Genomic DNA, 54,373 nt, shown 5'->3' with positions numbered 1-54,373 from the left:
CCTGGGGTTTCCTCTCTGGGTAATATTTGTAACGTTGGAGAAGATGAAGGGCAAAAGGGTATGCAGACTTTTCCTCCTTCTAATTTGAATAATACTTATCAAGCTTTGACTTTACTCAAAGGCTTGGGCCAAGGTGATGGGACTCATAGAGAGGTTATTGGGCCTGAATTATCCTCTACTGGGCCGGCCTTAATTTCAAAGGAAGAAACTATGAAGATGGGCCCTTCTCGTGCTTTAGCTATGGGTGTTAAGAGTGGGGCCGACCCGTTTGGTGCTAATAATAAAGAAGTAAATGGTGGTGAGTTAGATGTGGGCCAGGAAGTTAATGGGCCGGTTGATGGACACTTGGAATCATTTGGGCCGTGTATCAAAATTAATAGTAACTTGAACAATGGGCGGCCTTCACTATTTCTAATGAGAGCTCTATTTGTGGTCAAGAGGTGAATTTTCATCATGATGAAAAATTAGCTTTGACTAATTTTTTTCAAGCTCAAGGCACTCTTTTACAAGAGCTTAAGAATTTTGGAAATTTGGATCTCTATGAGATTAAATCAATTGGAGGTGACATTGGGGTTCCTACTTCCTCGGAGGTTAACGCAAGAACTACTCCTTTCAAAAAGAGAAAGTTTGAGGAGGCCTCTGCATCACTTTGTTCACGCCCTTGGAAGCTCCTTCCTCCACATCCCTGGGCTATCCGTGATTTCCCGTGGGATACGGAGGGACGAGCTAATGTTACTAAGGATACGGAGGAAGAGCCCTCCGAGGAGGTCTCTCTATCCAATGACGACTTCAATGGCCCGGATGAGTGGAGGTCTAAAGGAAAGAATGTGATCTCGTCGAGGCCAATGGAGGGCACTTTTGTGATTGAAGAATCTGGTTCTTTTGGGTCGGCTCGTTCTCATACCCCTGTGGAGGAGACTACTACTCCTCCACAGGAGCCATGAGAGGTATCGCTTGGAACTGTAGAGGGTTAGGGCAGACCTCTACAGTTCGTGAGTTGAAGTCCCTGATTCGGTCGCGCTCTCCGGATTTTATCTTCCTGACCGAGATCAAAGTTGATACTACTTCTTTGGTACGTATGCTTAACTCTCTTCATTTTTATTTTCATATTACTGTTCCAGCTGTGGGTAGTGCGGGAGGCATTTTTTTGGCCTGGAAAATTGGTTTTGAGTTTGAATGTATTGAGTGCTCCCAAAATCATATCTCTGGTATAGTATTTTCGGACCCCCCCCTCGCACCCTTGGCTCCTATCCTGTGTGTATGGCCCGCCGTATTTCCACGCAAAAAAAGCTTTCTGGGAAAAACTAATGTCGTTAGGGGATAGGTTTGGTGGGTCGTGGCTGGTCTTAGGTGATACTAACTTTGTCCTTAGTGCTTCTGAACGGGTTGGCTCAAAAGGTAGGGACCAGTTTATTCCTATAATCTCAAGTTTGGTGAATGCCCGAGGGCTTATTTCTTTGCCCATCCAGGGTGACAGGTTGACCTGGGACAATCATCGCTCAGGGTCCAACCACGTTAAGTCGGCCCTGGATAAAGGGCTGGCTAATGGTGACTGGGTTAGACTGTTCCCTTCGGCTGTCCTCTGCTCTATTCAGACTGCCAATTCTGACCACCGCCCTTTATGTCTGTTTGCTGGTGGGTTGGGGGAGACCATCAGAAGGAACTTCAAGTTTGAGGAAGCTTGGACTAGGGATGAGCGAAGCAAACTTGTGGTTGATTTTGCTTGGAAGTCTGTTTCTTTCCCTTGGGCCCCGGCCAGGATTTTCAAAAAGATCGGGGCTACCCGGGTTGCGCTTATGCATTGGAATAGAACCCAGTTTGGTAACTTGGACACCCAAATTCGGGATCTGGAAAGAAGGTTGGACGGTCTTCAGAAGCTACCTGTGGGATCTAGAGACTGGGATGTAGAAAAGGAGCTTCGCATTTCCCTAAACGAGGCTCGGGCGAGGAAAGAGGTGTATTGGAAACAAAGAGCTAGAGTTTCCTGGCTGAAGGAAGGGGATAAATGCTGTAAATTTTTCTTCATTTCTGCTTCCATCAAAGGTAGAAGGAATGCCATTGAGAGCATCCTCAATAAAGACAATGTGTGGATAACTAAAAGGGAGCTCATTGGGAATGAATTTCTGGAGTTCTTCAAAGGCATCTTCAGGGGTCCAGTAAGTGATGTTGAGTTTAATTGCAATCGCTTTGTCCGAGATAGACTGTCTTTTGAGGACCAAGCCGATCTTATTAGAAGGCCCTCCCATGAGGAAATTCGGGCAACCCTTTTTGCAATGAGTAGTAACAAAGCTCCGGGCCCTGATGGTATGTCAGTCCTATTCTTTAAACACTATTGGGATTCGGTGGGGTACGACTTCTGTGATGCTGTGTCAAATTTCTTCATTACTGGGAGAATGCATAAAGGAGTTAATGCCACTAATATTGTCCTGATTCCCAAGGTCCAGAATCCGAAAAGACCTAATCACTTTCGTCCGATCTCTCTTTGCAATGTAGTATACAAGGTCATTTCTAAAATCATTGCTAACAGGATCAAGCCTTTGTTACCTAAGATTATCTGCCCCACCCAAGCTGCTTTTGTACCAGGAAGGGCGATACAAGATAATAATGTGATAGCCCAGGAAATCGTCCACTCTTTCAATCGAAAGAAAGGTAGAGAAGGATTGTTTGCAATCAAGATTGATCTCATGAAAGCTTATGATAGACTGAGCTGGAGCTTTATAGATCATGTGCTGGACTGCTTTGGTGTTCCCCCAGAATTTCGTATTTGGGTTTCTCAGTGCATCTCTACCACCTCACTTAATGTGTGCCTAAATGGAGGATCAGTAGGCAAGATCTTTCCTTCTTGTGGTCTCCGGCAAGGTGACCCCTTATCCCCTTATTTATTTATATGGGTTGCGGAAATTTTATCTAGGATCCTGGAAGATGCCCAGCTTTCGAAGACCATCAGTGGGATACGGCTGAGTAGGGGAGGCCCGATTTTATCTCATATCTTCTTTGCAGATGATCTTATCCTTGTTGGTAAAGCCAACTTAGAGGAAGCCAAAGGTTACTGGGACTGCCTTGAAAAATTCTGCACCTGGTCAGGTCAAAAGGTCAATAAAATGAAGACCTCAATTTTCTTTAGTAAGAATACTCCCAATGGTATGAAACAGAGGATTAAGGACCTGCTGGGAATTGGATCGCCGGAAGGAAAAGTTCAATATTTGGGGCTCCCTCTCTTCAGATCTAGACAAAAAGATGCTGATTTTAATTTTATCCATGATAACCTCACTGAGAAACTGCATGGTTGGAAGGCCAAGACGCTCTCGAAAGCGGGGCGAGCTACTCTTATAAAGTCTGTAGGTTTGGCTCTCCCTCTGTACGCTATGCAAACCACTAAATTATCAAGCAGGCTTGCGTCAAAAATTGATGGTTTGGTGCGTGATTTTTGGTGGGGCTCGGAGAAGGGAAACCATGGTCTGTACCTAAAAGCCTGGGATAAACTATGTCTCCCTAAGTCTCTAGGAGGGTTAGGATTCTGGAAATCTAAAGATATGAACCAGGCTTTCCTCGCTAAATGGGGATGGAACCTTCTAACAGGCAACCAATCTTTATGCTGTCGTATTCTTGAGGCCAAATACCTGAAGGGTAAGTCTTTTCTTGAGTGTGATCCGAAGGCGTCAGACTCGTGGTTCTGGAAAAACGTGACAAGGGCCAGAACTATCATCTCTAAGGGTGCCTGTAAGCGCGTGGCTGATGGTCAGGATACGCTCATTTGGTCTGACCCCTGGATTGCTCATCTAAAGGGATTTACTCCCATTCCTAATGGGCGGATTTTGAATAGGGAATCAAAGGTTGCTGAATTACTTCAGTCTTATGGAGGATGGAACATCCAAAAACTTAACAGTTATTTCAACCAGGAAACAGTCTCTGCTATTTTGAAAGGGGGTAGCCCTACTGGCATGGGCAAGGATACCTGGTTCTGGACCTTGGAAAGTAACGGCCAATTCTCCTGCAAATCGGCTTATAGAGCCCTAGCTGAGGATCGAGTGAGTCCACGCGAGGTGGCCCCCTCTTTATGGAACAAACTGTGGAATAGTAAAATCCCTGAGAAACTCAAGTATCTTTGGTGGTGTATTCTATCCAAAGCTCTTCCAATTCGTTCGATAATAGGTAGGAGGTTCCCGATTGAGAATGAGTGTTGTCCTCTATGTGGATCGGAAACTGAAACTATGGAGCACCTTTTCCTTTCTTGTAACTTTGCCTTCCACCTTTGGCGGTCCTCTCCTTGGGGCATTTTCCCTGTTTGTGACACCGGTATTCGAATGTGGGATTGGGTAAAATTTTTATGGGATCTTGGGAAGAAAGGTATAAATGAACAGGAAGTTTTTCTCTATGCATCGATCATCATTGACGCGATTTGGAGGACTCGAAATGAAAAGGTACATAATAATTGTCCTGCTGATATTATAAAAAGTATTGACACCGTTCGATTTTCTTTTGCAGATCATCATGCTTACTTGCTCCCTTGCCCCATTCCGTGTCCGAAGGAAGTTTGGCGTCCTCCCCCGCTGGATTGGGTGAAACTGAATTGTGATGTAAGAGTGGGATTGGATAGCATGTGTGCGGCAGTGGTTGCAAGGGATCACGTTGGCAAGGTGATCTGGGTGGTTACTTCTAAGCTGGACTTCTCAAATGCTCTCTGTGGGGAAGCGATGGCGTGCTGTCTGGCCCTCCAAGAAGCAAAAGACCGCGGGGTCAAGTTTCTTATTTTGGAAAGTGATTCGAGAGTGGTGATCAACGCTCTTAACGGACAGGATTCCCGGTGGGAGATTGATAACTACGTCTCTTTTTGTAAAATCACCTCCCCTTTATTTTCTGGTTGTTCTTTTGAATTTGTTAGTAGACAATGTAATTTTATGGCCCATAATGTGGCCAAGTGGGCGTTTTCCCATCAGAGGTTTGGCGTTTTGCCTCTCTCCTCTATGCCCGAAACTATATTTTGTAATGACCGCGAGGTCTGACGTTTGTTAATCTAATGCATGCACGCTTTTCTTCAAAAAAATATATATCTACATATATATAAAGATGGGTGAAGGTTTTTTTGGTTTATTTTGTCATTTTGTGAGATTTAGATGTGAGTTTTTTTAGTTTACTCAATTTATTTTGTCATTTTAGTTTAGTCAATTTATTTTGTCATTTTGTGAAATTTAGATGTGAGTTTTCTTAGTTTTTTGTTTTTTTTTGTTTTTTTTTTTTTTTTTGAATAAGTGAGTTTTTTTAGTTTAGTTAATTTATTTTGTCATTTTGTAGCTATTTTATTATTTTGTTCATTATCTCATAAATAATTCATTATTTTTAAATATTTTCTTTTAAATTTATTATAGTCATTTCAATTTATTTTTAATATACCTATTTTTTCCCAACTAATTTATTGTTGTTAATTTTTTTTTATTATTATTTTCAATATGCCTTTGTCCTAACTAATTTATATACAGTTGTCAATTATTTTATTATTAATTTTAATATGCCATTGTCATTTTTTTTGTCACTCAATATTTTAAACATTTCTTATTATTTTTACTTTTTTTTATTTTTAATATACCTACTTTTATTGTTAATAATTTTTTTTTTAATTTTTAATATTCCTTTCTCATATTTTTTTTTTTCACATTTGCTAATACTCTCGATTTATTTCCAATATTCTTTCTCATAGTTTGGTATCAGAGACTCGTCAATAGGATAGTATGAGTTCTGTGCAAAAAATATGCCAAGCCGATAAAAGTGGCCGGATTCTTTGACACGGGAGCATCATACACAATAATGAACCCTGATATTCTTCCGAAAGAATATTGGAAGAAAGAGAAACAATACTTCAATGCTGCAAATGGAGGTATTTTTTGCACAGAACTCATCAGCAAACCGATTCGATTGCAGTTCTTCCCAGGGTGTTCTGTTACTCACAGAGTCATTGGATCAAAATTGCCCGGAAAAGACCTAATTGTTGGATTCGATCTTTATACAAAGAAGAAGGGTTTGCGTATTCTCCCTAATGGACTTGGTTACAAACGACATTTTGCTCCATGGGAAACAATACCAAACTATTTCTTAATACCCCATGACCCATTTCATCAGATAAGGAAGGAGCTCATCGAAGTCTCATGTGCCAATAATCATGCAGAATTCCTGAAGAAATGTGACCATCCTCTTTGGAAAAATCAACAGCTCTTCATAAGCCTTCCTTTTAAGCTTAATGAAGATATCAACCCTACAAAGGCTAGTCACCCAGGCATGAATCCAGAACACCAACATATGGCGTCCAATGAGTGCAAAGAGCTAGAGCAGCAGGGTTTAATAGAGTCAACTTCCTCTCCATGGGCATGTCATGCATTTTATGTCAATAATCGATCAGAGCAAGCTCGAGGAAAGCAAAGGTTGGTCATAAATTACAAGCCCCTGAATGAGTTCTTAGCAGATGATAAATTCCCAATACCAAATAAGAATTCATTGTTTGCCAGTTTATCCAAAGCCCATATTTTTTCAAAATTTGACCTAAAAGCAGGATTTTGGAAATTAGGCATCAAACCAGATGATCGACCCAAAACAGCCTTTTGCATTCCAAATAATCATTTCCAGTGGACCGTCCTACCCTTCGAGCTCAAAACTGCCCCTTCCCTATTCCAAAAGGCTATGACCAAAATATATGGCCCAATATTGGAAAAGGCTCTCATCTATATTGACGATTTTTTGCTCTTTTCTCCTGATGCAAAAGCCCATCAAGCGTTATTGGCCCAGTTTGCTTCTATCACTAGAGCCCATGGTATCATGTTGTCTGAAAAGAAAATGATTATTGGACAGACGCAAATAGAATTCCTTGGGATGAAATTATCCAAAGGACAATATGAAGCCCAACCACATATAGCCCATGAACTACTCAAATTCCCAGATGAAAATCTCACAAAAGTTCAGGTGCAACAATTCTTGGGCATCATCAATTACTTACGAGACTTTGTTCCCGGACTATCTGTACTGACAAGGCCACTCAACAATATGCTCAAAAAGAATAGTCCAGAATGGTCACATGACCAAACGGTGGCTGTCAAAAAACTGAAAGAAATCATGCAAAATTTACCACCTCTACAGATTCCTTCTGACGGAAAACGTGTTCTTCAAACAGACGCTAGTGACCGACATTGGGGTGCTGTCCTTCTAGAGCAAGATGAACATGGAAAAAGACGAATATGTGGATACAAGAGTGGACACTTCAAAGATTCCCAACTCCATTATCATTCAACGCTCAAAGAACTGATTGCAATCAAGATGGGAATAACAAAATTTGAGTTCCACCTCATCGGCCATCATTTTGTAGTGGAAACCGATTTTGCTGCATCAAAGGCAATGATAGACCTAAAAAAGAATAAGACAACCAATACTCAACTTTTGAGATTGGCAACATGGTTTGATCATTACTCTTTTGAAATAAAACACCTTCCCGGAAAAGAAAATATCTTGGCCGACCTCTTATCTAGACCTAAGTCTATAAATATGGTCTCCTCACACCCACTCAAAACCATCCCTTTAATCAGCCACAACTCGTCCCATACCATTCCATACATATATATCATGGCATCATCATCATCATCATCGCAAAAGAATTGCTCATTTCCCTGCTCATTTCCCCGAGATGCAAAGCTCATCCTTTCTAAATCCAAAAGGTCAGCAAAGGAAAAAGCCTCTCACAGGGCTATTTATACTCACGAACAGATTCTCTCCAAACTTGGACCCTATTTTCAATACGATTTTTTGATTCACCCAAAGTATCCTTTTGCCCATATCGTCCCCTTTCGGACTGCACTTTTCACTCCAAAGTCCATAGCCCATCTTTTTTGGTACCTAACATGCCTCTGTACAATGGCTATCGAAGTCCAAACTATGGCACTTCACACTGCTATACAGTCGTTCCTCGAACAAGAAAAAAATAAACCAGCCTACGAAATCCAAATGGACATTTTGTCTTGGTACGCTCCTCTAGAGGAGTGGCAAAAAATACTCTGGGATGAATGGGAAAAGGTTCGCAACAATCGACACGTCTTTGTTTATCCATCAGGACCACATGTAGCCAACATGATGGATTGCTATACGGTCTTCTTTATCAGTCTTAATGCAAAATTGGACGAGAACAAGAAAATAGTTTGCAATCCCACTTTTGAACTATACGGATCCCAGGAAGCACCTTTCAGAGAGCAAGATGCAGAGTACAGAGATCTCCAAAAGATTATATTTGAGAAAAATCAGACTATTCCACCAGAAATTTGGCCAAGAATAGAAGATGATGCCCCATGGGAAAAGTTCCCCTCAGACTATTCACGACGCATAGCAAGGGCTCTAGAAAAGTTCCAAATCTCCGAGAATAGTCACAATCAGGTCCAAGCCCCTAAAGCAAAAAAGACAAACTCATCACTATTCAAAGAAACAGACACTGTGGGGGTCCTACTCCGTAAGACAAGCATTTTTGAAGATTCACAAGATCCATACATGGACCAAGAAATCAACCAGGATCCCTATCTCTTTCAGTACAATGGATTGGAATGGGAGATCGTTTATTCTGATTATGATGCATGTCCACCAGCTGGAAGCGATGAAGAAGATGAACCATCAGGTTGGCACCCACTTCAAGAAGACCCCAATTATGACTCAGACTACAATGCTGATCACGAGCCAATTATCGACCGCTAATAAGAAGAACGAAAGAATTCCATATCTCCTATTTGTGTAAGATAGCAATAAGTGGAAAAATTCCTTATAGTCATGATGTTTGTAGGAATTTTTCTTATCGTTTGGCATTTTCTATGTTTGTCAGTTAGTCAGTTTGTCCATTTGTTGTCAGACTGTCTTTTTCTCCGCTTGTCATTTTGTTGGTTTGTCCTTTTGTTGTCAGAGTGTCCTTTTGTGTGTTTGTTTGCTTGTAGGAAATTTCTAGGAAGTTTCCTATTTTGTATTGTACTTCATGTAAATGGCTATATATAGAGCCATCCTTTTCATTGTACGGACATCAGAAAACTTTCTACTAAATAAATTTCTAGTGTTCTTCTCTCAAAATGTTCTTCTAAATTTTCTTTAAGAGATTTCTGAGATAGTGATAGTGTGCATTATGGGTCATACTTAATAGATATTACTGTTATGAGTTAGGTATCACTCAAGTATAAAGATACTAAGCAATCTATCCTTCATAATCACGCTGTAGAGTCGTAAGTCGTGCTGATTCTTGTGAGAACATTGCTCAAGTTATCTTTGATCTTGATGATGCTTAGCTTATAGCAGGAACCCTACTGGTTTGTCCTTTTGTTGTCAGAGTGTCCTTTTGTGTTTCGAGAACTTGAACGTCTTGAACTTGGTTTTTTTCTTTGGGGTTTTGCAGGAACACGAAGATTCAGAAGGGCATTTGATGAGTAAATCTCGTCTGCTACAAACTTTGCCTAGTTTTTTGGATTGCTTCATAAATTCCTGGAGAAATTTCTTCTGGGAGCACATTTTTTCAAGGGCCTTTAAGACTAGTTGGAAAATTTCTCCAATTGTAGCATCCGTTAGGCTTTTCCCTGATCCAGAAAGTAGCCTGAAAGTTTCTTCGCCAAGAGGTTCTGGAATAGAGGAAAGGAAGGCTTGCTTTAGATTTGGATCATCAATTCCACCTATTTGGTAGAATCGTTTAGTCATTCTTTTGTAATGCTTTTCTAAGTCTCTTTTGTCCATTGAACAACACTTGAGCTTGAAAAACTCTGCTCTAAGTCTTTCAGTTACTTGTGCATCTTGGCCACAAAATTCGACATAGAGATGGCTTAGGGCATTTGCGACAGATGGGAGTTGCAGGAAAGTCATCTGTCTATATTCACCTAAGCTTGTCCACCAATCTTGCAAAGTTCCAGTGAATCTTGAGACAAAATTCAGGAGGATCGTCCCCGTCTGTGCCTGTGGTTTTTGTGTCTCCAAGCTAAGCCAAGCTTGAAATTCTTGGAATCTTTCTCGCCATTTAGATGGGGGAATGTCATCAAGAGTAAAAGTTTGAAACTTAGAATATTTACTCTTTTGGTGATGCCTGGATTCTGTGTTCTTTGTAGCTGCTTCTTCTTCATCTTCTTCACTTTCATCTTCACTTTTGACAATAGGCTCGGTTTGAGAGTACGCAGATTGAGCCATAAAATAAGGGGGTACGTCATCATCAGAAGTATCCGAGTCTTTAGACTCGTCACTAGTACCCGAATCTTGGGATTCGTTACTAGTATCTGAATCTTGTGAGCAAGTTTCAGAATTTTCTTCTTGGTCAGAAGAAGAAGAAGAAGAAGAAGAAGAAGACTGACTATCAAATTCTTCATCTGGTCGGTGGAGCATGGCAGAAATAGGATTATGTTGGGCCATGAATTGCTTTGGCTCTTTTTCGGATAGGAAGGATGCTCGTGGAGGAGAATTGTCTAGGCTTTCCTTTTTCTTCCCCTTTTTGGTTTTTTGTTGTTGATTTTCGTCAAGCATTCGTCTAAGTCGGAGAAGTGAGTCTTCTTGCGAAGAGACTGAGAAGGGTGATGTTGGAGAGGTCTTTGGCATGGTTGAGAACTGCCATGGTACTGATGGTGTATTTGCTCCAAAGAGTGTTGTATTTCCTCCAAAGAGTGTTGACGGAGGCCCCGTAGGGTATGATTCTCGTTGAAAAAATTGCTTTTTTAGAGATTCATACTGGGTTTTGAGGGCTTTCATTTCTGCTTCTTTAGCCAAGAATAATGACATTGGAACAGAGTTTGATTTTATGATGGCCATGAGTTCGTCATGCGTCTGTTGAATCTTGTTCGTCAACTTTTCAATAATCGTATCTTGTGATTGTTGTTTGACGATTGTCTCTGTGCGGGTGATGTGTTTTTCTACCCGTTTTAAGACGTGGTTTTGGGCGATCATATTTTCTGTTTGCCAATTTAATACTTCTTCGGCTGCTGAGACCTTTTGTAAAGTTCCATCAGCATTCCTTGTCGTAGGATTGTGTATTTTTGGATGGTGGGAAGTGGTGCCCTGATCTTCAGTTTTTTCAAACCTCTTGAGAGGAGGAAAATGTTCATCATAATCAATGGATGGGCTGGAGGTGATCATGTTTGCGTCAGGAAGTGATTGAACTGATTGTTGAACAGCTGGTGTTGGAAATTTTTCTCCATGCTTCTTCATCCATTTTGCTTGTCTTTTGTAACAAGGCAAAACTATCTTAGGCTGTGAATCTTGTGAAGCATCGTCTGAATCCCATCCGGTAGGTTCTGGCATAGGCTGATTGTAGCTCTTTGGTGCAGAGTATTTGACTATGTAGTCGAATTTTCCCGATGGTTGGCCTAATAAACCGATGGTTTTGTCGCTTCTTTCCAATTTTTCCTTTAGTCGTCTTCCTGGAGTTGGACGTGGTGAGGGCTCATCATCTTTTAAACAACTTTTGCAGTTACAAACATCCCAGTATTTATGCCCTTCGGAGGATTCAAAAGCATAAATTGGCTTTCCTTGGGAATCGAAGTACAAGATTTCTGCATCTATTGGCTGGATTGGTGTGATGACGTATTGGGTGTGAAAACAGCTAGGTGTTTTTGTTTGGCTTCTGTCAAAAATAATTTCGACAGACCCATCTTCTTTTGTATGGTAGGAAGGTTCAGTTGTGGTCTGAACCACAGGCTGTGGCTTATGAAGTTTTTCATAGTTGGTGACCCACGACTTGGGTAAGAGCTTTGTGAGTTCTTCAGTGGTCATTTGCTTTGGGACATGTGTGCAGGTGGGTACCTGTTTAGAATCGACGGAGATGAGTAAAGCATCTTGTGTTTGAGGAATGTTAAGATCAAGAGCATGATCCTGAAGTCGATATGCCATCTGATAGTGGAGTGTGGCGCCAAGAGAGGTTGGGTCTTGTTCCACTCCTACTGTCTGTACTTCTACTTTAAAAGCATCAGTCAGCCGATTATCTCTGAGAGACATGTTGAAATTGGGAAACAGAGTGACGACCACTGTTCCTGCATTTAAGGTAGTTTCAATAGTAGCTATACTGGCATGTTGATATTTCCTCATTCGAGTATCAAGAAGACCAATACGAGCGCTAACCGGAAGGCCTTTACGACCATGATAATTGAGAGCAAGTCGAATAGCACCAAAGTGGATGTGGGTATACCCCTGTGCCATCCATTGCGGAGGGAGTTCTGGGGGGATTTCAAGAGTTACAAATTGGACCTCTGGTGTTGGTGCAAGTTGGCACTGACTGAATTTTGAGGCTTGAATGTATTCTTTTGGGGCTTTGAAAGACGGTTTAATAAGTGCTTTAATGGATCTAGTAAAAGAGGAAGGGGTCTTGGTGAAAGGTTGATATGGATTTAAGAGAGGAAGAGAATCAGAAGTAATTTTATTTTCATCTGGAACATAAGAAAGTTCATAAAGGAAGTCTAGCTTATTAGAAGTTGATTTGCGACAAGTAGGAGAGGGTGTAAGTGCAAGAGGGGCCGAAAGAGTACTGAGCGAGCTTGATGATTCGTCAAAATTAGCCATTGTGGAAAGCAGAGACTCGTCAATAGGATAGTATGAGTTATGGCTCTGATACCAGGGTTCATTATTTTATACCTTTGTAAAAATTTAAGAATTTTTAAAAAATTCTTTATTATTATAATTATCTTTTTTTTAATACGCCTTTGTCATTTTTTTTGTCACTCAATATTTTTAATTTTTTTCTTATTATTGTCATTTTTTTTTTCTTTTAATATACCTTCTTTTATTGTTATTATTTTTATTATTATTTTTAATTTGCCTTTCTCATTTTTTTTTTTACAGTTGGTAATTCTCTATTTATTTTTTCGAAAAAAAAATCTTTACTATTATACATATATTATATAACTAAGATTATTATACAACTGATGGTTTGAAGTATATTTTTTAAAATTAACACCGTTAACTCTTTATGTTAAAATAATACAAATATAAATTACGGATAATTGTGACAAATATAACAAATATTTAAAGAAATTATTGTTAAATATATATATATATATATAAAAAAATGATGGACAAAAATTCCCAAATTTTGCTAAACCCTAAACTATTGTAGCAGTGAATTCTTAAAATTTTTAAATTTTGCACATTCACTACCCAATTAATTTTAAAAAGTTAATGAAAATATATTTTCAATTTATAAAAACCTTAAAATTGTAGAAAAATGTATTTTTATCAAAAAAAAATATTGAAGAAAATGAATAACTAACAAATTATTCAAAGAGGAAAATAATTATTAAAAATATTTAGGGATAATTGCGGCAAAAGTCCCCAAAAACTTGAGGTTGATACTGTTGGAAATTATTTTACCAGGATCTAGATTTACTAACAAGTATGTTGGATTAACAACCTAATATGAATTCTAAAACAATGAAAATAAACACATATAAAGTTAGAAAACCTTACAGTGGGTGCAGCGGAATAATATGACTCCTTCCGTTCAGATCTCTAGCCCTTGATTCCTTTCTGTAGCAGAGCATCACCAAGATCTGAACTTGGATCTTCTTTTCTCCTTCTTTGATGCAGAAATTCCATAGTCTTCCATACTATGATTGAGATACCACTTGATGTGTGTGGGCACTACTCATCACTCAAGGGAATTCGAAAATACAAAGAAGAAAAGAAAGAGAGAGAGAAGGTGGCGTGTGAGGCTTTTTCTGAGAGAAACAAAGTGATCAAAGATGTGTGTCTCGGTTTCCTTAAGCCAACACTTTCTATTTATAGAAAACCCTCTAGGTTTAGGTTAGAATTGCATGGCATTAAAATAATGGAAACTACAAATGGAATTTCCTATGCAAGGGCCGGCCATACAAAGGGTATTGGGCCTCACTTTGCAACTTTCCTATTTTGTTATTTTCCATTCCCATTTTCTCAAAAATGCCAATTTTCCAATTTCACCTTTTAAATGCCAGTTCTAATTATTTAATAACTTGGAAATAATTATCAAATAATATTGCCATTTAATATATTTATTAATTTAGACATATAAAATATCTTAATTAATAAATAAACCTAAAATCTCTTTTCTTTACAATTTCGCCCTTGCTTAGTGAAAAATTCATAAAGTAGACATAGTCTAACTTTTAGAATTTTAATTGATTAATTAAAATCAATTAACTGAGTCTTACAAGCAGTATGGCCTCAACTAGTATGGGGACCATGGGTCTATATAACCGAGCTTCCAATAAGTCGAACCGAATTTACCAAGTAAATTCCCTAACTTATTAATTCCTCATTGAATCCACACTTAGAACTTGGAATTGCACTCTCAGTCATATAGAAACGCTCTATATGTTCCACGATATAGACACGTCATTAGTTATCCATTGTTATAACCCTAATGTGATCAATGATCCTCTATATAGATGATTTCCACTGTACAGGAATTAAATTAACGTAACACCCTACAATGTATTTTATCCTTAAAACACTTAACCCTGTATAAATGATATTTCACCTAAGTGAAATGAGATCTCCACCATTTATCTTCGTTTGGTTAAGCTCGAAGGAAATCATCCTTTACTTCTATTTGCCAAATAGAAGCTATAGATTCCATATTTATGTTAGCGCTCCCCCACTCAATTGTATTACCGTGTTCCCAAAATGTACGTATTACCCTGATACAAAACTGGGCTTAACTAACAAATCAAAGAACACGAATAATACTCTTGAAATTGAGCCTAACCATATCAGGATTTCGATCATGTGATCTAGGATCAACTTATGATATTGAATTGAATAGATGTTTACGGTAAGTTTCAAAATCTAATTCAAAGTTCAATATCGGTCCATTCCAATGCATACTCCATGCATCCGATACTGGTAAACTTTGCCAATGTCCTGGAAAGGACATAACACTTTTCCAAGGTGTAAGAATACCTATCGCTGATTATACCATGTCAGTCTAAATCCAGTGTTCTGAAAAATCAGGGAATCTACTTTTGAACATATAATAAAGATTATATTCCACTGTGCTGACAACACTATAATCTTTAACAAACTCATATGTTCTGGACTTAAAAAGAATTCATACATTATATACATATAATCATGAAATAAATCATGTGAACCATGCAACATAAAATGTTATTTCTGATCTTTATTAATAAGTAAATCTGATTATATGAAATGGGTTTTATTTAGGGCATAAAACCCAACAGATACCGATTAGTCCTCAACCTCAAAAATTGGCGGTGAAAATACCCAAGGTGGACAAAGTTGTTTGTCCGTTCATACTCAGTCCGTTAGTGAGACTAACGGGACACGTGGACGCACCAGATTTAATCCCCTTTTTTATTTTTAATTTTCCCCTAAAATATAAAAGTATTAACTAAAAAAAATTAATAAAACCTAAAAAAATAAATAAAACAAATTAATATAACAAATTAATGTAAAACCTGAAAAACATTTCAAAAAAAAAAAACTTCATTACAGAAGTAAAAACCAAACACACTGAACACGAAATCGAGGCCCTCTGTCCACACCCAAACCCTAATCACGAATTTGAAACTAAATCCCTCAAAATCGAAGGCGAACACTGTGTATCCATTAAAATGCAGTCGATTTTTTGAATATTGACCCCATTCGAAGAGCATTCCTAAGCTAAATCCCTAAAGGTTGAAGATACAGCAAAGGAGGTCCCCAAAAAACCAGTCGTATAATGGAGGACGACGATGGTGAAGCTACAATCCCATTTTTCATTTCCTTGCTTATTCATAGTTTATTATGTAATTTTAGTGAAGAAAAATGGTTTGCAGTAAATTTTTTGTCTATGGTTTTACTGAGAAATGGTTTGTAAGTTTTACTGTGTATTTTTTTTCCATTTCCCATTCACTGTATGAAAAAAGTGTGTAGATGATGGCAGTTTGATATTTATATAGGGTTGAGTATAATGTGTTAGGTGTACACATTTAATTGATCTATATTGTTTTTGTTGGGACATGATAAAGTTGGTATTAAACTATTTTTCAATGTTGTGTGGGGTATAGGCTTTGACTAGTGAGCATGTGAGCATGTGAGCATCTTTGCACATAGTTTTAGGCTCTATGTCATCAACTTTATTGTAAATTGGCCTTGGTTTGTTGCTGGCAGGTTTGTATTTTAGTGTGAATATGCACCATGGGGGTTCTTGGTGCACTAGAAATGGGTTGAAACACTATGTGGGTGGCACTACAACCGAGTTTGATAAGTGCCATACAGATTTCTTCAACATGATGGAACTTGAAGGGATGCTTTTGCAAGTACAGCGGTGTCATGGTTCCCCTCTGTATTTCTGGTTTAAGCCTAAAGACAAAGAACTACATGATGGATTTGAGCTTAAGACTGACAAGGATTTGTTGGCTATGTTTGAGGACATGAGACAACAGAGATATAGGAAGGTGGATGTTTATGCTGATTTATCTGGAACTTTTGGAGGCAACAATGGTGAATTAGCAATTGTGCCTGTTGATGCAAATGTGAGTGTTGAGAATACACCACCTGCTGGAAGTAAGCTGAAAAGATGCATAATAGAGGAGCTACCAGATGATGCAAATGTGATTGTTGATGCTCGGCTAAGTGCTAGACCAGATGACTATGTTATGTCCAAAGCAGCAATGAGGGATGTTGAAGAGGATTTGGCAGAGAATTTACAGGATTCCAGTGGTGATTCTGATGATGGGGTTGATGAGTTTGTTGTGTACATGCCAGATATTGACATGCCAGAGTTTGACATGGAAGATGGTGTTGGAGGAAGTGATGAAGACACTGATTCTAGTGTCCAAATTATTGAGACAGTGGTGGATATTGAGTCTGACAATGAAGGCCCAACAGAGGAGGCCCATTTACACCCTAATACCCAAACACATGCCCAAAACATATTTGAAACACCATCCAAACCATTAAAAGCCCAAACCAGTAAAAGAACACCAAAAACCAGATCCCAAACACAAGGCAAAACTGGCCATTTAAATCCCTGCACATCACCCAATACAAGGTCCCAATTAACATCCAAAACACCACCTCCAACCAAGAAAAAAAGTTGCCAGACTGAGCTGTTCCAATCACCCAAAAGCAGGTCAAAAACTCCATCCAAAACACCACCCCAAACCAGGAAAAACAAAGGGCAGTCAGACCTCAACAAATCACCCCAAAACAGAGCTCAAACAACATCCATAACTAGGAAAGGAGAGGGTTGTTCGAGAACACCACAAACCAGATCCCAAAGAGCTTCTACAACACCTCAAAACAGTCACACATTAGCCCAAACACCACCCTGTACCAGATCCAGTAATGTATCTCAAACACCACCCCAAACCAGATCCAAAAGTGTATCTCGAACACCAACTCAAACCAGACAGAGAGTAAGAGAAACACCATCCAAAACACCAACCCAAACCAGAAAAAGACCAAGAGAAACACCAACCAAAACACCAACCCAAAGCAGAAAAAGAGGAAGAGAAACACAAACCAAAACACCAACCCAAACCAGAAAGAGACCAAGACAAACACCATCCAAAACACCAACCAAGAAGAAAAAAAACCAATCAGTGGAAGAGGAAGATTTTTTGGAAGAGGAATATGCTACGGATACCCAAGATCCTGAATTAGTAGAAGAAGGAACAACTGACCCTAGCCAATGGTGGGGGTCAGTCAATGATCTATGCAGTCAAGCTTACCAAGATGATGATGATGGTGGAGAATATGAAGAGGATGATGATTTGGTCAGCTTGGTTAGTGATGAAGAAGATGGACCAGTGCTTAAAAAGAAACACATTGAGTTTGATCCACACTTCAAGCCTGAGAACATCAAGTTTGAGTTGGGAATGGAATTCCCTACTGTTGAGCACTTGAGGGAAGCATTGAAGGAGCATTTCATCAGCATTGACAGGCAGTACAAGTATATTCACAATGACAGGTTAAGAATTAGAATTGTATGCCAAGGAGAAGGCTGCAAATGGTTAATGTATGCTCGAAGGATGAGAGATGATTGCACTACAATGCGAATCAACAAATTTGAGGAAGAACACAACTGTGGAATTTTATGGGAGAACAGGCTGGTAGATGCTAATTGGATTGCAAAAGAGTTCTTGGAGAAGTTCAGAGCAAATCCAGCCATGTCTTTTGGTGATTTCAAGAAAGCAAATCCTGAGGGTAAGTACTCCAAACTTTCCTCCTGGACTTTTTATCGAGCTAAGAACAAAGCAATGGCCAAGATACATGGAACCGTTAAAGATCAATATGCTATTCTGCATGATTATTGTGCTATATTAGTGAAACTGAATCCTGGTAGCACAGCTTTCATCAGAACAAGCTTAGTGGATGATGTAAGGTATTTCGAGAGGGTTTACATATGCCTTGCAGCATGTAAAGCTGGTTTCAAGTTCTGTAGGCCCATCATCGGGTTAGATGGTTGTTTTTTGAAAGGGTATTGCAGGGGTATGTTGCTTGTAGCCATTGGTATAGATGCAAACAACAGCATGTTTCCTCTTGCATATGCTGTTGTTGAGAAGGAAAACACTGATAGTTGGACTTGGTTTGTGCAACTACTGAAAGAGGACCTAGATGTACAAGACACAAGATTGTTCACATTCATTTCAGACAGGCAGAAGGGGCTGGAAAGGGCTGTAGCAGAAATTTATGAAGGTTCTGAAATACGTTTTTTGGTTAGGCATCTTTATGCCAACTTCAAGAAGGAGTTCCCTGGATTGTTGTTGAAGCAACAATTATGGGCTTATGCTAGAGCTACAACAATGGAAGAATTCAAAAGGAGAATGGATGAACTGAAGGAGACTAATGCAGCAGCTTTTGAATGGTTGTCCAAAAAGTCACCATCTGAATGGACCAAGTCCCACTTTAGGACTTTCAGTAAGTGTGATATGTTGCTAAATAATCTCTGTGAGAGTTTCAACTCAGCCATACTAGATGGAAGAGACAAGGCAATCATAACTTTGTTAGAGTATGTAAGATACTGGCTGATGGATAGAATGAGAAAGCAAAGAGAAAGTGTTAGTAAGTGGACAAAACCAGTTGGGAAGAGAATCTTTGATATCCTGCAGAAGAATAGGAAGTTAGCAATGAAATGTCAGTGTACAAAATCTGTTGGAGGCTTGTTCCAAGTGACAGTGTCTACTGGCCAGGTGGAAGCAACAAATTTGGAGACCAAAACATGCTCTTGCAGATCTTATGACCTCACAGGTATTCCCTGTGGTCATGCATTAGCTTGCATATGGTATTCCAACCTCAGTGAGTATGATTTTCTTGCTGAATGTTACAAGAAAGAAGCCTTCTTAGCAACTTATGAAGGGTCAATTGCACCTATGCCTAGTCCTGAACATTGGCCTAATAAAGGCCTGAATCCAATCCTTCCACCAGCAGAAACTATTCTACCTAGCAGGCCCAAGAAATAAAGGAGAAGATAAGTAGATGAACCTCCACCTGGTGCAACTAAAATGAGGAGATTCGGGCAGTCTAACAACTATTCTAATTGCAAAAAACCAGGCCATACAAAGACCACTTGCAAACAACCAGTACAGGAGAAGGTATATTATTTCATTAATGTCAATTAACTTTGTATTGATTTTTTCCATGGTATACATATAACCTAACATTTATCATGGTATCAGGAACCTCCCCAGAAGAAAAAGATGGGTCGTCCTCCCAAAAAGAATCCAGATCCTCAAACTGTTAAGAGGAACATGAGGAGAACCAAGCAGCAAGAAAGGGAATCAAGAAACACTCAACCACCATCATCTGCAAATTAGTTGCTGCACTACTCAACTTTTGTATTGTATTTTGGATTATGTCATAGTAATTAAGGCCATATTTTGTGAACACCTTAGATGGCATATTATTAGTAGTGAATGTTATGTTTTATGATCTTTTTTATCACATTGCCTAGTGCTTTGTGCTTTGATGACAGACTTAAAACATTGCCTTTGTGCATTTTTTATGGTATCAGTAGTGAATGTAATATTGTATGATCTTTTTGATCACATTGCCTACTGCTTTGTGCTTTGATCACTAAATTAAAACATTGCCTTGTGCTTTTTTAAAGGGTATTGTCTTAATAGTTCAATATTTTGTTGTATGAAGTTCTTGATTACAGGTTTATATACTGTTTTTGTGATATTGCATTACCAAAAATCGAATTACAGGTTTTGCTTCAAATGACATAGTTCTAATTGTACCAAAACTACAATTTCAATAATGCATTGCCATATTGTCTGAAAAATACATTCCATTAACAACTTTTGTTGTACACACACCAAAACCAGTACCACATACTTGACAAAAATACATTCAATTAACAATGGCAATACAAGTGCCATGTCCATTACATATTGTACCAAAACCAGTACCAGTACCACATATTGTACCAAAAATACATTCCATTAACAATGGCAATACAAGTGCCATGTCCATTACATAATACCATTACATAAAATTGAAAATTGCCATTACATAGAGATTAGCACTACTTCACCAGATAACTTACAAAAACAAATACACAAGTAATCATTAGAATTTTTCTCCAATTTCTCAGTACCCATATGTGCCCACAATCACAACCATGAACCTTTCCCAAATCTTGATTTGCTTGCAGCTGTTCATTTGCTTCATACAACATCAATTGATCTTCAAGTTTGGTTATCTTTCTCAAAAGTCCTGGAATTATTTCTCTGCACCTTCCACAAGATTCAACATCCATCCATTCAAAGAACTTACATCCTCCATCACCCTGAAAAAATAATGACAAATAACTACTAAGTGAACACAAGTGAAGACAGTTGAATTCAAGTGTATTACATATATTTGTACTTAATGTGGCTAAACCTTTCATTTGCTATATAAGGAAGCCAATATTCTGCAAACTTCAATTGCTCATTTTTAACTAATTTAATATATTTTGAAAGTAAAAGTAAAATATAGATGTGGAGGGATCAAGTAAAAGATCCATTATTCACAAAACACTGAATTTTCACAACAAAATACATATTATGTCTAACTTGATCATCTTCAAGTTAGTGTTGCTCTAAAGTTGAACAAACCGTGAAAAATAATATCGAAAGTTGAAAAATAAGCTGCTGCACACATAAGGTTCTAAGTTCAATTTATATGATGTAGGGATAATTCAAAAATTAAATCCTTACACTTGAAAATCTGCACCTCCTGAAAACGACGACCTGGGTTTGCCTCTGTGTTCGATGTTCTTGAAATCCACGGGATACCACAGTAGCAATTTTGAGGTTCCCTTTCATGGTTTGAACCACCAGCTACTCTCAACCTTCTATTATTGACACCAGAACTACTGTACAAACCTTCCCCATCCATTCTTCTCAACCTTCGTCCAAGCTTCGTTGTTGTTAAGCTTCGTCCATCATCGTCGTTCTTAAGCCTTCGACCTAGGGATTTAGGGATTTAGGTTTGATTTAGGGCTTCGTGTTTTCAGTGTGTTTGGTTTTTACTTCTGTAATGAAGTTTTTTTTTTTTTTGAAATGTTTTCAGGTTTTAAATTAATTTGTTTAATTAATTTGTTTTATTTATTTTTTTAGGTTTTATTAATTTTTTTAGTTAATACTTTTATATTTTAGGGGATAATTAAAAATAAAAAGGGGATTAAATCTGGTGCGTCCACGTGTCCCGTTAGTCTCACTAACGGACTGAGTATGAACGGACAAACAACTATGTCCACCTTGGGTATTTTTACCGCCAATTTTTGAGGTTGAGGACTAATCGGTATCAACCTCAAGTTTTTGGGGACTTTTGCCGCAATTATCCCAAATATTTATATATTAAATAGAATTATTATTTAATTTTACAATTAATTTAGGTAATTTTATATACATTAAAATATTTTATTAACTTTGTAATAATTATTTAGGTAACTTTGATCTATGGAAATCTGCTCAGAAATCTTCGAATTCATCTTGGCCAATCCTTATGGCTGCTAATGTTTGTGAGCAGTGGACACTCCCGGTTGATAATAGCATCAAGGTTAATGTGGATGCAGCTATTTTTGAAGATGGTAGGAGCTTTGGTTTGGGTATGGTTGCCCGAAACTCTGCTGGTTTATTGGTTGAAGGAAGGTTGAAATTCACATCGGCTCAAGTAGATGTGGCTGTTGCAGAAGCAATTGGCATCCGTGAGGTGCTAAGTTGGTTAAAAGATAGACAATGGCCTCAAGTCTTCATTGAAACTGATTCCCTGTGTGTGGTGCAAGCTCTCAATGGTTCATTTCATATGATATCCTTGTTTGGTAGTGTCATTCAAGATTGTAAAAAATTGCTTGCTTCTTTTCATAATGTTGTTGTGTCTTTTGTTAAGCGATCAGCTAATGTAGTGGCTCATACGTTTGCCAAAGCTGCTAGATTATATCCTGATCGTACTTTAAGTTTGAGTCTGTTCCAACTGAGTTGCTACCTTGTTTGGTAGCGGATGTGAGAGTTTAACTTTTCAATAAAAGATGAAATTTCCATTCAAAAAAAAAAACTTTGTAATAATTATTTAGGTAGTGGAGATCTAAGTATTTAAATATTATTATATTTAAGTATTTTTTCTATACATAAAAAAGGATCATTACTATATTTTTTAAATATTGAGATATGTATGTTTACTAAGGGTGTACGTTGGTCAGTTTGGTCGGTTTACGTTACATTTTATTTAACCCAATGTAAAGATCGGGTTACAAAAATCTAAGTGCAACAAACCCAATTAAGAATAAAAAACGTTTCAACCCGCCCAATAAATTGGTCGATTTAGTCGGGTTAACCCGTCCAAACCGAGCACTAATGTTTTTTTTTTCACATTCATTAGTTATACTTTAGTTATTGTGATAATAAGATAAATATAAATATTGAATTTAAAGTTCAAATCATCCTCCATTAAAAAAATATAGTAGTTTAAACTTTTTATTTTTTTTATAAATATGTATATAAATTATATAATATATAGATTGTACATAATAAAAACACACACATATATATATATAAACTCTCTTAAATATCAGGTTAGTCAAGTTGATTAGGCGGGTTGATATTATTTTTAACCCGCTCAATATAAAGATAGGGCGGGTTATAACATATAAAATATCATGCATGTGCGAAGCACGGGCCATCAGCCTAGTCTATAACATATATATAAAGATGGGTGACCTTTTTTGGTTTTGGTTAAGTTATTTTGTCTTTTTGTACTTAATACTATTTTGTTTTTTTTTTTTTTGTGAGTTTTTAAGTTAATGCATATTTAATAACCTATAAATTCAAATGTATTATCATTTAAAAAAAAAATTAAATGCATTAATATATATAATAACATGTAAATTAAATAACTCTATTTTTAATATAAGTCATTTTTTTCCTTTTTTTTTGTTATTTATTTTAAAGAGAAAATATATAAGTTCTTTCTCTCTTTTTTTTTTTATTTAAAGTCTTATTTGTTTTTTGTATTTATTTTTTTAAAAAAAGACGTATAAAGTTTTTACTCATATAATAATAGATTATATGTAATAATTTATACACACATGACACACAAATAATTTTTTTTTTCATAACGCTAAAATTAAAAGTTCACATTAATTTTTATTCACCATTTCTTCTTCAAAAAAATATATACTTAAAAGTTTTATATTGTATTAAATTTATTCTGCATTTTCATCAAAAAAAAATATATATATATACTTAAAAATTTCATATTATATCAAATTTATTAAATACAAAATAAATATATATATATATAAATATTTTGACTCTACAATTTGAAACATGGTTACTAAAGAATAAATAACATATAAGACTAGAATTGTAAAGTTTTTGGTCTTTGTTAATACATGTTATATACATGCTATTAGTTTAACTTGTATCAAAGAGATTTAAAATAAACTTCTATGCCGTATCTTTTAATAAAATTAAAGTCCATCTTAATTTTTTTCTTAACATATATAATTTTCATTTACGTGTACAATTGAGTCTACTTTTTATTATAATTTTTTTTCTATTGAAAATTGAAATGAAATTTCAAATTTTTTATTATTATAGTTAATAAGTCTATAATCATTCATTTTCTTCCCAGTTTAAAATTTCTAAATTATTTATTTATCAACAATAATTTTTTTTGGTATTCATGATTCTCTTTTTTTACAATACCTAATTTGTGTATTTATTTTTAACGATTAATGTATATATTCAAACCAAAACATATATACTAATAGAAATATAGAAGAAAACATCAAATTTGTTAAAATAGGCTTTTTATTATTATCAATTTAATTACTTATCATATAATAATTATTTTAATGACTAATTTATAAGTTTTTGAATTTTATATCAAGAAAATTTAAATTATAAAAGAGATAAAAAATTAATTTTTCTTTTCTTTAAAGATTAATTTATTGTATTTAGCAGAGTTCTTTAACCATAAATATTTTTTCAAAAGGTAGTATTAATATAATAAAATTATCAACAAAATATATTAATGTAATGAATTTTCGAGATGTCCAAAATCTAATATTAAGTAAATATTATTTTGAATCTTGCTTTTTAAAAATTACCGACTAGACCATCTGTTTTGTCAAATAATTATTTTTTAAAATAGAATATAATAATAATGTGAGCCCAACTTTAGTCAAAATAGAATATAATACCATGATTTGTAGGTGTTATGACCAAATTTACTACATTTTTTGTACTCTCTTTGTGATAGGAACTAACTTTAAATTTGTTATATCTTAGTTCTATTAAAAAAAATAATTGACTAAAATTAGGTGGAGTAGTATTATATTTTATTTTTAAAAATATAAGGTCTAAACTATTTTTTAATAAAATAAAAGGCCCATACATGTTATAGAATATTTTTAGTATTATGCAAAAATAGCTATAAATTAATATCATAGGATTTAAAAAATATGTAATTTAAATAATGTTTAATTAATTGTGTATTTTTTCACTACAAAAAACAACTACTTTTAGTGACAATTTTTTAGTCACAATATAATTTTTTGTGACTAAATGTAATTTTTAGTCACAAAAAAAGTTACTTGTCACTAAAATATATTTAGATAAAGTTGTCACTAATTTAGTTTTAGTCACAACAAATTGTGATTTTTGTGACTAATACATTTAGCCACGGACATTTTAGTCACAACATAGGAATGATGATTTATAATTAGTCACAATTTTTTTACTTTTAGTCATAAATTTTGTTGTGACTAAAAGTAAGATTTTTTGTAGTATTTTTTTTCATTGAGGGAGGGGGATTCAAACAGTGGCAGAGGGACATAGGGTACCCTACTAAATTTTTAAAATTTATTTTTTGTATGTATTTTTTATATATATATTTATAGTTTTGTCCCCATAAATTTAATTTTTATTTTAGTTTTGCCATCTCATATTTTAATTTTGTCCATATAAATTTATATTTTTTTTATTTTTATCTTCACATATTTTCGTATTTAATCTCATATATCTACTCTAATCTCTATAAAATTTATATTTTTCTTACTAATAAAAATAATATTTTTTATAAGTCTAATTTTTCTCTATTTTTTTTTTTTTTTTGCCCTCTTGTAGCTGGCTTCGCCACTGGATTTAAACTTGGGACCTCCTCTTTAAGAGGAGTGTGGAACCACTAGACTATGCCTATGACCACTTTAATTAGTTATGTATTAATTATTACTTTTATTATTATTCACACCATTTTTCTAATTTTATACTAATTTTAGGGAGCACGTGCATTGTCTTTTTGTAGATCAATTTATTTTTTCTTTTTTTTTTCTTTTGTGTGACTCTTCAAAATATTAATGTTTTAAATTTAAATAATTTAATGTTTATTTTTTAATCTTATAATTTTTTTTACTTAATATATTTATAAACTCTTCTATCTTCAAAAAACAATAATACTTTAAATTTAATTTTTTTTCGTTTCTTTTCTTTTGTGTGTGTGACTTTCAAAGTATTAATGTTTCAAATTTAATTATCTATAATCTATATCTATAACATATATCTATAACACTAGTAAAAAGTTACGTGCAAGGCACGTATACTAAATTTTATGCTAGTTTTTTTCTACGTTATTGAAAAGTGATACAATTAAAAATTAAAAAATATATATATTATTAGTTATTAGGTTCAACATCATTACCCTGTGTTCATTTTTAAAGAAAAAAATATATTTATGAAATAATAATTTGTTGCAACGCGAGTACAGGCAAAATTCAGAAAATATAGAATTTATTACTAGAGTATTGATAATTTCAAAAGTAAATTAACTGATTGTATACTTTTTTGTCTCCTAACATTAAGCTTTTGATATTTGAGTGGTGAACTCTTATTTGTCTGCTTTTCAAATTTTTTTAACACTCTCATTTTATTCTTCCAACTTTCTGTAGTTGGAGTGATGTCCTTAATTGTGGTATATAGTGTAGTCATTTATTCACCTGTTTTCAAATAAAACAATAGATATACAAAATAAAAAAAAATATAATTAAGCTCATATTAAAATCAATCTCACCTTTCAATATAGTGAAAGGTTTTTAAATTGATTCATTCTCACTTAATAACTGTGACAGACCTAACGGATAATAATATTATGTTACCTAATAACAAAATAGGAATCCACCAAACAACATTATTAAAATTTATTCCAAGTATAATTATATAAATCTATTACTCATTGAAGTCTATTAGAAACTCTAAAAAGCTCACAATACGAAATTTTACATCAAAGATCTAAAAATGATCAACTATGTAGCAGGAATGATAATACAATAATCAAAATTGTCTAGTCATATACAGTCTTAAAACTTAAAAGAGTGGCATTATTCATTCAAGTTTTGACTAAGTGTTTCTGAGTTTGAGTTATAATATTGTGTCATGTGTTTATGTCCAAATATTGTGTGTGTCTGACTAATCTAGTGAAGAAGATTAAAATTTTGATTCTCAATAAATAGAATGAATATAAGTGTATACTTTGTAGTAGGTCATTATTGTCTCATTTTTAAGTTAATGTGTCAACTTGAAAATAATTCATTTAATAAACGGAATGGAGTCAATCTAAAAATATTTTTCTACCTTAATAAGTAGAGCTATAGAAAACAAACTCGGTAACTTTTTGAGTGTTAAAAAATTGTAAATGGTTATAAATTCAGAGTAAGTAACTTGTGTGTGGCAACTGGTTAAAGAAGCCAAAATTGAGGTTTATAATTAGAAAGTAGAAGCACCGCTAGAACTTTCCTTTGTTTGAAGTAATAGTATAATAACTAATATATTTTATTACATATTAATAATTAATTCAAGATGAACTTTTCAAAGTATTTTTGAAACATCGTGGGATATATAAATGCAATACTTTTGTATAATAGCATGTAGCATGTTGTCTTTATTAGTATTTTTTAAATTTTAAAATGAAAATTATAATTATAAAATATAGCTTAAGAAATTATAACTAAGGTTATAAACTGGTAAAGGTTGTGTTGGAGGCTAGGGTTTTTGCTCTAGAGAGAGAAATTTGTTAGATTAAATTTTGGTAGAATTATTTAGCTAAAATTAATCAATTATAATTAACGTTTTCTAATCAGAATATTCTGTCAAATATTAGAATATTCTGTTAACATTTTGACAGAAAAATAAATAATAACATTAAACCAAGAGTTCTGTTAGATAGTCACATTTTATATAAAAAAAAATATTTTTTTAAAAAAAGTCACCCAATAATTTCTCATAAACAAAGAATTCGCCACATTTTATATATTCAGATGTGGAGGCAAACAATTATAACCTGATCGAGCCAAAAAAAAAAATAGAAAAATTCTTTAGCAAAATATATATAATATATAAATAGTAGTAAATTCTTATTTAGAATAAAATCCAAGTAAATAACATAAGTATATTTAGAAAAGTCAATCGTAGATGTGCAACAGCAATACAAATAAAAAGTGATCCATGAATTTCTCATAAACCATTTTATTTTTATTAATAAACCATTTTATTTTTAATATAAATAAAAAGTCACCCATGAATTTCTCATAAAACAAAAATTCTGTTATATAGACACATTTTATATAGAATAGATATATATATAAAGATGGGTGAAGGTTTTTTTGGTTTGGTGAAGTTATTTTGTCATTTTGTGAAATTTAGATGTGAGTTTTTTTAGTTTACTCAATTTATTTTGTCATTTTAATTTAGTCAATTTATTTTGTCATTTTGCAAAATTTAAATGTGAGTTTTCTTAGTTTAGTCAATTTATTTTATCATTTTGTAGCTATTTTATTATTTTGTTCATTATCTCATAAATAATTCAATATTTTTAAATGTTTTCTTTTAAAATTTATTATAGTCATTCCAATTTATTTGTGATATACCTATTTTTTCCCAACTAATTTATCGTTGTTAATTTCTTTTTTATTATTTTCAATATGCCTTTGTCCTAACTAATTTATATATAGTTGTCAATTATTTTATTATTAATTTTAATATGCCTTTCTCCTTTTTCTTTTATTATAAATAGTGATATTAATAGCATGTGTCATCTCATTTAATCATCAAAATGATTTCTTTTAGACTATTTTTAAAAATAAAAATTTGTTCCCACAATAATATTTTGTATTTACTAAATACAAAATTTATTTTTATAATAGCATATTTTTATTTAATATAAATTTTTAATGATATAAAAAATTAATTTAAATTATTATGTAAAAATTATAAAGAAAAATACATATTATTTATCAAAAAAAAAAAATTAAGAATAATAAACTCAATAAAGAGCCACAATAATACAATATTTTTTGCTGAAGGTGACCCGCTTAAAACCAAACAACTTTATCATTATTTCAAGGCTAATTAGCAATTTTTTCCTCCGAACTTTGACATATACTAAATCATGCCCCCTGAACTTTTTTGGCCGTTAAAAATTCCCCCTGAACTATTAAGATTGTTAAATTTAAGGACTTTTGTCTAATTTCATTCAATTTTACTATTTTAGGTATTAAATCATGCTCCCCAGACTTTAATATCTACTAAATCATGCCCCTCAAACTTTTATATGTATTAAATTATATCCCCTGAACTTTCATCCATGTTAGAATTTTTTTACTAAAATTAGATAAAAGTCATTAAATTTAACAATCTTAATAGTTCAGGCGGAATTTTTAACTGCTAAAAAAGTTAAGGGGGCATGATTTAGTACATGTCAAAGTTCGGGGGGAAAAATTACTAATTAGCCTTATTTCAAAATAATAACATTCTGCATGATAAGTTTTTGTTAAAATGACTGATATTAATTATGAAGCTGCACTTTTTAAATATTTTAATTTATTAATATTTGAACAACATATAGTTTGAAGTTTATTTTATATTTTTAAATAAATCATAATGGAATTTATTTAACCAACTTTTCTCTATCAAATTATGAGAGAATATTTTAATTGATTTTTTTTAGTATTGAAAAATTATAAAATCTCATAATTCAATATATAAGAAAATTATCAATGTAGTATTTTAAATCAAATAACATATTACATTAGATTATATTAAATTATTTATAATTAAGCTTATTAATTTTTATTTCTTATCATGTATTTTAATTAAATCAACGTTAACATCATAATTATTATTTTTTATTTTTATTATATTTATTAAGTAAAAATTATTATACACGTAAAATTATAAAATTGATTTAATATTTTTTAATGAAATTATTGTATTAATGTAAGTGAAGCTTCAATAGTAATCACACACACAATAATATTATATTAGTGTAAAATTTTAATACTGTAAGTGTGTGCGTAGCACCAATGGTAGACTGAAGATTCAATTTGAGGTAGGGCGGCATATAATTTTTTTTTATTAAAAATAAAATAATGTGCTAAAATTTTCATCAAAATTAATGGAAAAGTAAAACTTGTTCTTTTATAGCATTAAATATAATACAAAACAAATATATAATCTATATATAACATGTATATAAAGATGAATGAGTGTTTTGGTTTTAGTTCAAAAGATAGAAGAGTTAATAAATATATTAAGTCAAAAAAATCATAAGGTTAAAAGATAAATATTAAATTATTTAAATTCAAAACATTAATACTTTGAAGAGTCACACACAAAAAAGAAAAGAAAAGAAAAAAAAAATGAACCATAAAAAAAAACCACAAAAAAACAAAATAGTTGAACCAAAACCAAAACACTCATTCATCTTTATATAGAGGAAATTACATTTTATACCCCTTTTATAATGTCCTTTTTTATTTTTACCCTATTTTTCAAAGTCTATCATTTTTACCTCTTTTTTAAAACATTGTACTAATTTTGCCCTATCACTTCAAGTTACTCTCCATGTGACTCTCTTATGTCAGGGTATTTTGGGTACAATATATATAAAAAGAAGTATGTTTCAAATAAATATAAAATTAGAGATAAATTTGATTAATTGATTAATAAAAAGGGTATTTTTCAACTTACCCCCTTTATATATATGTTATAGATAATTAAATTTAAAACATTTATACTTTGAAGAGTCACACACACACAAAAGAAAAGAAAAAAAAATAAATTTAAAGTATTATTTTTTTTTGAAGATAAAAGAGTTTATAAATATATTAAGTAAAAAAAATTATAAGATTAAAAAATAAATATTAAATTATTTAAATTTGAAACATTAATATTTTGAAGAGTCACAAAAAAAAATGACACGTCTTTTTATTTTGTTTGAAAAATAATTTATACATACAGATAAAAGTCTCACATCGTTTAGAAAACTTTTAGGTACTATCTATATAGGTTATAAATAATAATTTAGTTACATTTATTTTTTTAGTCTAACAATAATTATTTTTTTTCTTATGGGTGATTAATTAATATCTTACCTATTAATTATTTCATTAAATTTTATTTTTAATAATTATTTTTTAAAATAAATTTTTTCATATATATTTATGAAAAAAAATTAATTTAAAAATTTTAATTCTAGTATTCAATATTATTATCCTACGAATGGAATTATCTCACTAAAAGCAAGGTATGACATCTTATAAACATTAAAAATCGGCTATATTAAAAAAAATCTACTATTTTTCATTAAATTAGGTAGCGTTTGGCAGGGACGACTCTTATGGGGTGTAAGTTGGGCTATTGTACAGGCCCCAAAAAATAAAGGGCCCAAAAAAAATAAAGGGCCTAAAATATTTGTTTTAATACTCTTCAATCTTTTTAATGAACCCAATTTTTTAAAGTGCTAACAACTTATCATTGATTATTTCTATGTCAATTTCAAAAATCTATTTTCAATTCTATTATTAAGGAAAAACTTCATTGTAATACATATTCTATATTTTAATTACATTAATCACCTAACAATTGGTTTCTTACATTTTTAACTTATATTTTTATGCTCACATAATTCTACTACCATCTTTTAAAATTTTTATTCATTTGTAACTTAATAAGATAACGTTAAACTGGATTACATAATAAATGAAGTTTCAAAAAAATAGAAAAAAAAAAGATTACACAATAAATAGAGATTCTTTAATTAAGATAATTAAAAAATATTAATAATACATTTTCTTTTAATTTAATGTATATATATAAATATAAATAAAAATAAATATTACATATAAATTTATTCAGTTAGAATATAATATAAATTTCTTTAAGAAAAAAGGTATATCATGTAAAATTAAAATAATTAGTGTAAATTTTATTTATATACCAATGGGTTTTTTTTTTATATCATTATTTATATACCAATTAGTATCATACTACTATATAAATTTAATATATTTGTAAGTAATATTCATTTTTTATAGACAAATCTTTTATATATAAATAAATATTTATACTAATGAAGAAAAATAAAAAAATATATTTATATATAAAAGTAAATATTACTTTGTAGTATACATTAAAGTTTATTTATATACTATATATACTTAATAGAATATATTAAATTTAGATAGTATCAGTTTTATTAAAATAATTAGTATAAATTTTGTTTATATACTACTTAGTATATAAATTATCATAATTAATATAAATTTTCCTATAATTAAAGTATTTATATACTACTTAGTATCATTATTATTTTTTATTTTTTTTATATATTAGGAATTAAAATACTAACCGCTTAAAAAATAGCATAGTTTTGTTGATCCTTCATTAAAATTTATTTATATACTATATATACTTAGTAGAATATATTAAATTTAGATAGTATCAGTTTTATTAAAATAATTAGTATAAATTTTCTTTATATACTACTTAGTATATAAATTATCATAATTAATATAAATTGTATCAGTTTTATTAAAATAATTAGTATAAATTTTATTTATATATTATTTAGTATGTAAATTATCATAATTAATATAAATTTTTCGCATAATTAAAGTATTTTTATACTACTTAGTATCATTATTATTTTTTATTTTATATATATATATATATATATATTAGGAATTAAAATACTAACCGCTTAAAAAATAGCATAGTTTTGTTGATCCTTCATTAAAATTTATTTATATACTATATTTACTTAGTAGAATATATTAAATTTAGATGGTATCAGTTTTATTAAAATAATTAGTATAAATTTTGTTTATATACTACTTAGTTATAAATTATCATAATTAATATAAATTTTTGCATAATTAAAGTATTTATATACTACTTGGTATCATTATTATTTTTTATTATATAAATATATATATATTAGGAATTAAAATACTAATCGCTTAAAAAATAGCATAGTTTTTTTGATCCTTCCATTTTCATTATAATACACTATTATAGTAGTCATACTCAGAAAGTTTCATGAAGAAATAATTATTTTTGGGCGAATTATATGAGCTAAATTTAAAAGGACAAAAAATATAGCATATTGTATATAAATAGAACCATAAAAAGTAGTACTTATTAGTATAATATCATCCCATTTTTTTTTTAATATAAGTACTAGCTAATATAAATACAATGCAATAATTTTAAGTTTTTTTTTTTTTTTTGTTATTATGTTTTTTTATACTAATGGGTATATATACTTTATATTTTTATTTTTAGTTTAAACTTAACACATATTTATACTAATTGGTAAATATTATTTTGTTAGAGCATATAAAAAACATAAATATATACCTCAAGGTATATGACAACAAAAATTAACATCAATTTTATTTTTATGTTCCGAGCTTTGTATGCTAATTTAAAATTTCAAGCCTAATAGTGTTATTTGCCTTTTATATTGTATCTTATATATAATGAATAATAATTATTATTATTTATAATTATTCTATAAATAAATATAGTAATTAATTAGATATGTTAGTTACAAATCTTTCCTATTCGGTATTTTGACAAAAAAATCATATCATTATGTTATAATACTTTTTATAAGTTTTTTTTGTAATTAAATAGATAAAGATGTATAGTTATGTTAAATCTTGTTTTTAAGCAAAATAAATAAAAATTCATTGTTATTATTTATTATTTTTTTTTCAAACCTTTCATATTTTTTGTTGTATTGCAATCAATAATAATTTTTATAAATTAATTGGAGCTTTTTGGTACTTTATAAAATATATAACCGTATGATAATTGTTGCCCCTGATTTCGCCCAATATACGTAGACCAATCGGACAGGGACACGTGGATCAAACAATTTATAATATTTGCTAAGTCTTTTTATGCCACAAGGTAACATCCTGGACATAGGTCCCGGAGAAGGCACCCGGAGTTTAAGGTGCTCTCGGAGGCTCACACAACACTAAGGCATCTCCGCGAGGTGTCAGGCCTCTCCTGAGCAATCAAGTCGCATTAAATGCCGCATGGGAGGAAGCGTGTTGGGACTGCAACACGCAATAAAGTCTGACGGCACAACCTCCAACCAGCAGCGCCACAGTAATGATCATTTAAGTCTAGCGACGGCTACACTGTGAAAAGTCACGTCAATCAAAAGGCAAAAAGGACATTCCACATAAAAACCCTACAGCACCTAGGGATTTGACCATGCATTACTCATGGTATATTCATTGGGAATACCCAACTTTATGGATACTTACAGATACACTTGTAAGAACAATTCTAGGGATTACCCCACCAAAAACACTATAAATACCCCCTCAAAGCTCATTTAATGGGGTCGAGAATCTTGGGCTGCATATGAGCAAGAAGAGTAAATACTCACCAAGAACATTCTCTGTATTTATAAGGGTGACATTCTCCCGAGTATAAATTCTGTATTAAATACATCCATAAATAACAAAGACTCGTGGACTAAGGCTCATTAACGCCCCAACCACGTAAAAATCCTTCTCTCACTTTCTTACAGCTCAATAGTTTTATAATCTTTTATTAGTTGCCAAAAACCTCGGTAATAGTGTTATTTGCCTTTTATATTGTATCTTATATATAATGAATAATAATAATAATTATTATTATTATTTATAATTATTCTATAAATAAATATAGTAATTAATTAGATATGTTAGTTACAAATCTTTCCTATTCGGTATTTTGACAAAAAAATCATATCATTATGTTATAATACTTTTTATAAGTTTTTTTTGTAATTAAATAGATAAAGATGTATAGTTATGTTAAATCTTGTTTTTAAGCAAAATAAATAAAAATTCATTGTTATTATTTATTATTTTTTTTTTCAAACCTTTCATATTTTTTGCTGTATTGCAATCAATAATAATTTTTATAAATTAATTGGAGCTTTTTGGTACTTTATAAAATATATAACCGTATGATAATATTTAAAAATATTATTTATAAGTTGCATCTTTTTTGTAGGGGCTCAATTTTTAAAATTTGAACAGAGCCTCCAAAATATTTAAGACGACCCTGAATTTAATACAACTTTTACATCACCAACATATTAGACAAAATGATTAGAGACATTGTGATCCACACAAACATTACTAATCCTTCTATGAAAAGTTAATAAGTATAAACAGAATTTTATACTCGACCAATCAATTTGCCAAACATTACTACATTACTCATCAAATGATCAAGAGATCTGCCAATGTTATCTGAGTAGTGCATTTGACGGTCAAGAATGTTTAAACGTTTTGTTTTTGAGAGGGAGATATTGCTCCCTCAATTTGATTTAAAAAATAAATATTAAATTATTTAAATTTAAAACATTAATACTTTAAAGAGTCACACACAAAAAAGAAAGGGCAATTTTTAGTAATATACCTAAAATGTAACAAAATTAGCAATATAACCTTCGGTCATTAATTGTAGCAAATACCGTTTATGTCCCTACCGAAAACGGAAACTAATATACGTGATTTTAGGAAACCACCGTCTTCTCCGGGTGAAGAAACAACCGACATCAACAGCCCAAATTTCCCTGAAAAAATGGAAAAAAAAGATGTGCAATACACTATTAGTAACTCCTATATATACTTTAACCTCACCAGGAAAAAAATTGAAGCAATGTACAGAACCTCCATTAGAGCTCTGCAACTCCACAATCGAAGGTCCGATCTTGTGAAAAATCATCAGAAACTCCCGATTCCAGTAATCAAACCAAAAAAAAGGTAACCGATTGTGAAAACATCCTTGATTTAACACCTACATCTGCAAAAAAAATCACATCGATCGAGCATGCCAATTTCCAAAAAAGTTTCAGATCGATAACTACAATTTTCACAAAAAAATAAGTCGATCGTCACCATAACGTTTCTCTAATCATCAAATACACGATCGAAGCTGTGAAAACTGAAAATTAGTTGATCACACTCTATCAGAACGTCGAATCTTCAGAATCGCCACTGGAAAAACTCAACAACATCTTCGTTCCTCAAACAAAGTTTCCTGTAGAAAAAAGCAACAAAACAGCTCCAACAAACACTCAATTTCTCCAAAGAAGCTAAGAAAACAGAGGTAATTTCTCTATAAATTAAAGGATTATCCTAACATACATTTGTAATTTTTCAACATAAAATTAATATGTCATATAAAATACCTCATTATGCACATTCAACTAGACATGTTCTATTCTTTTTTCTGAAAATCTTTACATTGTTAATCTCAGACAAATGGAATTGATGACATTGGTGCTTTACTACAATGGTAAAATTGTGGATAAATGCATATACACTGATTATGAAGTCACAGGGATACTACTACCAAAAAGTTTCTCATACAACGACCTACAAACCAAAATTTGTAGTGAGTTAGACTTGAACAACAAGACACTAATCAGTATGGAAATCCAGTTTCAAATACGACCAACTATACCACCAATGAAGATCAAGGATCATAAACCCCAGGCAACAAGTGACATAATTGCTGATTGCATCAAACGAAGGATCATAAACCCCAAAAGAAACTACAAACCAAATGACATTATTGAAGACATAGCAGAAGATTATAGTATCTCCATCTCCTACCACAAAGCATGGAGAGCAAAAGAAAAAGCTACTTTCGACGTTAAAGGTAGCCCATATGATTCATACAATGAAATCCCTGGCTTCCTATACATGATTCAAAAATGCAACCCAGGTACACAAATAAACTTATAATAAATCAATTAGTAACAAAACAGTACCTGATTCATAAATTAACTATATCATAATGTGTAATATTTGTAGGAACAATAACAGATCTTGTACAAGATGATGAGGGGAGATTCAAATACTGTTTCTTTGCATTAGCATCTTCTATCAAAGGCTGGAATCACTGCACACCAATAATAGTTGTGGATGCAACTTTTTTGAAGAATGCATATGGAGGTACTCTTATAGTTGCTAATGACAAGATGTTGACAGACATATATTTCCACTAGCTTTTGCAATAGTCGATTCAGAAAATGATGCGTCATGGCAATACTTCATGGATAAACTCAAACAAACATATGGGGAACGGGAAGAGCAATGCATAATTTTAGATAGACATGAAAGTATCGCAAAATCAGTGAAAATGATATTTCCCAACTTGATGCATGGGGTATGTTGCTTCCATCTATTCCAAAATATAAAATCAAGATTTAGAAAAGGAGGAGATGAGCTGAGAGATGCATTCTATTGTGCAGCAAAAGCATATAATCTTGCTGATTTTGAAGGATTCATGAAAGAAATAGACACCATAGACAACCGAATTCGTCCTTACTTGACAAATGAAGTTGGCCTCAATAAATGGACAAGGGTTTATAGCACAAACAAGCGTTACTCAACAATGACCTCAAATATATCAGAATCCGTGAATTCAGCCTTGAAAGAAGTAAGAGAGTTACCCATTGGCACACTACTAGAATGTCTACGCTGCTTGGTTCAAAGATGGAGTTGGACAAACAAAAATAGAGCTCTTGCTACACTCACAACACTAGCAAAAGGACCAGAAAAGGAACTCAAAGACAAATTAGATCGCAGTAAAAAATTGCAGGTAATATATCTTTTAAACAATTCTTCATTATAACATGTGAAAAATACTTAACAGTTACCTTCCTATAATTTTACAGGTTGAAACATCAAACCATGCCATATATACAGTCAATGAGTTAAAAAGTTCGTACATAGTAGACATTCAAAAAAAGACATGCACATGTCAAAGATTCCAATATGACGAAATGCCATGTTCTCATGCAATGGCAGTAATATCAAAAAGACACTTCAAATGCTACAATTTCTGCTCTTATTTCTACACAAAACAAGCCTTCCTTGCAACATACGAAGAAACTGTGTTTCCAATAGGTGACCGAGACTCATGGGAGTTACCTGATCATATTAGACAAATTGAAGTACTGCCACCAAAGCACAAAAGACCAGCAGGAAGGCCAAGAAAACAACGGTATAAGACCGCAATGGAGAAAGCAACACAGAATCAATGCACACAATGCTTGAAAAGAGGACACAACCGAAGGACTTGCAAGAATGAACCATTGGAACCATCCGCAAAGAGAAAAAGATACTAAATAGACATTGAATTCCTACAACTACTAAATAAACATGAACAATACGTTCCAATTACTATCTGCAACCAAATTTCTTCTTTTTTCATGTATGTTCTGTTTGAATAATTCAACATCAAATAAAGATTTCCACATGGAAAATCTGAAGATACAATCATTAATCTCATATAAGAAACAGTTACTAATGTGTACCTTAATTATAATTAATCTCATAAAAATATAGTCACTCTTCCTATGCCATACCCAACTACTAATTATAACTCCTGTAAAAAAAATAAAAAATAAATAAATAATAGAATCACCTTTTTATAAATAATTCAATAATATCAATCTTTTAAAAAAAAAATAATCAACATACATACAACAAAACATTATAAACTTCAACAAAAATATCACACTAAAAATCCAAAATATATAGCCAACATAATACTTTGCCTATATCCAGTATAAGGCAAAAAATAACAACAAATCGTACTTAGTCTTAGAAACACAAAAAGATACTAAAAATATCCAAAAGAGTTACTATATTGTAACTATTTACAAACAATCCAAAAAAGTTACTATGCATTTTCCAATCTGTCCACTTCTAAACCTAAGCCTTCATTTCTGTCCACTTCTTCCAATCCTCCCAGGAAACTCAGATTCAGACTCGTACCCATTGATCTCCTTCTTCTTAGCATGAACATACAGATCCACATCAAGCTTGTTTCTAAAGAACTTCACATCTAATGGATTTGGAAGTAAATCAATCGCACCGTGGATAAAAAACTCAGCATACTTAGCAACAAACAACCCACAATCACTGCAACAAACAAAAAAGAAAAAAAAACAAATTAAATAAAAATATACAAACTAGAACATAAAAACAAAAAAAAAACATACACTTACTTATCCAATTGCTGAGGCAGATTAGTCACAGTAAACACATCAAGCTTCTCACTGTCTTTCTTCCCTCTAAACCAACCTTTGCTCCGGTCAATATCCTCCCTTCGATTATAGAAGTCCATCAAATGCAAACATATTGGCAACATAACAACAAGAGGCCAGATATACAATCCTGTCATCTTGTCACCATCTCTTTTCGACCACATTGAATTATAGACATTGAGACACCTATTCTTTATATCAAAAACAACTAAAACCCAATGTTGATCATCTTTGACATGAACATATATCAAAACATAATCAACAAATAACCACCGAGTATTAGCATACATACAATACCCCTCCATATACTCAATTACCATATTACTCGTAGGCACAGAATCAATATTTTTCTTAGACTTCACAAAGTTTTCATACAACTCAACCACCTTGTTGTAAAAATTAAAATCTGTCGTAGTTGCAGAAACAGTAACCCGAGGATCATACTTCAGTTTCTTTCTCAAGTAGTAAAATATAACATCCAAATGCTGAAAAAAAAATTATATAAATTATAGACAACAACAAAAAAACATACAAACAATAAAAAAAGATACAAAAATATATATAAAAACACTCACAGAGTCAGACAAACATCTCCCAGGCGTCAATAGATCATAAAACCACCATTTATCACTAACAGAATCAATTGAGAAATCCAAAGGTGCATCCAACATGTTCTTTCCTCTAACAAACTTCTTCTTCCTATTAAAAGTAACAGATTAGTGAATATCCATATACAGATAAACATCAAACAAAAAAAGTTATGTAAAAAAAAAACAATACTTATTCTGGTCATTAAAGCCATCAAGAAACCACTCATCAAATGAATCTTGTTGAAGACAATGCGGTGGATCAAGCAACTCAGAATTGAAAGGGTGTAGACCTTTCAAATACTTTGTTTCACCAATCTTAACAGATTTTCCGGACGAATCCCCAAAGTCAATTCTAATAACACCTTGCAAATCCCTTGGGGTACCAGCACTACCCAAATCAATAACTTTGGATTTTTCCTACAATAATATGAAAACCCAAAACAAAAAATCAAAATAAATTAAAAAATAATTAAAAAATTAATCATACATAAATATATACAAATCATACCATACTCTTCTTCAACTCATAATCATGACAAACAGCATCCACTTTCTCTGATATAATTAACATCTCAGCAGATGTAATACCATCGTCAGTGCTCTCACTATCCCTTTTAGATGCTTCTATAACATTGTCATCCCCAACAATTTTTTTATCTTCCAACAAATCTTCAACATTTTCAGACTGGGCCAACAAGGAACCCATAATATCAAAACTTGGACGATTATTACCAACTTGAAAAAGCAGCATATTAGTTACTAAATCAACAAAACAAAATACAAAAGCATAATAAAACAAAAATAAATAAAAAATAAAACCTTATCCATGCAATCCTCAGCACCTTGATCACCAGCCTGATCGGCAACTTCATTAACAATAGCATCTGATATTTGTCTTATTTCCTGAAAAAAGACAGCAAAAAGATACAAATATATAATAAAACCTAAAAACACAAATAATAATACATTTTAAAAAAATATATATAAAAACACCTTATAAACTTCAGCACCATCATCTTTAACACCACCCAAATCATCAACAGCTGCACCATTACCCTCACCATCATCCTACAATGACAAACACGTATGAAAAAAATTATACAAATTACAAACAAAATAAAAATTGAAAAATTATTAGAATGGAAACTAAACATTATATTATATACTAAAATAAAATAAAAAACCAACATAAAAACTCAAAAAGTAATCTATCAGTACCTCATTTTCCACATCAATATCATCAAGTTTCCCAGAATCAGATTTATCATCGTCCCCATCACCACCATCACCACTGTCATCACTGCCATCACCACCATCACAGTCATCACCGCCATCACCGCCATCACCGCCGTCACTTCCATCATCTTCCGCACCACCACTATCATCACTCCCATCACCACTATTTTGATCATCATACCTCTAAAACAAATATTAATAAATAACAAAACATTAAAATAAAAACACACAAAAATTAAAAAATAAAAAAATAATAATAAAGGAAATGAACTTTACCTGACTAGTAACACAATCTTTCAAGCCCTCCAATACATCATTTAAATCTGAAAACTTCTTATCCAAATACAAAACCAAACCCTCTTCAATTTTAGAATCAATGTGAGCCTTCATTTTACTCTCAAATTGAACAAACTTATCATCAATATCCTTCCTCAACTCCTTCAAAGAACTCCCAATCTCAGATTGCTTATTGATAATACGCATCACATAATGTTTAACATCATCAAACATAGGACCCCCAACAGTAACTTTTTCCTTAACACCTGAAAACTCACCCTTGTCTAACTGCCTCTTAGGTACTTTCACACTCTCAAAATCATCATCAGACAATGAAAAATAAGAAAAATTAAATCCAGTAAGATCAAATTTCTCATTCTCCTCAGCAGAAGGAAACACAGGAGTAACTGAAAGCTGAAATACAAACAAAACATAACTCAAAAAATAGATAATGAAAAAAAACACACAAAACAAAACAACATAATAAAAAAAAGCAACCATACCTTAGATGACAAGTAGATTTTCCTCTCTACCTCACTTGAAGTAACTTCTTTCGCACTGGACCACATACACACCCTATATGTTGAAGAAGGGTCAAAAGTACAAATGTTTTAACTTCTAAAAAGAGGAATAACCTCATACAACCAAACTTGGAAGATGAAAGGAAACCCAGCCAATTTGTAAGTTTTACAATTTGAATCACTCCCCTTCTTATCAATTCCTTTTGCCTTAGCAAGTGCTTTCAATTTAGCACCCTTCTTACCTTTCAAACCAAGCCTCAAATAGTACAATGTAGTATCATAAACAACCTTGCCCCATGGGAAACTATCAAACTCACCCGAACCTACCAAATGTAACAACTCAATACTAACATGTTTATCTGGAGGTTTACTTAACAAGTTTAGTAACCAAATACAACACCGCCATCCTAACTGCAAAGTCATCATCTTTAAAAGTACTACTCAGAAAATGCTGCTTAACGGCTCCATGAGTCACAGTCATATCACTAAAGTACTTGTCTACAAACACATCTCCCTTCCCAACATACTTCATCATATCAATATCACCCTTACACAACAAACCACTAATAACAGCAAACTCCCCTAAACCAAAACGAACCCTATCATGACCAAAATCGAACCACATCTCTTTCGAATTTGGTTGATGGACTTCCCTATTCAATGCAGTGTGAAAAATCTGATGCTGCAATTTATAAGACTGAATATCCAATAAATGCCCAAAACAAGTTGCAACAAACATAGCACGCTGCTTCTCAGTCAATTTTGCTCTAATATCTACTAAAACATCATCATTATGAGCCCAGAATATGATTTTACCACAAAATCTTTCCTTTGGCTTCAAGTAAAATTCCCACAACTGCAACATAATCGTGTACCATATAACCATTAAAAATCACAAAAAAAGCAACACAATAGACACTTACACCGCATAAAACACATGAACAGTTTAAAACATAATGTCATAATGAACTCTTTTGTTACAACTTAACTAGTTGAGACCCAACACTCCAGCTTTAACAAAACCTTAAATCCCCCTACTAACTGCCTTAACAGAACAAGAAACCAACCCAAAAAACACAACGGTTCCCATTTTTTCCATATCAAATAAAATTCAGCAAAACTTAAAACACTTACAAATACACTATAAACACTCTAATATACAAAAAGAAACTAAATAGAAACTTTCCAACACAACATATAACAACATCCAAAAAAAAACCTAAAAAGATTCTAAACAAAAAACCTTTAAAAAAAACAAAAAACAAACATCTCAACCTCCAAACATCAAAACAGACCCCTATAAAAAGTCTAAAATAACAAAAAAAAAATGATAACAATAAAAAATACAAACAAAACAGTCACTGATCAACTAATAAAAATAAAAAACAACACATCTTCACTAAAAAAACACCAAACTAACCTTGGCTTTCGAAGGAATCGCAATACTACTTTCATCCTCAGATTCTAGATCTCCTTCATCAACCTCTGCCACACTCTTCAACTTTAACTTCTTCGATTTACGATCATCAGGAGCAATATCAGGCACACGACTCTTTTTCTTCGCCAAAGAACTCACTGAACTCTTCTTCACACTCTCAGCAACCTTCTCGTTAATTTTCTTACTCTTCTCATTCACAACATCCTTAGACACATGATCGTTACTCTTCTTACTCCTCCTCTCATTCACAACATCCCTGCTCACAGAATCATCACTCTTATCATCACCCAAAGACATTTTCCTCACATTGCCTTCTTCATCACCAACATCTTTTCTTTTCGAACCAGACGGTGATGGAGAAATCGAACTTCTCGTAATCGCCATACCACCACATTCAAACTCTTACAGATCACAAAAGCGAACCCTAAAAATCAGTTCTATTTCGAAAAACTTAAAGAAGAAGAACAGAAAGAAAAAAATAAAAAAGAAATCACTACTACAAAAACACCCTTTAGAGGCGGTTTTTAAGCCCTTTCAGCGTCGGTTTTCGCGAAATTCGCTACCGACGCTGATCAGGGCGACGCTAAAGGGTTTATATGAACCGACGCCATAGGTACCAGCTTATAACCGACGCCATAGGGGTACCTATGGCGTCGGTTATTAGCTAATAACCGACGCCATAGGGGCTTTATCAACCGACGCCAAAAGCAAGCGATTTTCAGTTTTTTCAAATTTTTTTTTATTTAATTATATAATTTTAATTTCATTTTAATTATATATTTAATAATTTTATATATTATTTTAATTTTATATTTATTAATTTATATATTATTTTATTTAATTTAAATTACATATTTATTTAAATTTTAAATTACATATTTATTTAATTTAATTATATATTAATTACATATTTATTTAATTTAATTATATATTAATTACATATTTATTTAATTTAATTATATATTAATTACATTTTAAATTAAATAGTAATTAAATTTGGGTAAAAACATAATTTGATTTCATAAAAGTAATTAAATATTACACAAACATGTAAAATTAGTTAAAAATATTAATAAGTTAATAAATCTAATTACAAGTTAATCTATAAAAATAACATAATGAAGAAAAATTCTTCGTCCTTTGAACCTCAATCGTCACCGTGAATCACCGCCATCAATTGTTCGATCCACTTTCGCTGTAAAGTGGTAACAATTACGTTTTTGGATCGTATTGCTTCTTACCACCAAACTCGTTAAAAAAATTAAAAATTTATATTAGTTTATGTATATGTATATTATATATTTGTTATTATAAAATTTATATACTATGATCAATAATTAAAACTTACAGCTTTTTGATCTTGTATGTAACGGTTGGGGTTGGCACGTGCGACGATGTCAGTGATATATTTCAAAACATAAAAACCGCATTCTTGGCTTTTAGGTTGTCTTGGACAGTTTGCTTGTGAAATTCCTTGCCACGGGCCAAGATACTGATGTGCGTCCCCTATATACATGAATGCCCTGTTTAGGAAAATTATATTAGCATTTCAATTCGTTAGTTAATTTAAATTCGTTACATAAGAAGTCATTAAATTATTACCTTCCGATCATTTGTTCTATTTCTTCGGGAATTGGGCGGCCTTTTACAGGGTTTAAATGGATAATTTTCCCTGGCGCAACCACCACTAGCGTCCAATGCATCCTAGAAAATTATATTGGACTATAAGTAAGATAGTATAAAAATAATTTGAAGACATAATATAGAAATGAACAATTAGCACTAAAGAATTTAATAAAGTTTACCCGATATTCCAAGGAATAAAGAACATTTGGTGGTTGTTGTTCATTAATGATAACCAATTAGCCAATCGTCTTGCCGCATCGTCAAAAGACTGACTCTGTTCTTCATCGTTGATCCCATGCACTGTGAGAAGCTCTGGGTCGTAAAACTTGAAAATTTTTCTCAGACCGTTGATGCTCTCCCATATGTGCCTGCCAAAAAAAGTGTTAGTGCCTTATAATAATTTAACTATAATTTGATATAAGGTTAATTAGATTAAAGAAGAGTATACATCATTCCAAACGACATTCCACAGTTGCCGATGTAGTCACACGTAGCAACCTGCTGCAAATCCTCTCCAGATAACGTGATCTGGGTACGCGGTGCAATGAATGCTCGGGGGACAGGAATTGTGATTATATCACATTTATCTTTGAGCCTTAGGAATTCATGAATCATCCATTTTAGCGAATTAGGGATCAACGCCATCTTCTCTTCCGTGAACAAGTCATCTTCCCGTGCACCACGGCCTTGTGGAGAAAGCATCGGAGCTTTCCCCTTTGACGCATCACGTCTTGAGGGCGGTTGAGCGAGTGGACCCTAAACAAAACAGAACATAATATATATATCAAATTTTATCTAAATTCTACCGAAATTTCGGCAGCATAACGGTTGTAATTGAATGAACCCAAAAATTTTGAACATGGCTGTATAACGACAAATAACACATATATAACAGTAGTTTGTTCATCCATCCCACCGCAGCACATATATTCGCAGAACCTACTTCACTACGGATGAATATTGAAGATATTCAAACTCCACTAATCATTAATAATTAATTTCAGTTGAGAAGTTACCTCGGTTGTTAAAATTAAGTGTTTAGGCCAAGGAAGGAACATCTGGTACACGTCCCTAACATATCTGCACTCTTCAATTGGGACTGGGATTTCAGCGTCCTCTTGCAGGATTTCCGTAACCATGATCCGAGCATGTGAATCATCGTAATCCTGGCAGTGAACTTTGATCGTACCCACATGCTCGTACAAATACCCTTGGGCCACAATATTGTCGATGTTGTCAGAGCAGAGATGTACTGTCTGATTAAGGGCCGCATGGTCCTCAAAATTGTATAGGATACCTTGGTCGTTGAGGGAAATGAACTCCTCAGCATAAATTTGTGGTTGTACCTCATCCTGAGGAGCGTATGGTTGTGGAACATACGCCTCACCAGCCACCTCTCCTTCTTCCTCTTGTTCGGCAGCGTTCCTCTGCTGCTTAAGGGATTGGACTTCGGCTTTTAATTTTTCAATCTCCTTCGCTTGCCGAGCCACAACATCAGACACTTCCCTTTTCTTCCTGCCGAACAGTTGAGATGCCCTGGTCAGGAACCTACAAATCATAAAATGCAAATTAGCAACGATTTCATTTGTGTAACTAAATAAATAACATTTGAAGTAATAGCATACCCAGCAGCCACGACACGTCCGGGATGCTGCGGTGTCCCGAGCGCTGCGTGAGGATATCGTTTTGGCCCCGGACCTGAATTTGTCCCTGACTAAGCTTCTCCTCTAATTGAGCCTAATGCACGCATATATTCAAGCAATTAGTATATGAATTATATACACTAACTCATGAGTAGAACTCAATTAAGGATTAATATATACTTACTATCTTCTCGGCAATTTCCTTGTCGTAATCAGTGACAAGTTTTCTACTCTTGGTGCGAGATTTAATCCAAACACGGTGGCGGGGAGGATCTGCAACTTCGAGGTCCTTTTTCTACATAACGTTATAACAATGAAATGAGTACCAATTAAATTGTATAGCACATTATAGCACATTATAGCACATTAAATTTTAAGTATTACTTACCACAGCTTCCCGTACGTTCACCATTCCACTCCGACCACTTCGATGTCTGGATTGAATTTTTGAGGAACGTTCACGTTGCACCTTACTCAATTCCTACAATGCCAAAAAAATACATTAGATACATGTACTTGTATTTAAGAGTTTATCTTAGTGTTAATATAATTAGCGTACCAGAAATTCGGGAGTTAGTCGACTTTCAACAAATTTGCACCAATCAGCAGCGTCGATCTCCGGGTGCTTTTCAGGGACTTGTGCCAGTCGTCCCAGATCATTCTCTTTCAACGCGGGCATTATGATGTCTTTTGTCATCCTATTCTTGAAGTCTTTCATTAACTTCCCAGCTAGGATGAGACAATCATGTTTGAAGGTGTCCGGCACAATGAACCCCGTCTATTTTGAAGGAAAACAAACACGGTTAGAGTCAACATTTGGAGTAATAGAAAAACAAATCAAAATTCTAACAAATAATAGCTTACCTGAATGTCTTTCCAAACTTTATTTTTCAGAGTCTGGTTGACTTCTTTCCAGTTTTTATAAGCCAACCCTATTGTCTGCCGACATCCGACTCCCGTAGTGGATACGAGCTTCGCGTAGCTTTTTCCACGGTATTGACCTTTATCATTAACTTCGAGGGCCACTCTTTTGCCCTGATCCATTAGTTTGGATATTTCATTCATTTGCGTCGGCCCTCGTGTAGGTATTGTGGTTGGACACTCATTTTCTGCTCCCGAATCAGATCCTGATTCTGAGTTCGCCATGTCTACACCATTAACAAACAAACTTCAAAGTTAGCTACATATATAACAAGTAATGTATATGAAATATTAAAAGCATAAACAAATTGTTAAGTATTCAGGACCATTCAAATATTAAAAGCTATATATCAAGTTACCAATTAGACACGTTTTCTTTTCTTTTTTTGTTTATGTTTGCCTGAATCACAATTGACCCATATTCCCTCATTGATATCATTTCTAATGTATTCAGCGTCGTCTTCCTCAATGTTACGATCAATTCCCATGAGTTGCTCATGAATTGGTTGTCCAACAATGAAGTCATCGTAACATAAGTCAGCATTCTCCTCATCCTCTTCAGTCTCTAAGAACCTCCTCTCTGGTGTCGATAAAACAATAGACCATTTATCATTAGCCGGATCAGAAATGTAAAAAACTTGAGCTGCTTGGCTAGCCATGATGAATGGATCATTCTTGCTTCCTCTCTTACTTAAATCAACCAAAGTAAAACCAAGCTCGTCGGTTTTTACTCCAACGTTGTTGTCAACCCAAGAACACTTAAAAAGTGGAATTCGGAACGCAAAATAATTGAGCTCCCATATTTCTTCAATGACCCCGTAATACGTCATAGTACCTAAAACAGGGTTTCTATCTTTTGCACTTGCAAAGTGCATAGTTTCTGCGACGATACGTATACCACTATTTTGAACCTCTCGAGCATCATCTCTTGACTTTGTATGAAAACGTTTACCCCTTACAATGTACGCTTCATGCTTTGCAACCGCAAAAGTTGGTCCAAGGGCAATACGACTCAACACATCAGATACTCCATGATTCGGTTCGTTCAACTTTGCTATAATGGTATTCCTTAACCACCCAATGAAAGTTTGACGATGTTGGTCTGCAACCCATTTTTGTTTATTTTTTTGATTTCTTGGAACCATTGATTGTATGACTCCATATGGTCACTGTAAAACAAGTAAGATAAATCAAGTTATTGTTCATCGTGACTTAAGTAATGTTAATCAAACAAAAGGTACTTACGTTATATATGGTTGAACCTCTGCGTTATTGTTCATCACGACTAATTGAGCTTGATCTAGTTCAAGCTTGGACACTGTCACCATTGTCCCTTTGCCCCTTAATCCTCTATCAACATCATCTGGGTCAGTTCTTGGTTTGCTAATTCCTATTGCCTTAACTATATTATGAATGGTTTTAGTAAGATTTATCCTAATTCTACCGAAATTTCGGCAGCATAACGGCTGTAATTGGACGTTCCCAAAAATTTTACAAGTGCCTAAAATAACAAACAAAACAAATAAACAATACAAAATTAATCCACCCATCCGACCGCAGTACATGTATTCGCAGAACCTACTTCACTACGGATGAATATTTAAGATATTCAAACTCAACTAACATGCATTGATAATTAATTATATATTAAGAAAAAGTTAGTAAAAGTATATACCTATAATTGCAAGCCCAAATACGCTACACACAAAATTATGTCGAACCCCTATAATATAAAGAAATACAACGAAATTACAAAATTAATTATTTCATAACTTATAACTAGTTATACAAAATTGTAACAAGTTACTTAGTTACTAAATTATACATACATATATATAATCAATTATATCTCACACTATTATCTCAAAAAAATAAAATTATATCACACACTAATTCCATTTTAAAATTTTTATTTCTAAACTAATTTTTTTTTTGAAACTAATGAAATCCCTCCAATGTCATTTTATTCACAATAAATATATATTGCAAAAAATATATAAAATACAATTACAAAATTTATTTTCATAAAAAATATACACACACTATATACACACACAATATATACACACATTATATACAAATATTCCATAAAATATACAAATACATATATATACTATACATTGTGGTATAAATTATTACCTAATAACCGCAATCCGACGACCACCGTAAAAAATCCCGACACTATACACATAAAACACAATAATATTACTAATAAAATAAAAAAACTCAAATAATAATTTACAAAAACAAAAAATAAAACAATATACATAATACAATAAGAATAGAAACAATATTTATACCTTAAACGAGGTTGAGATTGAACAATTTCTCAACAAAAATGGGTGGCCGGATTTCACACCCAAAATTTACTATTTGGGTTCGGATGACACTTTTAGAGGCTAAAAAATCAAAACTTTTTAGGTGTATGTTATTAAGTATCGAAAATGGAGGATTTTAAAAAAAAAAATGGGCTGAAATGGTTGAGAAATGAGGGAGATAGGGTGGGGAGAAGGTGGTGGAGGCGAGGGTTTTGGCTGAGAAAATGGGGTCTCTGGTTTTTTATTTTCTGGGTTGCTGAGTGAAGTGGGGAGGAAGAAGGAAGGTCGAGCAAAGATATACTCTGATCGACCCTATGGCGTCGGTTCCTATGACGGCATAGGGTACACGTGTCAGCAGACTGTGTACCCTATGCCGTCGGTTCTATACAGAACCGACGCCATAGGGTAGTTCGAAAAAAAAAAAATTTCCAACCGCCTCTAAATGGTATAATACAATTTTATACCTACGGTTTTTATCAAAAAACCGCCTCTAAATGTCAATTTCGAACATAGCGGGTATTTTCACACCCTTTAGCTTCCCTTTTTATAAATAGGGTTGAAAAAACTGCCTCTAAAGGCTAATATTGTAGTAGTGAATGAAGAAACATAAAGAACTCTTACTTGATCAATTCAAAATATATAGAACCTTGAGAAAATAAACCGTCTTAGATCGTGACTGGTTAAGCAAAAAACGTTTTGAAACTGAACAATGAGAGAGAGAGAGAGAGAGAGAGAGAGAGAGAGAGAGAGAGAGAGAGAGAGAGAGAGAGAGAGAGAGAGAGAGAGAGAGAGAGAGAGAGAGAGAGAGAGAGAGAGAGAGAGAGAGAGAGAAGATTAAAGAAAAAAAAGGAAATGATCGTGACTGATTGGGACTAACTGAAAAAGGCATATCTAGCTATATCCCTATAAACGTGTATTACACGTATCAGATATGGACAAAAACTATAACACATCAAACGGTATACGTGGCATAAAAAAATTGAAAAAAAAAACGGTATAAAACCGTATTATTTAAAGCGAGGCCAAATCCGTAAATAAATGCAAAATTAGGTTCCCTGGTGCAAAAACTTCAAAAAGAAAAGAAAAGAAAAAAAAAAAAATAAACCACAAAAAGAAACCACAAAAAGACAAAATAGTTGAACCAAAACCAAAACACTCATTCATGTTTATATATATGTTATAGATTATAGATAAATTATAGATAATAAATAGCTCTATCGACTCTTAAGAAGCTCGGTCATGAGATTTGGTAGATTTTAAGAAAATAAAAATTATTGAACTTTAGTTAAAATATTTATAATATTTTTAAAAAATACTAAAAAATAAATATAATTTTAAAAGGAGAATATTCTTTTAGGTCCTTAAGTTAAATGAGCTCTAATCCCCAGCCTAATTCGTCTTAGCTCAACTAGATTTGTTTCAAACCAATTCTTTAAAATGAAAATTATTTAAATATCTCTACATGTAGAGAAGCTTGAAAGCTTTTTTATATATTTTTTTAAAAATAATTATTTTTTGTTATTTACTCTTCCTATTAATTACTTTTTAATATTTTTTGTAATTTTTATTTATTTTTTTTTTGAAAAGCAATTTTTCTTTTAATTTAAGTAATTAAATATATAAAATTAAAATATTTTATTTGATGTAGAGGATGGAATAAAAAAATTGTTATATAGTGTAATATAAAAAATTGATGTAAAATAAAAAAAAAAAAGTAAAAATTAAAAAAATAGAGTAAAAAAATGATTAAGAGTGCTATGTGGATATGATTAATTTATTTTGTGTATTAGAAAAAGAAAAAGAAGTGATATTATTGATCAAATCTATTCAAATTTAATAAACGAGATGTTCCTTTCTATTTCCTTTCACGACTTACTTTGTGGTAGTTGTCTTATTCAAGCTTGTCATCTTTTATATATAGGCTTTTGAATTGAACTAATAAAGTTGTTTATAAATATGAAATGAAACCATAAATCAATAAAGTTCATTCATATCGTTGGAACTTGGAAGCCAGCTCTTTTATCATTCCTAGCTAGCTTTACGCCACCAATTAGCTGTGATTTTTAATGTTGTAGTCAAACAAACATCACATTACTATTAATTAATTTTGTATATACAAGCTTCTACAAAAGTCTTATAATATAACATCATATTAAATAAGTGGTAGAACTAAAGAAAGAAAAAAGAAAACTTATGGGCAGAATACACATGCTTCTAATAAGAGATATTTACTGTGAAACTTCTTTAAAATTTACAATTATTACATACATATGATCTTAATAAAAATAAGTGATAATAAAAGTATTTTATTTTACAATTTTATTATAATTATAGTATTTTTTAGTCATTTAATATCAATTCAAAAACACGTAAGGATATATAATTAGACTATGTATTAAATAAACTAAAGAAATATATCACCACGTATTTTTGAGTTGACAATTAACGAATTTAATTAGTACTTAACAAGTGCGATAATAATAAAATTATTAAATAAAGTACTCTACGGTTACTTTTTTTTATTAGGTTTATATGTATAATAATTATAAATATTAAAAGAAAATACCCTTCTAATGAAATATATCAAATATATAAATATTAGTAAACAATATGTATCAATCATGTGCAAAAATATTCTGTCCCGCTCATCTAACAACTTTTATACTACTTTTCTAAATGCAATGCAACCAATCCGATACTCAAATATTTTTCTATGGTTGATCGAAGACTGCAATAAAGTATCCAATAAAGATTTTCATTTTTTCCACAAATTTAATTAATACATACCCCACCTTCTACCATGTAAGTGGAAGACTTCAAACTTTGACTAAACATACAATAATACATATATATACGATCGCATCAGATAAACCTTTTCAGTTTTATTTATTCAACTTAATTAATAATTAAGATTGGTATTGATTAACCACTTGAGCTAGGCTAGTTCAAGTGGCCATAGGTGAGTGTGTGAGTGTTGGAGGTCCTGGGTTCAAGTCCAAGTAAAACATGTTGTAATATATAAACGCTTAAATCAAAAAAAAAAATTTAAATCAAAAAAAAAAAAAATGGTATTGATTGTTGAAAGAGTACATAATATAGAGAATAAACCCCACAAGTTTGATAAATATTTTTCTTCTCAATACAATCCACCAAATTTATAGTTTTTTTCTTTTCTTTTAAAAAAAAAGACTAGCTAGTCCTACATATTCCATCATTCGAACTCATGCTTTATTTCCTTCTACATTTTTCATCTGGAAGATGTGATACTACAACAACCAAAAATCCAAGTGACGATTCTTTTTTTTTTCTTCGGTGCTATTAAAGTATTTTTTACATGGTAATGAGATGCCTTGTAGAAAAAAAAATGTTAGATTTTAATCTTAACGTTTATGAGTTGATGAATTAATAGTTGTTTGATGAAAAAAAAAATATTAAATTTTCATTTTGGGCTTACATTAACGTTTTAATTATTTCATTAAAATATGAGTTAATGAATAGTTGTTTGCCGTTTTAGTTCATATTATTATTTATAGTTAATGGACATAGTATTTGTATGAAGTAGGGCGGTTCATCGAGTGGGTTTTACGGGTTTTGAGTTTTTTGGGTTTTGGATGTGGAAGAAGTGTGTACTGAACACGCCTATTCAAGATTGTGGGTTTTCAGGTGGGTTGGGATGGTCTGGGTGGGTTAGGATCGAATTTCAAGTTGGGTTGGGCCAACAAATATTATATATATTTTTTTTACCATGGTTGGCTGGCTGTTGAAGCTCTTGTGGGTGTTGGAGGCGCTGGAGTGGTGACGCCAAAGAGACACTACAAAAAATCTTACTTATAGTTACAACAAAATTTGTGACTGAAAGTTAAAAAAAATTGTGACTAATTATAAATTAGTATTTTTATGTTGTGATTAAAAAGTTCGTGGCTAAAAGCGTTAGTCACAAAAATTACAATTTGTTGTGACTGAATGTATTTTTAGTCACAAAACTTATTGTGACTAAAATTAAGTTAGTGACAACTTATAACTAAATACTATGTTTTAGTCACAAGTAACATTTTATTGTGGCTAAAAGTCACATTTAGTCACAAAAAAATTATATTGGAATTAAAAAATATCACTAAAAGTATCAATTTTTTGTAGTGAGAGGGCGGAACTCACCCTGGACCTTGGAGAGGAATAGAAAAAAAAATTGAGAAAATACGAGAAAGAGATATGGACATAATTAAAAAAAAACACATACACACACACACACACACAAACGTACCTAAGGTGAGGAGGAGGCCAGTGATGGTCGACGTCGTGCGTGTGGCTTGCTGGGCCACCAATGAGAATGTTAGATAGAGGGAGAGATGACAAAATGGAAAAATGAGGGAAAGAGGGATCTGGGGTGGGGGGATGGGATTTGGGGATGGAATTACGGTTTTATTTTTTGAATTTTTACACCACATACTGAAATTTTTAACTTTTTTACTGTGGGGCAGAATTTTTGTTCAAAAATACTGTATTTTTTTTTCAAAAGTACTTTGTAAGTTTTATACTGTGTACTGTGTTAAGTTTTCAGTGTTGTTCCACAATTATTTTTTAGTTGTTCCACTATTGTTTTAATTGTTCTATTTTGTTATTTTACGATCATTTTATAATAAAAAAAAAAAAATTGTACAAAATATCGTGTGACAGTTGAATTGTAAACTTTGCCCAAAATTCAGTATTTTTTTGTAAAATCCACTTTTATATTTTAGACTTTTTTGGGGTTCGGCTGAAGAGTAAGTATTATTAGGTTAGAAAAACATGTGTTTTTTTAAAATTAATATTGTATCCTGGTTTTGGGCAGGTCCGGGGTGCAACTTGAGTTTCAAAAATGTTCAATTTCTCTAACCTCGAACCCGACCTAGTGTGTAATCAGGTTGCACACGAACCTGCCCCTACAATTTTTAAAACCTTTTTTTTTTTGGGTTCC

The 54,373-nt window shown here is 32.6% G+C and overlaps 2 protein-coding genes across 2 annotated transcripts; one reads left to right on the top strand and one right to left on the bottom strand.

Moving 5' to 3' along the window:
• The first annotated feature begins 36,787 nt into the window (after nt 1-36,787).
• Nucleotides 36,788-38,051, top strand: LOC133033685 (uncharacterized). The gene is made up of 2 exons (XM_061108714.1): nt 36,788-37,397; nt 37,474-38,051. The coding sequence occupies exons 1-2, from the start codon at nt 36,849-36,851 to the stop codon at nt 37,924-37,926; spliced, it is 1,002 nt and encodes a 333-aa protein (XP_060964697.1). The 5' UTR covers nt 36,788-36,848; the 3' UTR covers nt 37,927-38,051.
• A 225-nt stretch (nt 38,052-38,276) lies between these two features.
• LOC133033684 (uncharacterized) lies at nt 38,277-41,859 on the bottom strand. Its single transcript, XM_061108713.1, has 5 exons — nt 41,456-41,859; nt 39,949-41,366; nt 39,631-39,857; nt 39,426-39,549; nt 38,277-39,335 (listed from the first exon to the last, which is right to left on the bottom strand). The coding sequence occupies exons 2-5, from the start codon at nt 40,189-40,191 to the stop codon at nt 38,808-38,810; spliced, it is 1,122 nt and encodes a 373-aa protein (XP_060964696.1). The 5' UTR covers nt 40,192-41,366; nt 41,456-41,859; the 3' UTR covers nt 38,277-38,807.
• Nucleotides 41,860-54,373: the final 12,514 nt, after the last annotated feature.

This window comes from Cannabis sativa, chromosome 1, assembly GCF_029168945.1.
Source record: "Cannabis sativa cultivar Pink pepper isolate KNU-18-1 chromosome 1, ASM2916894v1, whole genome shotgun sequence".
In the NCBI taxonomy this organism is placed as follows: Eukaryota; Viridiplantae; Streptophyta; class Magnoliopsida; order Rosales; family Cannabaceae; genus Cannabis; species Cannabis sativa.
The sequence above is the reverse complement of the archived record's forward strand: the minus strand, read 5'-3'. Positions and strand labels throughout refer to the sequence as shown.

Excerpts from the sequence above, each read along its gene's own strand:
- LOC133033684 (XM_061108713.1), bottom strand. The coding sequence starts at position 40,191 with ATGCTGCTTTTTCAAGTTGGTAATAATCGTCCAAGTTTTGATATTATG. Across the intron at positions 39,858-39,948 it reads ATGAGTTGAAGAAGAGTATG|GAAAAATCCAAAGTTATTGA; the intron begins GTATGATTTGTA and ends ATATTATTGTAG. Across the intron at positions 39,336-39,425 it reads GGAGATGTTTGTCTGACTCT|CATTTGGATGTTATATTTTA; the intron begins GTGAGTGTTTTT and ends TTTTTTTTTCAG.
- LOC133033685 (XM_061108714.1), top strand. The coding sequence starts at position 36,849 with ATGGATAAACTCAAACAAACATATGGGGAACGGGAAGAGCAATGCATA. Across the intron at positions 37,398-37,473 it reads ATCGCAGTAAAAAATTGCAG|GTTGAAACATCAAACCATGC; the intron begins GTAATATATCTT and ends ATAATTTTACAG.